This window comes from Hippopotamus amphibius, chromosome 11, assembly GCF_030028045.1.
Source record: "Hippopotamus amphibius kiboko isolate mHipAmp2 chromosome 11, mHipAmp2.hap2, whole genome shotgun sequence".
NCBI lineage: Eukaryota > Metazoa > Chordata > Mammalia > Artiodactyla > Hippopotamidae > Hippopotamus > Hippopotamus amphibius.
The window spans coordinates 92189253-92261341 of NC_080196.1; positions in this window are offsets into that span (position 1 = coordinate 92189253).

Here is a 72089-nt window from a genome sequence, read left to right on the forward strand (position 1 = left end):
AAGCCACATTAGTAACAACAATATTATAAAAGATAGGAAGCATGTACCAGGCACTTCCAGGTGCTTTATGCACCCCACATTTAGTCCTACAACAATCCTAGGAGGTACATAGTATAGCTGCCCATTTTACATGAGAAAATGGGGCTGAGTGCCTTGTCCAATGTCACGCGCATACCAGTACTCGCTGTTTTACAGACATTTGAATAAAATAGTTCTAGTTTTTACTCAACTCACCCCCTCTTCCTTGTTATCATCTTCTCCTTAGATTCCCGCATGGAGTTGGAGGAGGCTAAGCTTGGCTTGCAGACTAGCTCAGAGACAGACACTGTGTGACATTCTAAATCAACATTTCCCTCCAATCCTTTCCTTAGCACCCGGCTCTCTTGTTTTAGGATGTTATTACATCCTTGGTGATTTTATGGTGAACAGTGCTGTGATTCTCAGGTGGACACTGCAGTTTCACTAGTCCTGCTTCTCCAATAGGCTTGCAGTGTAGAGCTTTCTAGGCTGTGTCTTCCATTTGGCTACTCTCGGGCTGTTATATACTCTTCCAGATGTGGAACTGGTGTCTAGAGAGAGGAAGTGACTTGCCCCAGGTCACACAGCTGGTTTGTGGCGGAGCTCGGACTTGACTTTGTCTACTCCATGGTTACTCTTTCCATTCTCTGTGCACAGAGGATAAGTCCCAGCCCCCCAGTAGGTGCCCTGACCCTCCTGCCTCTGTGTTGTGCTGTAACTTCAAATCCTCTTGACTTGGAGAAAAAACACTCAATTCCAAGCCTGGGTTCAGTGCCTACTGAGAAACTTTGGGTAAATCATTTCGCTTCTCAGAGCCTCACGTTTTCGCCACCTAAACACTGAAGTAATACTATGAGTTCTGCCTACCGGAATGTATTATTGAAAGGGTAAAATCAGGTGAAATATATGAATGGGTTTTTCAAGCTGTATTTTGCTCTATAAATGTTTCACAGTATTTTAGTGTAACTCACTATAAATCTTCTGCAAATGTTTTTGTATTAAATCATTGAATACAGAAGCACTTCTTTCTGAATCAGCTCCCGAGCCTGGAGTTCTAGCCAGATTGTATTTTCTCTGGATTTTGGCTGATAATGGTTATTTACTTGTCATTCTCAGATAGTGTTTCCAAAGTGATATTGAAGTTTTCTTCCCACAGTCCCAAGGAGGGTTACTGGGTATTTGCTCAGAAGAGGTGCATGTAATCCATGATAATGAGGCCAATATACTTTATAGACCTTTCCTCATTAAAAATGTTAACACATTTGGGAAGCTGTGTCCTGCTGGTAGCACGATTGTTAGAGCAACTAAATGAGCCACATTCAATCTGTTCTTCGGCAGAAGAAGCTAGAACTAAATTCACCTTGTGTGTCCTTTGGGTTTTTGTGTATCACCCAAAGCAATGTGTCTTTAAGAGGCAATGTGAGACTGAGCTCAGGTTTAAGTCCTCTTCTTTTGTTTTTCGCTTAGGCCTTTGTCCCCTCTGTCCCTCGGGTCTGCATTCCCACCAGCAGAGCTTCAGAATCATTTTCTGGGACTGAGCGCTCTTCCTGTTCTCAACTGTGCTTCTAAATTCATACCACACAATTGTATCACCTTCACTTTTTATCTTCATTGCGTTACTCCCTGTTCAAGCATCTTAAGTGACTTGAAACTATTCAAACACCTTAATCAAGGGTTTGATGAGTTCTAGCATCAGGCTCAATTTCCCTTTCCAATACTGTTTTTTATTTATCCAACATAGGAATCCTCAAATCCAGAGGAACCTGGTTTATTCTTTGAGCTGCAAATGTTCCACGTGCTTTTTTTGATCTTTGTCCTATTCCCCTCTCCTGGGGTGAGTTACACCTCTCCTTTCCCCGAACTTCACCTCCAGCCTCTTTGGCTCCCGTATATCCTTAGGGATCTTAAAATTCATTCTCCTTGAAACCATCCCTAACAGCTACAGCTTATAGAGATTTCTCTTTTCTCTGAACTCTTATTACACTTACTGTTTATACTCCAACTGCCCATCTATCTATTATCCATCTGTCTATTCAATTTTAAAGGATTTATTGAGTTAGTTTTATAAAATCTTTGATGTGGGGACCACATCTTATGTTACTTAGATTCTTCCAAAGCAATGTATTCATTCAACAAATATCAACTCGTGCTTCTGGTTAAAAGTAAGAGAAATCTGGGCTTCCCTGGTAGCACAGTGGTTAAGAATCCACCTGCCAATGCAGGGGACACAGGTTAGAGCCCTGATTCAGGAAGGTCCCATATGATGCGGAGCAACTAAACCTGTGCGCCACAAGTACTGAGCCTGTTCTCTAGAGACCGAGAGCCACAGCTACTGAGCCCGCAACTACTGAAGCTCACGCGCCTAGAGCCCATGCTCTACAAGAGACACCACTGCAATGAGGAACCTGCACACAGCAATGAAGAGTAGCCCCCGCCTCTCTGCAACTAGAGAAAACTCGTGTGCAGCAACGAAGACCCAACTCAGCCAATAAATAAAAATAAATAAATAAATAAAATTTATTTAAAAAAAAGAAAAGTAAGAGAAATCCAATTCAAGCTAAGATAAAAGAAAAAAGAAAATAGGAAAAAGGAAAAAAGTGGGTGGGGGAAATCATTGGTGGGATTTAGGAGCTTCAGACTGCGTTTTTCTTCTCTTACCATTCTTTCTGATAGAAGAATGGCTGTTCAAAGCTACAGTTTCACATCTTCTTAGCTTAGCAAACCTTTTAGGAAAAAGTACGTGTGGGTGAGTGCACTCTCACCTACACACGTATGTCTCCCCACATCTGTAAACTAATTCAGGGAAGGGCTTGATTGGACCTGCTTGGAATATTCATTCTTCTCGGCATTCATTTTTGCCATGGCTGTGAAGTGCCATGATTGGCTAAGCCTGGGTCATGTGCCCTACTTTGTGACTACACATAGGTTTGAGCTAGGGCACTGTTATCTGAAAACCTCACCATGACCAGGGAGAACAATGGTGGAGCAATTCTCACCCCAAAATAGGAATGGTGAGCAGACAAAACCCATAGAAGTCTTCCCCATGTGTCAGCCCAGAACTCCGCGCATACTTGATGCTTGATAAATATTTCTTGATTGAATGTTGGATTCTTAGCTTCAGAATTTTTAATTTGGAGAAAATCCACTCATACTTAAAAACTAACTCAACTGCAGGATTCTGGATATTCTTGGTAAGGCTTTTGGAAGTCCCTCTTGGTAATGTCGTCCTTTTGGCCTTGGTTTATTCTTTGGGTATCATACAAACAGCCTAGGCTACAACCACAAAATAGCCCTCTCAGGCATTAAAAGCAGCTGTCTTTTATCCTTTGCAACATCCCACTTTCAGGCTAAACACTCATTTCCAAAAACTGCCTCTCATGTGACATGTTTTCCAAACACTTTGCCGTGCTTGTTCTCTAGTTTTTCATGATCTGGTTGAAACAAAGCCCTTGGAACTGAGCTCAGCAGAGTATTTTTGAGGTACTGTGACTTTGTTTCATCTGCCTAGTTTGATATACTATACATTTATTAATTTAGTCCAAGATTTCATTAGAATGTTTTGGTAACCATGTCATTATATATACTGAATACTGTAAGTTTTTGAAACAATCAATTAGCAAACATTATCTGACACACTCTGCTCAGTCTTTTAGCCATTGTGTATGGTTTGAGATGCTCAATTGGGGGATCCAATCACATCACATCTCTCAGTCCTGCTGGCTTTCTCAGTACACCCTCCAGCAGTCCGGCAGGTGCTGACATACAGAAGAAGCTGATGATCCAGGTTCCTTAATCACCTTGGAATGTCACCCCAGTTCGGGTTCTCTCCAGTCCACTTGGATTGAATCTGCCTGCCCTTCAGAGCTAGGGACCGGGCATGACCTTCTTACTTAGTTTATATGCCAGGGAATATAAACTCATCCAGGCATGCTGAAGGATAGAACAACTGTATTAGTTTGCTTGGGCTTCCATAACAAAGTACTACAAACTGGCTGGTTTAAACAACAGACATTTATTTTCTCACAGTTCTGAAGGCTAGAAGTCCAAAATTAAGGTGCTGGCAGGGTTGGTTTCTTCTAAGGCCTCTCTTTTTGGTCTGCAGAAGGCTGTCTTCTGCTGGCGTCTTCACATGGGTTTTCCTGTGTGTGTCTCTGTCCTAATCGCCTCTTCTTATAAGGACAACAGTCATACTGGAGTAGGGCCCACCCTAATGACCTCATTTTACCTCCAAGACCCTATCTCCAAATGCAATCACATTCTAAGATACTGGGGGTTAAAACGTCAACATATACATTTTGGGAGGATGTTTAGCCCATAACACCAACCAACCAACCGAAGGTGTCCATGGGAGTGTGGGCACCTTTGTGTGGCATTGGTGGGGAATTGTCAAAATCACAGGGCAGGAGAGATCAGGTGGAGGAGCTGGATGTCTTCACTGAAGCCCAGGGTTGAGACTAATCAGCTAACCCAGGGCTGAGTAGGCAAATGTTGACCAACAAAATGCTGGACCTTGGGTTCTGTTCCCCATTCGTAGTTCCAAGGAGATCAGGGCCCAGAACACCCTGAGTCAGGGAACCAATGATGGAAAGTTTGAACCTAAGAAGAACCTTTTCAATAATCTGGGTCAACCTAAGAGACACATTAAGTAGAAACTCTTATTTAATATTTTCTTAGTGACTGAGATGATGGACGAGCAAGTGAGCCTGTCGAGTTTGCTGGTGACACTGTGGACATCGTTAAATAACATGTGAATCATTAACTAGGAATGCAGACAGGGGGCCCAGACTTCATCATTTTTATTCCCACCTTTGGGGAATACTGACAGCATAAGTGCCCTCGCCCCTGCCATGAGGAACTGTTCTGAAATGCAAAGTTTGACTCAGCCAGCGAAGTCAAAGAAACGGTAATGGTCTCATTTCTATCTTTTTGAGTAATGATATGCCAGTTTCTCCATAAATTGCATAAAGATGAAGAAGAAAAATAATTCTTTGACCTTTCTCATTTATAACCACACTTAGGTGTTTCTTCTCATATCTTATGCTGGCCACAGAGCCTTACACCGCAGAGATTTCATTTTCTGCTGCTGCAGGCATTAACAGGGATAGACCTTCCTTCTCTCCTTCCCTTTCCCCTGCAACCTGAAGCCTTCCTTCTGTGTGGCTGTCATTCAGGATTGGGAAAGACACAGGACCCGAGTGAGGGGTATGTGCGGGGGAAATCCTTCCTTTCTAAGCAAACTGTTCTCACAGCGCAGAGCAAATAGGTACCTGATGGGAAGAATTGTGAATGCTGAGCACATGGGGTATGGCAGTCACACCCTCTGGGTGATGAATATCTTTTATCTAGATAAATGTACTTATAATTTGTTAGTTTAATTACGGCAGCCTTGCGACGTCTTGAGCCAGTAATTCCTTTCTCAACAAATTAGAGGCCTGAAATAATTCTGTGGGAAGACTAATTGCTCACTCTGGCTTTTGGACATTTGTCTGAAACATATTTCCAGAACCCAGCTGGGTGTTGTTAACAACACAGTGTGAGGATTCTGGTTGCACTGTGATCTGTAAACCCCTCTTTGGAGTGGCTTCTGTATTGCTAACACGGAAGTGTAAATCTCCTTTCAGTAATTACCTCCCCCGCTCCCCCTTTAGGGTGGGAGAAAGATTTTATCTTTTCCTAACAACACACAGCCTTTGTTCCAAGAGAAGAAAGTAAGGGAATCCTCCCTTCCCAGCCCAACCCCACTTCTGAGACCCAAAGAAGAGTCTCCTGAGGACCCATCGTTTACTGGAAACACCAACTACTCTTCACCCCTGCCTTGTCCCAAGGTTGGGCACTGAAATTTTCAAAGCCTGCGTTGGTAAAAAATGTAAGCTTTCTCCCTTATTCTAATTACAGCTCATTTTCTCTATTTTGCTAATTTCTCTCTTTTCCCCCAAGTGAGAGCTGGTTTTGCTGGCTTTCTGTCAATAGGAAATATCTGCTAATTGGCGTTTCTCTGCTTCACAAGCAGAATGATAACTGATATTCATAATATTCCAGAGGCTCTGCGAGTTCCTGAAGGGGCTCATGAATTCTCAAAGAATGATTGACTTCTGTGCAGAATAATTTTAGTGTCAGGTGTATTTTATGGTTTTCTGATTCACTGCAAATTGGATGTCCTTGTATGGGATGTAACTTTCTGTTTACCAAAGTATTTATTAAGTGGAGCCCAACAGTCTTTTGGGAGAGATGGAGAACAGGACTATTTCAGTTTGGCAGCTCCTGGTAGTGGGACAGGGGTCAAACCTAATGCTTCTTTTATCTTTGGTGCACTCACTAGGTGCTCAGAGGATGCTTGTGGGATAATTGAGCCATGCAAGGGCATGGGTAGCCATAGGCTAGACAAAGGACCATCCCTTATGCAGGCCTGAACCAGAGGCATGAATATTCTTGTTACACCTGAAGGTCAGATACATGGGATCAGAACAGGTGCAAAAATCTAGAAGTCAGGAAAACTCACACACAGAATGGAGGTCAGAGCAGACAGAAAGATCTAAATCCAGGGGTTTGAGGTATTGAGAACAATTCCAGAAGATGGAAGTACCTAGGTGGACCCTAAAGCACTGTGTGTGGGTGACTGTTGGGGTCACTGTTTGTTACCCAGAGTCATGTGGGGCCAAGGATGCTGGACCCCCGAGGTCATTATGGAAGAGAAGGATGCAGATGACTGGTGACTGAGACAAACCAGCTGTTTCTTCTCTCTTTGTGATTCTGACTGCAGCAGCCAAACTGATGGTGTGTCAGTCTGCTTTCATGGTTGAGATGGCCAAATCCGTCCACTCATCTTTGTTGCTGTCTGTCTCATCTGCACGCACAAGTAGGACGTAAAGTCGGTGCCACTTGGCTCCAGGCTAAACACTCTTATACTCTGTGGGAGAACAGTTTCCCTTGTATATTATATCCCTTAAATTATATTAAGTAACTCTGACATTTATTGCTCTCACTGGGTCAAGGACCTGCATAGCAGAGGGGAGGTGAAAAAGAGTTCACTGTCCCTGTTTCACATACATAATGCTGTGTAACAAGCCACCCCAAAACCAGTGCCTTAAAACAGCAATGATTTATTATTTTACTTATTCATGAGTTTGAGGACTGATTAGAAGTTCTCCTTTGGTCTGGTCTCCTTTGGGGTGTCCCGTGTGGCTGCATTCAGGTGGTGGATTAACTGGCTGGAAGATTTAAGAAGGCCTTTCTCACATGTCTGGGGCCTGGGTGCTGATTGTAGGCAGGAATGCTTGTCTGCATGGCTCAGTTCTCTCTCTCTTTCTCTGGTGTCTCATCCTCCAGGACTTCTCCATGTGACCCTCCTCTGCACCAAGATAGCTTGGATTTCCTTACAGCATGGCAGCTGGGTTCCCAGAATGCAAAGGGAGAGGCTGCCAGGACAAGGCTAAGCCTAAAAAGGGCCCCGTGTAACTTCGGTCACATTTGATTGGTCAGAATAAGCCATGGGTTGAACTCAGACTCCAGGGAAAGGGAAGTAGTTCCCACTTCTTGATGAGAAGAGCAGCAAATCATTTGTGGCCATCTTTAACCTATCATGTCTTCTTATAAAAGTTACTGATTGTCAACCAAGGGGAGAAATACTTTAATGTTATCCTGTAGGTTGTTGTGACGATTAAATGAGGTGGATGCAAATGCAGCATTTCGAGCAGGTCAACAAACAGCTATATTTCTCTCTCCTGATTTGAGGATCCACTCTCATGGGTAGAGACAATTGTCAGGAATCTGTAATGAGGAGGCCACGCTTCTGGTGGATTGTGCTTTAGTTATCCCCAAATGGGTATTAAGTGAGATGATATATGTAAAGTACTTAGAACAGTCAATGCCCAGGGCACGGGAATCACTCAAGAAATGTAAGCTATTATTATTATCAGCATCATTGCTGAGGGGCAATGATTCCTAAAAACAAAAACCAAAACAACCCCAAGATTATATGCAACCCACTTTCCTGATTATGAACACTCTTCCTCTCATTTTAGTTACTTTTTACCTTTGTGTAACAGAATTTTAGAGATGTTTACAATCTTAGAGGTTTAGACCAGAAAGAAATTTAAAGCCAAGCCTTGGCAGATGACTTACCCACCTCACATAGCTAGTTAGAGGATTAGTTTCAAATCTCAAGATCCCAAGCTTCTAGCCAAAGGCTCTCTTCACTGCACCCTTAAGTGTAGAATGTTCCAATTCATTTGCTTTAAAAATAAGAGCTAGGAATACAAAGCGTTATTTGGCAGGTATAACACATTTAAATAAATAGTTCAGTTTTACACATCAGCCATGTACTTTGGAGGAGAGACAAAAACTGGAAAGATAGAGGATGGAGCAAGGACAGAAACAGAGATGGTAGTTACATACAGAAGCATACGAAAGGGGGTTAAAAGATTTGAGATGATTTAGTGATCACTTTTACTAGTAATAAGTGCTAGAAGCTTTGGACAGGAATTGGTTCTACTCTCTGCCCCAAATTCCTTCCCCCTGGTTTGGCAGCAGCATCCCCACCACCTTATTTCAAAAATGTCCTTCCTCAAGTCCAGCCTGGTGGGTCCAACAGTTCTGACAATCACATCATCTTACTTCATGGCCATGAGAATTAGTCAGGTGGGGACCAGTTAGAGTACTTCTCTAAGGCTGATATACACTCCTTGGAAGATATCTTGGCCATGTCTTCCATCTTCACATATCCTACCATTCCTTTCTTCATTATTCATTTATTAAATATTTAATGACCCTTTGCTATGCAGCCGGCATCATAATACAGTCATAGTCCTTTCATCCATGGAACCACAGTCTGCTGTGTATAGACATGTGTGATAGACAATTAAAAAGTCAACAAATGATTGAGTTGTGATAAGAGCGCTTTTGTAGGCTGAATAAAGGCCCCCAAAGATGTCTCTGTCCTAATCCTCGGGACCTGTGAATGTTTTACCTTATGTGGCAAAAGGGACTTTGCAAATGTGATTAGTAGTAAAGCCTCTTCAGATGGGGAGTTTATCCTGGGTTATCTGGGTGGGCCCAGTGTCATCAACATGGTCCTTACAAGAGGGAAGCAGGAGGGTTAGACTCAGAGAAGGTGATGTGACAATGGACATGTAAACAGAGATTAGAGGATGCTCTGGTGCTGGCTTTGATGATGGAAGGGGCCATGGGTGGAGGAGTGCAGGAGGCCTCTAGAAATAGAAAAAGGAAGAATACAGATTCTTCCCTGGAGCCTCCAGAAGGAACACAACACCTTGCTTTTAGGACTTCTGACCTCCAGAACTGTAAGAGGATACATCTGTATTTTTTAATCACTAAGCTTGTCATAATTGATGGCAGTAGCAACAGGAAATGAACACAAGCCTCAAAAGAAGAGTGGGTGTGTGAAAAGAATAATGTGAGGATCCTTATTAAGATTAGGGGGTCAGCAAAGATCTTCCTGAAAAAGCTAATATTTTGGTTAAGAGCTCATGGAGGAGAAGAAGTCACCCTTAGGAAAAGAGTAGGGTGTTGACAGCTGCATCCAGTAAAACAAGGCCAGAAAAAACCTTAAAAGAGACAGGTCTGTCTTTTCCAACTACTGAAAGAAGACTGGTGGGGCAGGATAACAGGAGGAGAGTGGCATTGGATGATGTCGGTTAGTACCTAGAGATCCATACCTACTACCAGGAGGTTCGTTCTTCCTCCTCGTGCTCTGACATCTTCCTGCCATCTCATCCAGCTCCACCTACATCCTTGCCCCAAAGCCTTCTGTGACTCAGAGGATTTATTCATCTCCCTCTTTCATCCAGACTGTGCTCCCTCTGTCCAGCTGGAGTCCTTGGACCTATGGAGACCCTCAGATTTATCCTTGGGGAGATATCTTCGAATTTTTTCAAGGATGTTTTAGTTTTAAAATAGAATAAGCTTAGGCTATCATCTGGAAGCACCTGCTTGAGTTTCTTTTCTTTTCTTTTTTTTGGCTGCATTGGGTCTTCGTTGCTGCACGTGGGCTTTCTCTAGTTGTGGCAAATGGGGGATACTCTTTGTTGTGGGGCACAGGCTTCTCATTGCGGTGGCTTCCCTTGTGGTGGAGCACAGGCTCTAGGTATGCGGGCTTTGGTAATTGCAGCATGCTGGCTCAGTAGTTGTGGCATGTGGGCTTCAGCAGTTGTGGTGTGTGGGCTCAGTAGTTGTGGTGCACAGGCTTTGTTGCTCTGCAGCATGTGGGATCTTCCCGGACCAGGGCTCAAACCTCTGTTCCCTGCATTGGCAGGTGGATTCTTAACCACTGTGCCACCAGGAAAGTCCCTTGAGTTTCATTTTAAGATTTCAGTGCCTTGATGGGGCCAACTGAAGGCTGAATGATGTCCAGGAGAGCCATATAAGGTTTTGAAGAAGCTTGAGCAGGAAAGAGTTGAGGGAAATGAAATGATGAGAGGGCACATAGAAACTATGATTGAACAGCAGAAGGCAGCTGGCCTTGTAATCAGATTTATTCTGTGGATTCTTTCTTTCTATGTACTTTCTTACAACACTTCACTACTAGTAGATCTTTTTTCAGTTTTTCATTCTCCATTAATTGGTTGGTCTTTCTCCATTAATTGGATGCTCTATCTTATGCATTAGTGTTTAAAAGTGAGGTCATTGAAATAAAGCACAGTGATGATGGCCAGGAACTCAATGGTAATGACTCAAATGATGATTTGTTACACTCAAAATCAGAAGATTCATGTTGCTAACAAGTAAAATGGGAAGTGCTCAAGTGTATTTTTCCTTGATTGTGCCCAATAGTATCCAACAAGTTTAAGTAAAACATTGTCAATTATCACATTAAATTAATGCCGTTTTAAATTTCTTTGGTTTTATATTATTTGTATTTTAAAAATTTGTTTTGATTATACCATAAGAGCTGTAAGCATAAGAAGTTTATAACTAATTTCATGTTGTACAGATCTCATTTAATCTACATTTCATGTAGAGTAACATTACAGTAAAATATAACTTAAGTCAACACTGGGGATCTGTGGAAACTATTTTTCTTTAAAAGGAATCCATACATTATTAGAATTGAGAAACACTGCTTTGCAATATTCATATTGTACATTTTTTGAATTACAAGTTCTTGAGATGTCACTTCATCCGTGTGAGTTTATACCTACCACCTGAAAAGAAGGTGGAGCTCTCTTAGGGTGAATGAAGGGCATGCATACAAGTTTTCTGAGAATCCACAGGCCCCATGGCAGTGCTGAGCACGTGGAAGATGCCCAACAAATACCTGGGGAATGTATCAATCGTGCCTTTTTATTTTGTGTCCGATGCTTTGACATCTGGGGCCTTGCTGACCCTGGAGACACTGCTTCTCCACATAGCCAATCCCTAGAGATAGCAAACAACTCACCTTTGGCATGCCTTCCATATATAAGGCAATCAATCCAGAGCCCACACCTTCCCCTCCCCCCCCCCCCATTACTCTGTTCTGGACCAGTATCCACCTGCTCTTGTTACCCCACAGCCAGGTACAGGACACTGAGGGACAGCCCCTATACCCCAGAGCCTGCTGAAATTTTTGAAACTAGTCAATCCTAAGCCTGCTAGCCTGCCTGGCCTGTTCCTTCCTGTGGAAACCACAATAGGGGTGCTTGTCACATTTTCCTCTTGGCTTTTCTGCCTCCTGACCAACCCTGGTGCTTCCCCATGTGGCCCCTGCATGTGATGCCCTCTCCTCTTGGGAATTATAACAAAGTGTCTCTTCAATGGCAATCATCTCCTGATCTGTTGGCCTCACCATACCTTATTTAAAAAAAACCCCACATTTTAAATCAGAATAAATATATAATCACATTGTTCTAGACTCTTTATACAAAAATGTTTCAATTTCCTCATCACCAAGAGAAGACCTCTTATTCTCTGTGCATCTCCACTGTGGAATGTGATGTTCTTCAGGGCTGGGATTGAGTATGGATTTATGTCAAGCCACCTACACTTCCAGTGCAGTCTGTGACAACAACAGGTTTTTGTTGATTTAATAATTTTATTATTATCATTTGCCAAATCACCTCAGAGGTTCATCTTGCCATTCTATCCTTACTAGTTTCACATTTTTGCTAACTCAGCCGATGAGCCCCAGTATGACAATGGCTCTGTGTTCAAAACTCCTTGCCTGAGAATGAATTCCTGTTTCACTCCAGGTCCCTTCCCCCCTCCCTCAGGCCCCATGTGTGTTGGACTCTATCTGAGTACTGTCTGCTCTCCGGACTCAGCACAAGCCTCACCTCCTCCTAAAAGCCCACCTTGACCTCTCTTGCCTGTCATAGCTCCCTCTTCTTTGAGCTCAAGCACTTTCTGACTTATCTTCCCTTCAATACTCCCCATCCAGTAGTGTTTGTTTTCATCACAGGGTTTCCACAAGTGTTTGTTAATCACCAAACTGCCCTCTTCTTCTCCCTCCCCTCTCCAGCTGTTGCTGGTCAGGGCATCGCCATCCCACCCAGGGGCAGGGCTTGAAATGATGGAACCAGCACTGTACAAATGGAAACAAATAGATTGTACAGGAAGTGACTTACAGTTTTTATTTTCAAAAGTCTCTCTTGTTAAAAAAGCATCCCGCAGCCTCCTCTGGTCACTGGTCACATTGATTTGTGTTTACCTTTTCAGATTTCCAGATCCTTGGAGTTAACAGAGTTGGGTCACAGAATATTTGTCAGAAACAAGAGCCTCTCAAATCAAGGTCTTTCTCTCCATAGACAATTCTATCCATTGCCCTCCAAGACTTCCTACCAGCATTAGGCTCATCACCATAGCAACCAGGGAACTTCAAACTGTCCTTTGGGTCCCACTGACGTCTCCTACAGTTGACAGGTAAAGGGAGAGAGGCCACGGGCTCTGATGATACCAAATGGAAGATTCTTTCTCCAGAGCCGGCAGCCTGCAGCATGTGTGCCAAAGGCTCTCTCAGATGAATGTAAGTGATGTTTGGAGGTTGTCATGACTTGAGCTCCTTGGAAATTGCACTCAGCAAAAGTTGATTATGGTACAAATCTAATCTGTCACTTTTCGCTTAAAACCCATAGCTCTTCTTTGCCATATGATTCGGTTCAGTCTTCTTTTTTTTTAAAATTAAATTTTGAAATTTTAAGATCATTATAGATGCACACTCAGTTTTAAGATATGATTCATCCAGAGCATGTGCACTCTTTACCAAGTTTCTCCTGACAGTAACTCTTGCAAAATTAGAGTGCAAGGTCACAAATCAGGTATGGACATCCTGCAGAAGGGGCAGGGTCCCTGGCAGAAGAAGGGTGGGTGTTCCTCCTTACTGCTGGGTGGGGGTGGGAACTCTGGCCTTCCCAAGTCTCCACTGACACCAGGAAAGAGTGGTTCATTATTGCTTGATGGGCAATGAAGTCTCAGATCCCCACCTGGCCTTTCTGACCCCTCCATGGCACGGGGGTTGGGGTGCCTGGCTACAGCCTGTAAGGGGGGGAGTCAAGGGTCCTCATTCAGCCTTTGGGGGCATGGGTGGGAGTGGGGCCACAGTTGTTTTCTCAGGTGTTTGTCTGAAGTAGAGCAGTTATCATGTAAAAGTCTTGCCTTTCTAGGCTGCTCCTTTCCTCGTTCTTTGGCAGGAGAGAGCAGGGTTTTTCTGGGCTGCTTTTGTCTGCTCTCCATGGCATTTCTGGGTTGCCAAGTACTTAAGCTCCAAGTCTGGGATATGTGAAGCCAAAAACAAAAAAGACCCAGTGAACTCATCACTATGTCATTCCTCGGATCCTGAGGTCTCTCCCTGGTCCTCCTTTTTCTCTCCACTTCTCAGCATCTTATTTTTAATGTTCAGGGTTTTAGTTGTACTTAGCAGGAGAAATAGGAAAAAAGTATAAGGAGTCCGTCGTTTCAGAAGTGGAAGTCCCCAGGTGTCTTTTTCTTTTTCAAACATGAAATGCAATGGTCTGCCCCCTGCTGACCTTGCCAGCACTTTTGTCACGCCCTGACCTGATTCATGCCTGATGCTCAAACATCAGCTACCTGTGAAATGACCCTGCTGTTGCCCCACCTGTCCCTGTGCCCACACTCCTAATAATAAAAACAAACACATCTACAGCGCTTATTGTGTGCCAGGCATGTTATATGTAATAATTATGAATTAAGCACTATTATTGTAGAGACGAAGAAACTAGGGCCCAAAGAGATTAAGTAATTCTGTTATGGTCACCCAGCCAGTAATCTGCAGAGCCTTGGATTTGGACCCAGGCAGCTGCCTCTGAAGCCGCCTCCCTGCTAGCTCTGGGGGTCTAACTTGAGTGGGCATCAGAATCCCCTCCAGGGCTTGAAAACACAGATAGCTGGACCCACCCCCAGCAACTCTGATTCAGTGAGTCTGGGGTGGGGCCTTAAGAATTTGCATTTCTAGCAAGTTTCCAGGTCATGCTAATTCTATTCTCTGGGAACCACGCTTTGCAAACCAATCACTTTTCCACCGTCTCCTTCACCCTAATTTGCTCTGCTAATTGCTACACAGCCTTTTTGGTTCCGCACAGACATTCCTTTGCCTGATTTGACCTACTCTTCCTCCTCCACCCTCAGATGGTTTTAGCAGTCTCAGCGTATCTGTCATTGTAGTAGCCACGTTACATGGAAATTATCTGTTTATATGTCTCGGTTTCCATCCCCTAATCCCCTTGGGGGCAGAGAGGTTAGTGCAGAACAAAATATATACTATTCATCTTTGTACAGTCATCTGGGTGACTGTTGAAAATGAGATCCCTGGGCCCAGCCCACTAAGTTTCTGAATCAGTAGATGGGGGCAGAACCCAAGAATCTGCCCTTTAAAGAAACAACTTATATGATTCTGATGTGGTTAAGGTGGGCCCACTTTGAGAAACTGCCCTAGAACTTTGCATTGCGTTTGGCACTGAGAAAGTGCTGAATAATTATTTACTGAGTGGATGTTATTGAACTAAACCTTGAACTGAATGGTAACCCCCCTCATCTCCTTTTCTGCACTTTCTCGCTACTTCGCCCCAACTTCCACAGTGGCAATTTTTTGTGCTCCTCCCTCCAAAACCTGAGATGTCCCTCTCCCTCCCTCCAACTTGTTCCTTTCTTTTCCTTTCCAATCAGAACTTTCGTTCTATACTGCAGCTGATTTCAGCTAGTCGTTGAATCAACTTGGAAGCATAAACAATTTCTGTTGAAGGGATCTTTTTTTTTTTTTTTTTTAAATGTTGAGACATAACTTATACAGAGAAAAGGCATAAATTGTGGTTGTTCAGCCCTGTGTAAGCACCCCTCGGATTACAATGTGGGACATTTCCAGCCCTCAGTAGGCTCACTCGTGACCCCTTCCATTCAATATACCTCCTCCACGGTAACCCTGTTCTGTCTTCTGTCACCACAGATTAGTTTCGCCTATTCTTGAACTTCATATAAATGAAATTATATAGAACATACATTTTTGTACCTGGCCCTCTGTGCTCAATGTTCTGCATGCGAGTTTCATTTATGTACGTGCATGCAAGAGTAATTCTTTTCATGGCTGTGCTGTATCTCATTCTTTTTTCTTTATCATCCATGAAATTTATTTATTTAAAAAAATTTTTTTAATTTTTATTGGAGTATATTCGATTTACAATGTTGTGTTAGTTTCTGCAGTACAGCAAAGTGACTCACTTATACACATACATACATCCACTCTTTTTTAGATTCTTTTCCCATATAGGTCATTACAGAGTATTGAGTAGAGGTCCCTGTGCTACACAGTAGGTCCTAATTTAGTGATCTCTTTTATATATAGCAGTGTGTATATGTCAACCCCAGTCTCCCAGTTTATCGCTCCGTCCCCCTTGGTAACCATAAGCTTGGTAACCATAAGCTTGTTTTCTACATCTGTGACTCTATATCTGATTTGTAAATAAGTTCACTTGTTTACTAGTCATTTTTGAAGAAGCAATCTTCTCATCTTTGTTGTTGTTGTTGTTGTTAGAGGAGGCAGAACTTGTGCAGAGTCTGGAGTGAAGGCTGCTGAGGCTCTTGATACTACATAACACAGCTGAGAGTCCCCACATAGACCCTGGGGCCACAATCAGAGTCTAGTCTTTATTTATTTATTTATTTACTTATTTAATTTATTGGCTGTGTTGGGTCTTCATTGCTGTGCATGGGCTTTCTGTAGTTGTAGAGAGCAGAGGCTACTCTTCATTGCAGTGTGCGGGCTTCTTATTGCGGTGGCTTTTCTTGTTGCGGAGCTTGGGCTCTAGGCACGCAGACTTCAGTAGTTGTGGCACACAGGCTCAGTAGTTGTGGCTCATGGGCTTAGTTGCTCCACGGCATGTGGGATCTTCCTGGACTAGGGCTCAAACCTGTCTCCCCTGCATTGGCAGGAGGATTCTTAACCACTGTGCCACCAGGGGAAGCTCCAGAGCCCTGTCTTAATGCCCCCCTGATATGACTCAGTACACACTTCCTTGGGTCCTATTTGAGTCTACCTTCTATGGCCTAACATTCCGATGTTTGGCATATGGGCCTCATGGGTCAAATTGGGATGCTCTTTACCATGCAGGAGTTTTGACATGACATGAATAGATACACATGAAAACTTTTTATATGCTGTAAATATTATATCAGTTATTATTAATATATGCTTCATTCTTTTACTCTTCTTATATTTCTCTTCTTCCTCTCTTTTCTTTCTCTTCATTTTCTGTATCTTTTCTCTTCCTTTATTTTTGTATATGTTTTCTTCTTCTTTCTCTTGGGATTGACAGTAACACTCATAAGTAATTTTAGCCCCTCTCAGTGCCCTGCTCTTGCATAAAGTGGCACCAAACCATCTCATGATCATAAAGATTCTTATGTTGCCCCATTTGTTCATACTTTTCTTCTGGGCGTTAACAACTCTTCCTGGCCTGGGAAAGAGTTCTCCAATGTACACAGTCTCTTTGTTGTTGGACTTTTAAAAAAGACTTTCTGTGTAACACTGTCAACTGATTAACCTTTAGGCCTGGAAAAAAGATGGGAATATCAAAGCAGTAATATTTTCAGCTGTTTTCCACTGAAGGGTGCATCAATCATAGAAATGTCTTTGACTCCTGTTTGGTTACTGCACCAACAATTGAGTATAACTTTCTGAGTTAGAGGGAGATAATGGTTTCTTGGGGGTAATAAAGCTGTCAGGAGGAGGGAAACTTTCATCTAACTTCATAAAAAATGTGAAAGCATTGGGTGGCGGCACAAGGACGCTGAGGAGATGGCAACATCTGGAGATTCTAGAGACCCAAACAGTCTTGTAATTTATGGCCCTGAGAGTAATGCATTGGGCCAGGAGCCTGGAAACCTGGGTTCTATTCTCATCCCTGTCTCTGACTTCCAGAGTGACCTTGGGCAAGTTGCCTGATTGTTTTTTGCTTCTTGTATTCATTTTATAGGACAGGATAATAGTACTACTAATATTTATCCATTTGTTACTCAAAGAGAGTTTTTATTTCTCTTGTGCTCTTTATTTTGATAGATAAACGAAGCACGCTTTTTGAAACTGTTACATAAAGTCAAGGTCTTATTCTCATCATACACGCATATTTTTATTTACAAAGAGATTTAATTTATTTTATTAGGAATTCATCAGACCTGGGATGCCAAGAATTTTAATGTTTAAGCTATGCCAATTTTAAAGAGAAAGTTTTTTCCTTCTCATTCTCTTTCTTTTGGTAGATAAATGAGGCACTCTTTTTGAAGATGTTGCATAAATTCAAGGTCTTATTTCCTCTCTCCCTCTGTGTGTGTGTGTGTGTGTGTGTGTGTGTGTGTGTGTGTGTGTAGTCCTTACCAACAGCTTTAATTAATTTTGTTAGGAATTCATCAGATCTGGGATGCCAAGAAATTTAATTTTAAGGCCATGTCAATTTTAAAGAGGTAGTAGGTGCAGCTCAGAGAAATTGGTATTCAATATTTGCAGAATCAGAACTTTAAAATCCTATTAATCACACTAGTTTTCTCCCATTTAATCCCAGACCCACAGGACAAAAGAGAAACTTTGCAAATAAAATCGGAGGATCTTGGAAGTACAACCATCTGTATTTAATTTTGGCAAAGTGGGTCATATTCGGTGTAGAATAGCATAGCAGTGAAATGTCCACAATCAAGCTGGGTGTCACACAGAAAAGCGGGGGGGGGGGACAGGGTTAGAGCTCAACCCACATCCCTCCTTCTCCATGCAAACCTCCCAAGGCACCATGAAGTCATACGTCTTATTACTTGTAGCATTTATTTTTTCAACTATATTCTGTTTTTTGAAATTGCTTTCTTTCATTGCAATGTGACTTTTAAGGAATGATTATTCCTGTGGTTATAAATTCATTCACTAAGTCAATGTGATGGCCTGGGAGATGAGTAGTGGACACTGCAGATGTGGCTCCTACCTTCATTGCCCTTGGGATTGAGAGGAGAGGGACCTCAAAACATTGCCACACAAATATCTGGTTGCAGTGGTGATAGTGTGAAGAAGGGAAAGCACCAGGAGCCATGTTAATAGAAGAAGCAATTGTCCTGTAAGTGATTTCATCTGATGTTATTATAGCTCCCAGATTTCTTCCTTTTTAAAAAAAAAATTATGTTTGTTTGTTAACTTATTTATTTATCGGCTGCGTTGGGTCTTCATTACTGCTCATGGGCTTTCTCTAATTGTGGAGAGCAGGGGCTACTCTTCATTGTGGTGTGTGGGCTTCTCATTGGGGTGGCTTCTCTTGTTGCGGAGCACCAGCTCTAGGTGCCCAGGCTTCAGTAGTTGTGGCACACAGGCTCAATAGTTGTAGCTCATATGCTTTGCTGCTCCGCGGCATGTGGGATCTTCCTGGACCAGGGCTCGAACCCTGGTCCCCTGCACTGGCAGCCAGATGCTTAACCACTGTGCCACCAGGGAATTCCCCGGATTTCTTCTTTCATCTTCGTTGAGGCAACTCTATTTGCCTCACCAACATCTCTCCTGTGCTGTAGTATTTTTTTTTATTTTTAATTTTAATTAATTTATTCATTTTTAATTGTGGCGAAATACACATCACATAAAATTTACTGTCTTAACCATTTTTAAGTGTACAATTCAGCAGTGTTAAGCACCTTCACACTGGTGGGCAACCACAACCTTCATGTAACCCCAGAACTCTTTTCATCTTGCAAAACTGAACCCCTACACCCACTAAACAACATCTCCCCATCCCTCTCTCTTCCCAGCCCCTGGTGACCACCGTTCTATTTTTAGCCTCTATGAATTTGACTCTGATTGGTACCACAGGTAAGTGGAGTCATACAGTATTTTCGTGACAGGCTTATTTCAATTAGCATAACGGCTTTAAGTTTTGTCCATGTTGTGGCACGTATTAGCGTTTCCTTCCATGTTAAGACTGAATAATAGTCCGCTGTATGTGTGAACCACATTTTGTTTATCCGTTGATGGTCTCTTGGGTTGCTTCTACCTTTTGCCTATTGTGTATAATGCTGCTATAAAGGTGAGTGTATAAATATCTCTTTCAGACCCTGCTTTCAGTTCTTCTGGGTATATACCCAGAGGTGGAATCGCTGGATCATGTAATATGTCTTCTGTGTTTCATTGGATGACGAATTTGTGTGTATTTTGTGCTTGGTTTCTGTTCGGACGTAGCCCGCTGTCTCTGGCCAGTAACATGGTCGGTGGCCGGTTCAAGGCATGTCTGATTTATATTCGTTTCTTATTCTTTTTCTCGCTTAGGAGTATTATGCTAACACCATGGTGTCCTTCCGCCTGTTCTTTTTCCTTTCCGGAGTCACTCAGAACTTAGCTAAGACTCCCCTAAGGCACTGTCTTTAAGGCACAAACGTATTGTCTTTTCTGGTCTCAATTCACTGAGTCATAGATCCTTAATTATGGCAGATAAATGAATAGAAGACCATCGGTGATAACTTGAATATCAAAGAAATTAAAAGCTCTTTGCTTAAAGTGTATGTAGAAACTAGAAATGATGAGAAAGTCAGGGCCATCAACCTCAAAAGCCCTTGGAATGCCCACAACCTTCCCCCGCACCTCAGAGTTTCTAAAAGATTCCCTTGCTTTCCAACCTGCCTTTAGTTAGTTCTTCTTTTCCTCAAACTTCAGCATTGAAGAGAATGAAAAAAGCCATTTCTTATTCTACTCTATTGTCTTTCTGTGCTGTTTCATTACTAGTTTCGAAACGTTGTTTTCTACTATTTTTCACTGCAAATGTGCAGAATTTCAATGAACTTAAGATCCCTTCCAAACCGGGAATTCAATAATTTTGTATTGTAGAATAAATAGGTCTTTTGAGGGATAACAAGATCTTAACCACAGTTGATAACATTTTTTTATCTGTGGGGAAATCTTCCTTGAGGCTTGAATTCTACCCAACAGATTTCTAAATAAATATTTAGAATATAATTCTTTTGTAAGTGGGACCATCCAAATTATAAACTATTTCGGGTGTTGGACAGTTTTACATACAATCATGTCTTCCAAAATACCTATTACAATGCCTTACATATGTGAGGTGCTCAGTGGATATTAGTTGAAAGATTGAAAGAGGAAAACTACATTCTCTCTGGGCAATTCACATTTGGTATTGCATAGCTCCTGTGTCTTCTATTGTGCAGCTGAAATCAATTTCTACTTGCTTTGTTCTTAGTTAAGCTAGAAGCAGATGATTTTAAAAAATATCTAGTACATTTTTTATTTTTCTGCTCAAAACTATACTTTGATTTTAATTTTATTTGTTTATTTTTGCTGAAGTATAGTTGGTGTACAGTATTATGTAAGTAATAGGTATATAATATAGTGATTCACAATTTTTAAAGGTTAAACTCCATTTATAAAATATATGAAATTTATAAAACTGCATTTATAGAATTTATAAGCTCACTTTATAAAATCTTGGCTGTATTCCTTGTGTTGTACAATATATCTTTGTAGCTTATTTTATACATACGTTTGTACCTCTTAATTCCTTACCCATTTGTTGCCTCTCCCCTTTCCACTCCCTATTAGTAACCACTAGTTTGTTCTCTATATCTGTGAGTCTGTTTCTTTTTTGTTATATTCACTAGTTAGTTGTATTTTTTAGGTTTCACATATAAGTGATATCATACAGCAGTTGTCTTTGTCTGATTTATTTCACTTAGTGTGATACCTTCCAAGTCCATCCACGTTGTTGCAAATGACAAAATTCGTTCCTTTTCATGGCTGAGTAGTATATATATACCACTTCTTTATCCATTCATCCGTTGAGAACACTTAGGTTGTTTCCATATCTTGGCAATTGTAGGTAACGCTTCTGTGAACATTGGGGTGCATGCATCTTTTCAAATTAGTGTTTTTGTTTTTTGTTTTTTGTTTTATTCAGATACATACCCAGGAGTGTAATTGCTGGGTCATATGGTCGTTCTATCTTTAGTTTTTCTGAGAAATCTCCATACTATCTTCCACAGTGGCTACACCAGTTTACATTCCTACCAGCAGCGAACGAAGGTTCCCTTTTCTCCACATCCTCACCAACATTTGTTTTTTGTGGTCTTTTTGATGATAGCCACAGGTGTGAGATGATCTCTCGTTGTGGTTTTGATTTGCATTTCCCTGACGATTAGTAATATTGAGCAACTTTGGGTGCCGGTTGGCCATCTAGAAGCAGCTGATTTTAAATGACATTAGGTTTTAAAAAATCATGAAATGTCAACCATATAGAAAAGTACAGATTTATATACCATATATTGAGAATTATATACCATACATCCACCATTTACAATGAACAGATATTAACATTTTGCAAAATTTGCTTCAGATAGATTTTTCTTTGAGAAATAAAATGTTACAATTAAAATCTCTCTACACTGACCCCTTTCCTTGTCCCTTCTTCCCTCTTTCCCTCACCAGAGATAACCAACCTCCTTAAGTTGGCTTGTTTGATTTTCATCCATAATTTTATATTTTACTACATTTATATGCTTCCAAACAATGTAGTTACTGTTCTGTGCATTGTAAGAGACAGTATTAGTAAAATACTGTATGCATCCTTTGGTACTGTGCTATTCTTATTTAACATCAATGTTGAATCTGTCCATGCTGATGCATGTAAATCTAACTCATATATACTAACTGTTGGGTAGAATTCCATCCTATGAATAAAGCACAGTTTATTTTTCCTTTCCCTTGGGTTGGATGGAGTTTCCTTGGAAGCAGAACCTAAGGCCAAAGCTTACATGGAGACCAAATCTTCTTAGGGAGTTTGGTTCCAGGGAAGCAGGAGTGAAGAAGGGCATTGAGTCAGGAAAGGTGGGGAAGCTGATGTGAGGATGTTGGCCACTACTTCCTGTCTAGGGATGCTGATTGCTGGATCTTGTGGGACCCATCATATTGTATGAACTACTGTGTCTCAGGACAGTCCTTGGGAAGGGAGAAGAATTTAACCACCACCTGTCTCCCTTTTATCAAAGATTTGCCTCCTGTAGCATTGTCAGATTTAACAAATAAAAATATAGTACATCAGTTAAATTTGAATTTCAGATAAACAACAAATAATTAATACCCTGTACTTCCAGGGAGTTCCTGTGGGAATGTCTGGTCCTAGTATGATACCTTACACATCAGAGAATTACAGATGTCATTGGAAGACTCCTTCAAGGCCATCTAGAAGGGTAGCTCTCAATATTTTTCCACTTCCATGCTTCTGAAGCTCATAACACACTCCCACTCATAGTAATGGCTAAAATAATAATAATTAATGGTATCTCACTGGGGCATATGTGAGTATCAGATGAAAATCTGGTGATAGAGATGGGGGGGTGTGTGTATGTGTGGGTGGGTGCACGCTCGTGTGCGCGTGTGTGTGTTTGAGAGAGAGCAAGCAAGCTTAGATTAGGGCAGAGTTGAAAGGCACATATATTTTGAAAATATGTTTAGAAAAATTCTCCAGTTGATTCTAATCTACCCTTATCAAATCACTGATTATCTTTGGGAATCATGAAGGACTTTCTAAGGGAGTTACTGTTAGAGCTAAAATTTGGAGTTTGATTAGCAGTTAACTACATGAAGATAAATGGGATTGAGGACAGCATTTCAAGCAATGAGAACAGCTTTTTTCAAAGCCATGTAAGTGGGAAAGTGTAGAATGTGTGGGAAAACAGAAAGGTGGAGAGAGTGGCTGAGGGAAAAGAGGGGAGGAGTGAAGAGACATGTGGCTGGAGACAGGTGGCGATCCCATCCTGCAGGCCTTAACATGCCACGTTAAAGATTTTGGACCTTATCCTAATGACTGTGAGAAATCATAAAATGATCTGAAGGGAGGATAGGCATGAATTAATGTCATTTTTTCTTAAGGATGAGATTTGGCTCCAATGTGGAGAACGAATTTGACGGATATCATTTAGACAGTGACGGTCTAGTGGGGATGTGATATTAGATTAAGGAATAGCAGTGAAGATTCAGAGAGGTAGAAGGATTCAAAAGATCTTTAGTAGGTTAGAATCAGCAGGACTTAGTGCTTTGACAGTGAAGGAGAGGTATTAATAAAGGGTGCGTCTTAGGTCTCTGGCTTACATGGCTGGATGCTAAGTGGTGCTAGTCACTGAGACAGGAAACGCTGGAGCAGGGTAGGTGTGGACATAGTATGGACCTGATTCTTCTGGAGTGTTTTTAAGGCATCTGAATGGAGATGTTCAAGGCTATTGAATATCTGGGTGTGACGTCTGGAGGAATGATTTGGGCTGGAGTTAGAGGCTGGTAGTCCAGCGCATTGGCATGAATGAGGCTGCCTTAGCACAGAGTGAAGGCTAAAGAGAGACCAGACAACCAGGACTTCTCCTGAATAGGAACTAGTTAATCTGATAAACTAATTTTTGATCAAATATCTTGAAAGAAGAGATTTCTTTTTTTTCTTTTGTATTTTTAAAAATTTTATTTATTTTTAAACTTTTTATTTCATATCGGAGTATAACCAGTTAACAATGTTGTGGTGGTTTCAGGTGCACAGCAAAGCGATTCAGCCATACATAAACATGTATCCGTTCTCCCCCAAACTCCCCTCCCATCCAGGCTGCCACATGACACTGAGCAGAGTTCCCTGGGCTATACAATAGGTCCTTGTCTGTTATCTCTTTTAAATATAGCAGTGCATACATGTTTGGGATTAACAAGAAGAGATTTCTTTTCTTGGCAACCAATGGAGCCCTCTGGAGAAACGCCTTAACCTGAAGGGATAACTTTGGTGGAAGAAATTCAAGTCATGTGACAGGTTTTGAGGAGGGTATATTTGAGCAGACAGGGCCTTGTGGTAGCTCATAAGCCACACGGGGCTGGAAGCTGCCTTCTGGGTCTACAACATAAGAGCTGTTCTGGTCCTTCATGTGTTATGTGTACTAAACAGGGGGTGAATAGAGAGACACTTAAGACATTTAAACTCATGAATTCGTGAGACCAGCTAAGCAGAGTATAGTTCTCTGTTCTCCTCTTTTGAGAAAGAGGCAAGTAAGAGAAAAACAGGCAGATACTGAAGAAATTTTTGGTGGTAAAGAAACTCTTAGGGACTTCCTTGGTGGCACAGTGGTTAAAAACCCACTTGCCATTGCAGGGGACGTAGGTTTGATCCCTGGTCCAGGAATATCCCACGTGCCACTGAACAACTAAGCCTAGGCCCCATAACTACTGAGCCTGCGCTCTAGAGCTCGTGAGCCACAACTATTGAGCCCACGTGCCACAACTACTGAAGCCCATGTGCCTAGAGCCCATGCTCCACAACAAGAGAAGCCACTGCAATGAGAAGCCCGTGCACCGCAGCAAAGAGAAGCCCGTGTGCAGCAACTAGAGAAAACCCACGCACAGCCGTGAAGACCCAACACAGCCAATAAATAAATAAGCAAATAAATAGAAACTCTTAGAAAGCCTCCTGGCATCAGTATGACAGCACCATCTCCTACACCGTCTCTCTCTTCTTCTACAGCTTTAAGCAGTGAGCCCTGAGGACGGTCATGACGCAGCCGTTTACTGAGGGTCTTGTGTGTATCTCACACGTGGAACCTCTCTGCTGCAGATATTATTACTCCCATTTCAAAAATAACCAAAAAAAGAGTCTCAGAGAGGGTAGTAATCTGTGTAATGTCACATAGCTCGTAAGGGACAGCTGGGGATTTGAATATGTCTGACTCTCAAACAGTGGCATCTCCTATCCACTGTTCTCTTAAGTGTACAGCATGGAGAAGGCCCCAAGTTTAGATGGGGCTGAATTCTGAAACAAAGCTTCCGTTCTGGACCCTAGCATCCACTTCGCAATGTAGGAAAGTGGACTCAGATGTTTTGGAAACTTCATTGGACAGAAAGGGTTGTTAGGGAACTAGCCTTTCTTTAACTAGAAAATTCAGTTAGCTAGAACACTCCATTCCTTTATGCTCCTGTTAATCACTCTTTTACTGGTGCCATGGGGAGAAAGAGAGGGGAATGCTCTGGGGAAAGAGAACCAGCAAATGCAAAGTCTGAGCATCCTGAGGGTTTCTGAGGATAAATGATCTGGTTAACATGGGGGCTCTCTCTTTGTACTTGAAGTTTGTATTGACTTTGAATTCAAATCAAATGCCACACATGAGTTCTTCACATCAGAGCAGCAGCATTGGGAGTGGTCCCTATGCCTCCAGTGGGTTTCACACTACATATTGGAAGGTTTTCTTGGTCCTATTGGGCTGGTCAGCATTCTCATTATTTTTCTCCTGGTACCATTTTGGTCCCTAAGTCAGAGGGTTATTTATTTTACTCTTATTTAGACCTTTACTCTGTATTTACACAAAGAAATCTTTGTGTAGTTATGATCTCAATGTTTGAATAGCCTTCTTCTTAAGAGAGGAAAGAAAGAGGTAAAGAGATCCAAACACTTCTGAGCCAACCCCTCAAGTACGCATGGGTTTCGTGCTCAGTTGGTTATTTTCAAGCAGGGCTTTCCATGGGGAAAGAACAGTGGGAATGAACATTCTTCCAGGGACATGCCCGGGGTGTCATTTCAGAGCAGTTAGGAGTCCAGGGTCTTGGATGTCACCAAATCTGAAGCTGCTCCAAGATATAAATGGTCTAGTAGTGGGAGAAAGGACACCTGCCATTCTGCCAGGATGTATCTTCAGACTTGAGGAGGAAAGGGTCCAAGTAGTAACACCACTTATGGCAATACCAGCCGGGATTCTCTGTGCACTCACTATGTGCCAGGCTCGGAGCCAAGGGAGCTGATGTTTCTTTCCCCTTTCCCTTTTCATTTTCACAGTAACCCTCTTGGATGGGTGTTGTGTGGGACACTGTGAACCTTCAGGGCCCCACATCTTGCATCAACCCCTATCGTAGTGGCTGGTTCTGAGCAGGCTTCGATGAGCTTTGTGGAGGTGCAGAGAGCGAGCCTACCTATCTCCTCCCACCTTGGGGCTTCTCTGATACCTGGGCTTGGGATGCGAAGCTCAACCTAGAAGTGCAGGAGTTAATGCTCACATGACCACCCTTGACCAATAGGAAAAAGAGTCAATGGATAAATGCTTCCCCCTCTGTCTCCAGGCAGACACTTCTGAGACCCATTTCACAAGCCTCAGAAAGTCTCAGCGGGATGAACACCAATCACCTGTAACCCTGGAAGCTCAACCGCATCCCCCTGTTCTGTTCTCCCTGGCCCTCACGCCCATTCCCTGGAATCACTTTCCAAATGAATGCTCTGCAAGCAAGCCTTTGTCTCAGGCTCTGCTCTGGGCTGTGGGGCAGTGGTGGGGAACACAGGCTGGACGGATATCCTGAGGAGCCTCTAGAGCCACGTGGCCCTCTGTGCTGCTGCTACCGCAGCACTCGCTGGTGGCCCCCTGCTCTCTGCTTCCTAACAGGAAGGACTCAAGGTGGCTTTCTCACTATGAGAAACCCATTATTGGTTTTTACCCAAATGTTGCAGCAGCTGGTGCCATGGGGACCTGAAGAGCTGCAGTGTGTGACCCTCAGTTCAGAAATTTGTATCCACTGTTCTCTTTGAGCATCTTCCCCAAGTCCCAGCCCAGATGTCTGACACAGGGGGGTGTCTGTGTTGGGTCCACCAATGGCAACCCCTAAATGGTGATCCTAAAATCATCTTTTGTTGCTCTTCACCTTTTATCTTGTTTACTGGGAACTGTGGAAATTTTGAAGAGACTCCTGGGTGGGCAGGTTTCAAGGGGGTCTCTGGTTTTAGCTTCGTCCTCCTTCGGGGCGGGGTCTCAGTTTTAGTCTGTTCCTCCCACCTCAGCGTGCTCTTATCCCCGTATCACAGGTTAGGAAATGGAGGCCTGGGGAGGTCTAAGGAAGTAACTTGCTCAGAGTCAGGTAGGTCCTAACCAGCATTTGCAGCCAGGTTTCCCTCGCCCTGGCTCCTGTGTCGTGATCACTACGCCACACTGCCTTCGGTGGCCTTCCCCCAGGGTGGGGCTGCTTTGTGGGCTCCACTTCCAGGAATACTTATGAGATGAAGGCATCTCCATTGAGACATCTGAGAAGGAAACCTGAACCTGGAGATGAGGGACCCCTCGTGAGAACTTAGTAAGCTCCATATCCCATTGGTTTCCTATCTTTGTGGTCCCTTGTCTGTTGTAACACAGAAGTTAAGACTGAAATCCTTACCATGAAAAGAGCTTGTGTGCTTGTCCTTGGGGACAGGAGAGGAAGGTGTCTCCTTGTGTGTAGCCAGGAGTGGATTGTGGGAGAAGATGGGGAGTTGAGTGGGTGGTAGGTGGCCACCGGCAGAGGGAAGGAGGGTAGGGGGTGAATGTGGGCCCGCAGCTCCGAGGAAGGGAGGGCTGCAGTGCAGCTCTGGGCCTAAGCAGGGGGCCCAGGCCATGGTGGTAAAAAGCCCAGCGTGGGCAGGGCTGGCTTCATGGGCCATGACCCGGGCTCAGTTTTATTCTGTGCTGTCACAGTCTTGAAATTCTTAACAGTTTCTGGACAACCCCTGCATTTTAATACTGTACTAGACCCTGAAAATTATGTAGTCTATGCTGAGAGTAAGGTTTCCTAACATCTCTTTTATCCCAGGAAGCCCATTGGAGGCCCCCTACTGATGGGATTTCACAAGGACTAAAAAGGGCTGTTTGCTTCAAAGCACCTTCCTACTTTCCTTTTGCTTCCCAAGCAAAAGGAGTTAAGGATTAAAGTGCAGATTTCCCCTAGGAAAGAGAATGGTGGTTTGAATACCTGCTAAAATTTAAAGAGCTACATGCAGCAGCCTTGCTTGGGAGCAGGTTGTAATGAGGGTGGAGAGAGATTGCTCAACCATACCTGCAGCTTAAGATGGGGTTGATGGGGGCTGGGACACAGTAGCAGGAGCCCAGGAAAACCCTCCCAGGGGACATATGAAAGCTTGCTTCTATTGAAGACTTTGAATGTCATTGCTTTTCTGAGAGCCCCTCTTATATGCAGCTGAATTAAACTAAGATATTTTCCCCAAACTTCTTTTACTTTGGCTTTGGTCATCTTTTGGGTAGTGGAAATAAAAGGGAATTTGCAGGGTGAAAGTGAGGATTAAATGAGCCAACGTGCAGGAAACTCCAGTCACATGCTGAATATCGGCCACGTCCGCAGCCAGTGTCCATTTCCTTTCTCTCTTACAACATTGAGTATGCTTTGAGTCCCCGATGAATGGAAGGGATCATGTATTTATCTGGGTAATTTGGGCCAATGCCTACTATGGCAGGGCAAGTGGGGTTTGAGTATGAACTGCCAGGTCTGGCACTTTACATGGTGATGACGACATTTCTTAATAATTCTTTTGTGGTTTTAAAGACACAGCTTCCAATTACAACTTTGTTCCAGGTGAGCAAGAGATTTTTCAGGTTGGAGTGTTCCTGAAGAGTCTCTGTAAAACTCCCATATATATATATATACACACATACACATACACATATATATTCCCCCAAATGGAATTATACTATACACTGTTTTTATGCCTTCTTTTTAATGCTTATCGGTATATTAACACAATTTCTTGTCAATTAGTGTGCAAGTTTTATCATAATGCAACCATTGTGCTCATCTCCCCCAACTCCATAGGATAACTTATAATTTTAAGAGCTATAGTTTATAGCAGCAGTTCAAAGAGAAACTGAGTGGCTCAGCAGATAACTGTCACTTACTTCTTTTTTTTTTCCCCAGAGAGCTTTGTCATGGGCCACTGGTATCCTATGAATAATCTACCCTGGGACCAGGCGACTATCCCTGTCCACTTGTGGTTCATTAAAGAAGAGATCCTATGGTCAGGAATGATGCCCTACAAGGAAATGTGGGTGGAAAAGAATCCTAGAATAGATCTTGCACAGGGATAGTAACTTTTTGTCTAAGTATTTAGGAAATATTTCCCCCTGTTTTTCTTTAAATTTTTAATGGTGTTTAGCCCCTATCCTCTCTCTCGTCTCCTTCTGGGGGCTCCAATGGCACAAATGTTACATCTTTTGTAATGGTACCACAGGTCCCTGGGTCTCTCTCTATTCATTCTTTTTCAATCTGTTTTTCCTCTGTTGTTCATGCTGTGTAATTCCTATCATTCTATCTTCAAGCTCCCTCATTCTTTCTTTTGTTGTCTCTATTCTACTGTTAAGATCATCCATTGGGTTCTTATTATATTCGTCATTTCTGAGATTTTCATTTGGTTTCTTTTTATATCTTCTGTTTCTTTGTTGACACTTTCTAATTTTTCCTTTGTTCAAGCATATTTGTGATTGCTCATTGAAACGTTTGTACAATGGCTGCTTTACGCTCCTTGTGAGATCATTCTAACAGCTGTGTCATCTCCATGTTGACATCTGTATATTAGTTTGTTAGGGCTACTGCAACAAATTACCACAAACTCAGTGGCTTCAGACAACAGAAATTTATTCTCTCACAATTTGGAGGTCAGAAATCTGAAACCAGTTGTTGGCAGGGCCGTGCTCCCTTTGAAGGCTCTGGGGGTGCATCTATTCTTGCCTCTTCCAGTATCTGGTGACTCCAAGCATTCCTTGGCATGTTCCTGCATAACTGCAGTCTCTGCCTCTGTCTTCACATGGCCTTCTCCTCGTCTGTGTTTATTTGCTCTTTTCTGTCTCTTATAAGAACACTTGTCACTGGATGTAGGACCCACCTGGGTATTCAGGATGAGCTCATCTGAAGGCCCTTAATTACATCCTGCAAAGACTCCTTTCCCAAATAAGGTAACATCCACAAGATTACCTTATTTGGAAAATAAGATATTAGGATGTGAATACATCTTTTGGGGGCCACCATTCAACCTACTACAGGGTCTGTTTTATTTAAACCACTTTATTGAAGCATGATTGACATGTAAAAAGCTGTATGTATCTAATATACCCAACTTGATTAGTTTGAAGATGAGCATGTATCCGTGAAACCATCACCACAATCAGTGCCATAAACATATCCATCCCTTCCAAAAATTTCCTTCCACTGTCTGTCTTTCTTTCTTTTACTTTCTTTCCCCCCTCCCTCCCTCTCTTTCTTTCTTTTATGATAGGAACACAACATAAGAACTACCCTCTTATCAAAGTTTTTTCCAGTTTTTTTGAAAAGTAATTAAAATACATTACTGTATAAGCTTAAAGCATACAGCACGATGGTTTGACTTACATATGTTCTGAAATGATTACCACAGTAGATTCAGCTATTCATCCATCTTCTCATATAGATAAAATAAGAAGAAAAGAAAAACAGAAAAAAATTTCTCCTTGTGATGAGACCTCTTAGGGTTTACTCAATTTTCCTATGTATTGTACAGCAGTTAGCAGTAGTCATTCTGTTGCACATTACGTCCCTAGTACTTCCAACTGAAAGTTTGTACCTTTTGACCACCTTGCTCCACTTCCTGCTCCTCCAACCCTCTGTCTTTGGTAATTATAAGTCTGACTTCTTTTTCTATGAGTTCATTTTTTTTTCCTGATTTCATGGATAAGTGAGATCATAACAGTATTTGTTTTTCTCTACCTGATCTATTTCACGTAGCATTATACCTTCAAAGTCCATCCATGTAATTGCAAATGGTAGGATTTGCTCATTTTTTTTGGCTGAGTAATATTCCGTGGGGTGTGTGTGTGTGCGCCCGTGCATGCGTGTGTATATCACATCTTGTTTATCCATTCATCCATCGATGAACACTTAGGTTGTTTCCATGTCTTTAGTTACTGTGAATAATGCTACTATGAACATGGTGGTGCAGATATCTTTTTGAGTTAGTGTTTTTGTTTCCTTTGCATGTATTTCCAGAAGTAGAATTGCTGGATCATACAGCTCTATTTTTAATTTTTTGAGGATCCTCCATACTGTTTTCCATAGTGGCTATACCAATTTTCATTCCCACCGCCAGCAGTATATAAGGATTCTTTTTTCTCCATGTTTTTGTCAATACTTGTTACTTTTTTTTTTTTTTTTGGTTTTTGTTTTGATAATAGTCTTTTTAACAGCTGAGAAGTAATATCTCATTGTGGTTTTGATTTGCATTTCCCTGATGGTTAGTGACATTGAGTACCTTTTCATATGTCTGTTGGTCATTTGTATGTCTTTGGGAAAATGTTTATTCAAGTCCTTTGCTCAGTTTTTGAATTTTTTTGTTTTTTTTGCTATTGGGTTGTAGGAGTTCCTTATATACTTTGGATTTTAATCTTATCACATATATGGCCTGCAAATATTTTCTGCCATTCTGTAGGTTGCCTTTTCACATTGTTAATAGCTTCTCTTGCTTTAGAGAAGCTTTTAAGTTTGACATAATCTTATTTGTCTATATTTTCTTTTGTTGCCTGTGGCTTTTGTGTCATATAAGAAATCATTGCCAGGGCCAATGTGAAGAAGTTTTTTCTCTATGTTTTCTTCTAGAAGTCTTAAAGTTTTAGGTCTTATGTTCAAGTCTTTAATCCATTTTGGGTTGATTTTTGTGTATAGTGTAGGTAAAAGTTCAATTTCATTCTTCTGCATGTGGATAGCCAGTTTTTCCAACACCATTTATTGATAAGACTAACCTTCTTCACTGTATGCTCTTGGCAACCTAGTCAAAGATCCGTTAAATGTATATACATGGGTTTATTTCTCAGCTCTCAGTTCTGTTTCATTGGTTTACATGTCTGTTTTTTGCCAGTACCATACTGTTTTTTTTTTTTAAGAACTTTCATTGAGATACAGTTAACAGACAATAAACAGCATATATTTAGAGTGTACAATTTGGTACCCTAATCTCCCAATTCATCCCCCCCAAGCCTCCCCACTTCCCCACTTGGTGTTCATGTGTTTGTTCTCTACATCTGTGTCTCTATTTCTGCCTTGCATTTCCTCTTTCCTAGTTGTTAGCATTTGCCTTATGTATTGAGGTGTCCTATATTGGGTGCATATATATTTATAATTGTTATCTCCTCTTCTTGAATGGATCCCTTGATCTTTATGTAATGTCCTTTTTTGTCTCTTGTACCATTTTTTATTTTAAAGTCTATTTTATCTGATATGACTATTGCTACTCCAGCTTTCTTTTGATTTTCATTTGCATGGAATATCTTTTTCCATCCCCTCACTTTCCATCTGTATGTGTCCCTAGGTCTGAAGTGGGTCTCTTGGAGACAGCATATATATGGGTCTTGTTTTGGTATCCATTCAGCCAGTCTGTGTCTTTTGGTTGGTGCATTTAGTCTATTTACATTCAAGGTAATTATTGATATGTATGTTCCTATTACCATTTTCTTAATTGTTTTGTTGTTGTTTTTGTAGGTCCTTTTGTTCTCATGTTTCCTGCTTAGAGAAGTTCCTTTAGCATTTGTTGTAGGGCTGGTTTGGTGGTGCTGAATTCTCTTAGCTGTTGCTTGTCTGTAAAGCTTTGGATTTCTCCCTCAAATCTGAATGAGATCCTTGCTGGGTAGAGTATTCTAGGTTGTAGGTTCTTCCCTTTCATCACTTGAAATATATCGTGCCACTCCCTTCTGGCTTGCAGAGTTTCTGCTGAGAAATCAGCTGTTACCCTTATGGGAGTTCCCTTGTATGTTATTTGTCGTTTTTCCCTTGTTGCTTTTAATAACATTTCTCTCTCTTTAATTTTTGTCCATTTGACTACTATATGTCTTGGTGTGTTTCTCCTTGGGTTTATCCTGCCTGGGACTCTCTGCACTTCCTGGACTTGGGTAGCTATTTCCTTTCCCATGTTAGGGAAGTTTTCAACTGTCATCTCTTCCAAGATTGTCTTGGGTCCTTTCTCTCTCTCTTCTCCTTCTGGGATCCCTAGAATGCGAATGTTGGCATGTTTAACATTGTCCCAGAGGTATCTTAGGCTGTCTTCAGTTTTTTTCATTCTTTTTTCTTTATTCTTTTCCATATCAGTGATTTTCCCCATTCTGTCTTCCAGGTCACTTATTCGCCCTTTTGCCTCAGTTAGTCTGCTATTGATTCCTTCTAGTGTATTTTTCATTTCAGTTATTGTGTTGCATATCTCTGTTTGTTTGTTCTTTAATTCTTCTAGGTCTTTGGTAAACTTTTCAATCTTTGCATCCAGTCTTTTTTCAAAGTGCTGGATCATCTTCACCATCATTATTCTGAATTCTTTTTCTGTAAGGGTGCCTATCTCCTCTTCATTGAGTTGTTTTTCTGGGTTTTTATCCTGTCCCTTCATCTGGTACAAAGTCCTCTGCTTTTTCATTTTCTCTATCTTTCTGTGGCTGTGGTTTTCAGTTTCACAAGACAAAATACTGCTGATCCCATACTGTTTTGATTACTGTAGCTTTGCATATATTTTGAAATCAAGAAATGTGATGTCTCCATCTTTGTTCTCCTCACTCAAGATTGCTTTGGCTATTTGGGGTCTTTTGTGATTCCATATGAATTTTTGGATTGTTTTTCTATTTCTGTGAAAAATGATATTGTGATTTTGATAGAGATTGAATTGAGTCTGCAGATTGTTTTGGGTAGTATTGGCATTTTAACAATATTAATTTTTCCATACCATGAACATGGGATGTCTTTCCGTTTATTTGTGTCTTTAAATTTTTCTTTCATCAGTGTTTTATAGTTTTCAGTGTACAAGTCTTTTACCTTCTTGTTAAATTTATCCCTAAGTATTTTATTCTTTTTAATGCTATTTATTGTAAATGAGATTTTCTTTATTTTTTTTGAAATAAGTTCATTGTTAGTGTATAGAAATGCAACTAATTTTTGTATGTTGATTTTGTATCCTGCTATTTTACTAGATTCATTTATTAGTTTTACTAGGTGTGTAGATATGTAGTCTCTAGAGTTTTCTACATATAAGATCATATAAGATCATGTCATATGCACAGAAATAATTTTACTTCTTCTTTTCCAATTTGGATGACTTTTAATTCTTTTTCTTTCTTAATTGCTCTGGCTAGGACTTCTAGTACTGTTTTAAGTAGAAGTGGTGAGAAAGAGCATCCCTGACTTGTTTAAGATTTTAGAGGAAAAGCTTTCAGTTTTTTCACCATGTTAGCTGTATGCTTTTCACATGTGGCCATATTCTGTTGAGGCAAGTTCCTACTATACCTAATTTTTTTGAGAGTTTTTTTTTTTTTTTTTTTTTTGAAATCATGAAAAAATGTTGAATTTTGGAGAAAGGTTTTTTTTTTTTCCTTCTTCTGTATCTATTGAAATGATCATGTAACATTATCCTTCATTCTGTTAATGTGGCATATCACATTTACTGATTTGGGGTTGTTGAACTATTTTTGCATCCCAGGGATGAATTCCACTTTATCATGGTTTATGTTCCTTTTAATGTACTGCTGAATTTGGTTTGCTAATATTTTGTTGAGGATTCTTGCATCTATGCTCATTGGGATATTGGCCTATAGTTTATTTTTCTTGTGATGTCCTAGTCTGGCTTTGGTATCAGGATGATGCTTGCCCTGTAAAATGAGTTTGGAAGTGTTTCCCCTTCTGTTTTTTTTTTGAAAAGTTTATGAAAATATTACTGGTATTAGTTATATAAATGTTTCATAGAGTTCACCTGTGAAGCCACCTGGTCCTGGGGTTCTCTTTATTGGGAGGTGTTTGATTACTGATTCAGTCTCCTAATTTGTCATTGCTCTGTTCAAGCTTTCTATTTCTTCTTGATTCATTCATTGTAGGTTGTATGTTTCTAGGAATTTATCCATTTCTTTTAGGCTGTCTGTATTGTTAATGTATAATTGTTCACAATAGCCTCTTATGATCAATTTTTTACTTCTGGGGCATCAGTTGTAATGTTTCTTCTTCCATTTCTCATTTTATTCATTTGTTGAATTTTCTTTTTTCTTTGTTAGTCTGGGTAAGGGTTTGTCAATTTTGTTTATCTTTTCAAAAACCAACTTTTAGTTTCATTGATTTTTTTTCTACGTCTTTCTATTTTCTACTTAATTTATTTCTGCTCTAATCCTTATTATTTCTTTCTTTCTGCTAACTTTGGATTTAGTTCTTCTTTTTCTAGTTTCTTTATGTGTAAAGTTAGGTTGTTTAATTGAGAAACTTTTGCTGCATCCCATAAGTTTTGCTATGTTGTGTTTTCATTTTTGTTTATCTCAAGATATTTTTTAACTCTCTTGATTTTTTTTCTTTGACCCAATATTTGCTCAAGAGTGTGCTATTTAATTTCCATATGTTTATGATCTCCCCATTTTCCTTTTGTTATTGATATCTAGTTTTAATCTATGATAGTTGGAAGAGATACTTGGCATGATTTCAACCTTTTAAAATTTGTTAAGTCTTGTTTTATAATTTAGCATGGGATCTATCCTGGAGAATGTTCCTTGTATGCTTGAGAGGAATGTGTATTCTAACAGGGTCATGCCAGTTGTTGATATCTGTGAAATGATTTCTTTGTTCTTAGCTGCTCCCACACAATGTGGCCATGCTGGTTCTCAGTAAAATGGGTGAGGTGAGATAGAAGTGGGCCTCTTGGGCAGCACCCTGAAAGGCTGGAGAAGCTGGGTGCTCACTTTGCTCTTTCCCCCATAGGAGAAACTGTGGGCCCAGGGAGATCTGTCTTGGCCCTGAGTAGTGCTGGCTTAGGGGATGGATAATGCAGGTAAAGTGCATCTATTCTTTTTGTTCTTTTCATTGGAGCTCTTCTTGGATTTTGTGCTCTGATGGGTGCCAAACCTCTCAATTGGACTCTGGAGCCCTCATAAAGGTATTTTCTTTCTTCTTCTTCTTCTTTTTTTTTTTTTATAAATTTATTTATTTATTTATTGGCTGCATTGGGTCTTCGTTGCTACACATGGACTTTCTCTAGTTGTGGTGAGCGGGGGCTACTCTTCATTGTGGTGCATGGGCTTCTCATTGCAGCAGCTTCTCTTGTTGAAGAGCATGGCCTCTAGGTGTGTGGGCTTCAGCAGTTGTGGCATGTGGGCTCAATAGTTGTGGCTCACAGGCTCTAGAGCGCAGGGTCAGTAGTTGTGGCGCACAGGTTTAGTTGCACTGCAGCATGTGGGATCTCCCTGGACCAGGGATCGAACCCATGTCCCCTGCAATGGCAGGAGGATTCTTGACCACTGCGCCACCAGGGAAGTCCTGGTATTTTCATCTGTGGATGGTTGTTAGGTTAGTGTTTTTGTGGAAGGGATGAGGCCTGGGAATTTCTTTTCCTCCATCTTGCTCTGATTTTCTTTCCTCATTCAAGTTGAAATCTTCCCAGTTCTTGGGATGACAAATGATTTTCAATTGAAATTTGGATGTTTGGGATCTTGTGTTGTGAGACTCTGGACCTTATTTAAATCTTCTTTTGTAGCAGGGTGTTTTGGAAACTGCTCTGGCAGGGAAAGAGGAGCACTGCCTCATTACTGCCAGGTATGGTTAGAAGTCCAGGTTCCCCACTGGTCTTCTTTGACACCTAGACTGAGAGGCTCCTTGTTACTGCTGGCTGGGGCAGGAACTCAGGGTCCTCACTCAGCCTTCTGATTCCGTCCTAGCTGGGAGTGGCAGAAGTGTCTTGTTGCTGCTCTTTTCATGTGCTCCAAAGACATTGGGGGGATAACTCATTACAACTCATTAAGACTTTCCATTAGGTCATTTCTGACCCTGCAGAACAGGGAGGGAAGGGGTCCTTGTTTCCATCAGGTTGGGGTGGAAGTCTAGGCTCTCCACTTGGCTTTTGCTGGCAGGGGTAGGAGCTGCAGCTTTTTATGTGGTGTCTGACAAGAGTAGATGGGTTATTGTCAAAAAGTTTCTGTCTTGCTAGGCTGCCCTTTTCCTCACTCTTTAGCTGGAACGAGCAGGTTCTTGTTCTGACTTTTTTGTCTGCACTCATTGGCCTTTCTGGGAAGCTTCTCTGTCACCACCCACTCTGGAATTCATGAGTCAAAAAGAAAACCTGGGGAACTCACCTTAGGTCTTGAGGTTCCCAGCCAGTCTACCTTCTTCTCTCCATCTTTCATAGTCTTCCTACATTTGTTTTATATACAATGTCCAGAGTTTTTAGCTGTACTCAAGGGGAGGAATAGTGAATGTATGTCTACTCCATCTTTTCAGAGGCAGAGTTCTCTTTACTGGTGTTAATATGTATTTGTATATCATATTATGTATATATATCATATTAACATATAAAGAGTGTTTACTTTTTCAGACTTAGGTTTTTGTTTTGCTTTTTGCTTTTGACGTCATTGTCCCTCCTAAAAAAAAAATAAATATTAACCTATTTTTTAGTACTTTTATTTTTTATCTTTTACATGTAAATCTTTAAGCAAGTGTTTAGTAAAGGATAGCTTATAGACCTCAGTCTCTGGGCCCCCCCTTAGAACTACTGACTCACAATCTCTGGGAGTCTCCTTTTATGCCAAATTCTCCAGGTGATTAAATATATGCCAACATTTGAGATCTATAGAATTATCCATTCAAAATAATTTTTTGATGTACATTGTGTAAGGCACAAATCTCACCTATTTTTTCCCCCTAAGTGGTTAGCAATTGTCTTAAGATTGTGTATGAAATTGTCCTCTTTCCTTCACTAATTTAAAAGGCCACCATGATAAAATATAAATTTATCTATAAATACAAATATAAATATAAATATTGGGTCTGTTTCCAGATGTTCCATCCTGCTTCATTGATCTGTCTGACCATTCTGGCGCCAGTAACTTACTTTTTTTTTTTAACTGCTGTAACTCCAGTCTGTGTAGAGTTCTGAAAGTTGCCCTGCACCAGTCTCTAAAAGCCTTGTAAGAAACCATTTGCCAGGAGAGAATTAGATGACTCATCTGTGAAAATACTTTATAAATTACGAAGATCTCTGGCCTCTCAACCCACCCCTGACACCAGCACTTCCTAAAACACTGATCTCATCCTGTCCCTTCTTGACTCCAAAACCTTACTCATAAGATGAAGCTCATTATCCTGACATCTAGGGCCCTTCCTCTGCAACCTATTCTCCACCTACCTTTTCAAAATCACCTTCCACTTGCCTACAATTAAATCCTTTTCTCTAACCAGGTTTATTTACTGTCTGTTTTCCAGACTTGCCTGACATATTTCTGCATTTTTCTTATTGTTCTCCCCACCTTGAAATGTGTCCTTCCAGAACAAACTCCTTCCAGAAAGCTTTCTATCTGAGTTTTCCAGCTTACCTCACCTCTCTCTGCACTCATAGCACTCACTTTACACTTAACATATATTGACTTATGACAGCTCTTGTCTAGTGAAATGACTTTATTATTTATGTTTTCTAGAGTGTATATATCATCTCATCCAATGACACTGTCATATCCTTACTTATAGAGGCTTTGCCTTCTTCTGTGTATGTCCCTGTGTTTCCCTAGCAAAGTGTGAGGCAAACAGTAGACACTCACTCAATCAATATTTCCCACCCAGGTAATACTAGATCTCAGTGAAAGTGCATGATTGATTTGTGTAGTTCAAACCCAGGCAGAGGATTGATGTCCTTGTTTTGACTATCTTCAGGTGGGTGTTCAATTCAGAGCAAAGTCACAGGCAAACCATGTGTTTTCAGACATCACTGCTTTATATTAATGAGCAAGACGATGACCTCACAGGACATGATGATCCTGTGCAGAGATGAAGAAATCCATGAATATCTTCTTTAGAGTCTTGCAAAAATCTCTGTGCAGCTCAGGATGATCTCTACTGGACAGAAAAGAAGATGTTTTAGAGATGTTATCATTGTCTGCTCTGCTTACAACCCTGTACAAGAAATTGACCCATGTAAAGCCCTTGACGACCCACTAGCCATTAAAAACAAATTTTTTTTAATCACTTGATCCAGTTCCTCCATGGCCACAGTTGATTGGACTGATCAAAGGATGCACAGTGGTGAGCTGGGCCAATATGGTTCTTGCTCTGGTGAATTGGAACCAAGAAACACAGAAGATCATTGCCAATTGGATGTCGGTGCTGCAGCTGAAAGACCCTGCAAGCAGAGTGAGGGCTGGGGGGCTGCAATGGCAAAGAGAAATATGGAAAATGGAGAGAAAAAAAGAGAATGAGCCAGAAAAAAAAAATGGGAAGGATGCTTCTGGCAGAGGGATGACAAGAGTATTTGTCCCTGGAACTACACTGATTCTGCAAGTAGTCTCTATCTGTGCTCTCTTGAACTAATCCCTTTCCCCTCTAATACTGGGTCTCCTCTGTTCCTGTTTTGGAATCCTTATGAGATCATTTGAGCCTAATAGTAAACCACATGTTTCGTACTTTTCTGGACTAAGTTTGAGGGAGAAGGAAGTCTCTGCTTCTTTCAACCAAATTAGCCTGGATAAAATAGGTGACAGAGAAGTGAGGGCTTCCCAGCTGTTTTTCTGTCTGGAGAATATACAGTATATTTAAACTGTATCAGGAGTCATGTAAGTTAGAATAGCTGAATCCTCCCAACAAGATTTTAAGTCTTTAAAACTTTTTATCATGAAAAATTTCAAGCATACAGCAAAGTAGAAAGAATAATAGAATAAACGTTATCAATCTATCATGCAGATTCAATTATTAACACCTTTATTCCCCAAATTTGCTTCATCTCTCTTTTTTTTGGTTGCTGAAACATTTTAAAGTAAATTACAGATAATATAAGTCTAAAAATTTCAGCATTCATCTCCAAAAGGGGGTGCTTTCCTGCATACCCACAATGCCTTTATCACACATAACTAAACTGACACTGTTTTCTTAATATTACTGATAACCTGACTATATCGAAATACTCCCAGTTGTCCTTGCGATGTCTTCTATAGATGTTTTGAGCCAGGATACGAACAATGATGACACTGCATTGGATTGTTATGCCCTCTAGGTCTCTCAATCCAGAACAGTTCCTTCCTCTATCTTTTTTTTTAAATGAAATTAGGCCAGATATTTTGTAGAATGCCCTACGATCTAGATTTGTCTGATGGTGTGCTCTTAGTATTATTCCTCTAGTTTCTCTCTTCTCTTGGATTCCTATACAAAGCAAGTTAATGTTAAAGGCTAGGTTGGACTCAAGTTAGAGCTTTTCGGTGACAACACCTCATAGGTGATGATGCCACGTACTTCACATTGCACGACATCAGGAAGCACAAAATATCTGGCCAACTGTCCCACTATTAGTGATGCTACATTGGTTACTCTGTTAAAGATGGTGACAGCCAGATCTCTCCATTGTAGGGAAGATACTCCCCTTTGTGGTTAGCAAATAAGCTATGGGTGATACTAATCAGTTTCCATTAACCTTTCCCCTAATAATCTTCATATTCATTGTCGAGCCTTACATGAATGGATAAATGTTCTCACCACCTGATACTTTGTGATAATAGATCAGGTTACAAGGGGAACTGAGAAGAGGGGACATAAAGTCTCCTTTACTGGAGGTCATTATGCATGTTACTGTTAATATGGATGGACTTACTGTTACCTACTGCAGCCTGGTAAAATGTGCCACGGAAGAGTGACTTAAAACAATTATTTTATTAACTTTTACAGTCTCTGTGGGTCAGTGTTTTGGGAAGTGCATATCTGGGGGCTTCTAACTTGGGGCATCTCAGGTAGTTGTCCTCAGACAGGACTGGAGCTGGAAAAACACGAACTTACAATGTCTGGGGGCTGGCCAGACATCTCTCTGCATGGGCTAGTTGGATTTCCTCACAGCATGGCAGCCTCAGGGTGGTAGGACTTCTTTACTTGGTGGCTCAGAATTCCAATGTGATTCCAGCAAATGAAGTGGAAGTGGCATCATATTTTGTAACTTAGCCTTGGGGGTCACATAGTGTCATGAACATATTAATAGACCAGCCATTAAATTTGGCCCCAGATTCAAGGGAAAAGGACATGGATCCCACTTCTCCATGGCAAGAGTGTCAAAAAAATTTGCAGACATGTTTTAAAACCATCACATTCTTTTTATGAAGTGCATATATTTTACTAATTTACTAATTTTTGCCTTTTCAAAAAAAGACATCTGCATTGACTAATTTTTGTCTTTTTTTTTTTGAAAAAGGATCTGAGTAATTGATCAATGATAAAACAAATGGAACAGTGAAAATTAAGACTAAAACAAAAAAAAAAATAGAAGGATGAAAGACCTAGATGTGCCAGGTACCTGGACTGATTCTAGTTCCTTCCATTAAGTACCATATGCATTTCCTGGCAGTGAAGATAAAACATGAAGGACGTTAGTGTTTATAGAGCTAGCTGTTCAGTAAAAGGAAGTTTACAAATTTATCTGAAGAGTCGCTTTCCCCCCTTGACACTGAATTTTAGGAAGACTTGTTTGAATGCATCCTTTCATCAGAGCCATTGAGAAACAGAATAGTCGATGCCTGGCTTTTATTGCTCAAAGGAAACAGTGACGCTCTTTAAGTGTATACTTGTGATATCATTTCTTTATGAAAACAGAGAGATAAATACTAATACTAGCTTTTAACTTGTTTCTACAGGGAACACAGATATAATGTGGATTTGTTGCCTTCTGAAGATCTAATAGGGTCTGCCTCAGGGAACCCACAGCAATGAATTTTTAACTCTGACTGCTGCACCTTAGAACCACAGGGGTGGGGACACTATTAAAAACCCTGATTCCCCAGACGGTTCCTCAGAACAATTTAATATAATCTCTGGGGTTGGGCCCCAGCCATTAGTATTTTTTAAAGTTCCCCATGTGATTCCAATGTGCAGTTCCCATGGAGAACCACTGCTTTTGAGCTGAGCTTGGCAAAGTTTTCCTGAAAGTGGCCATATAACAAATATTTCTGGTTTTTTGGGCCATACTGTTTCTGTTGCAACTATTCGACTTGGCCTTTGCAGCAGGAAAGCAGCCACAGACAATATGTAATGAAAGGGTGAGGCTGTGTTCCAATGAAATGTTATTTATAAAGAACAGAAGGCAGCTGGTTTGGGCATGGGCCCTGGTTTGCAAACTCTGGTTTAGAGTATTGGTTAGTTTACAGTTCTCAACATCACCTTTGTATGTGGTACCCTAGATGTGCACGTGTGAAGGGTGAGGATACTTTTATGACTGTTGTGGCTGACATGGGGGCAATTTAAGTGGTAGTTCTTTAGTATCTCAACTTCAAAAGGAAAGGGGTTCGTTCACAAGCTTGTGTACTTGTTTGCCTGGGCATCACCACCTTCCACCTCTCCTCCCACACAACTCTTCTGTCCTCAGGACACAGATCTCTGGAGCCAGGGTGACCCTGGAGATTGTTCCCGCACCACTTGCTCCAGGATGGCTGAGGTTGCTGACGTTGCTGGAACTGGGACCACGAGGGCAGGACCAGAACACAGGCCCAGCCCTCTGGTCTAGAGACTCACCCCACTAGTCCCCACCACCTCCCCATTTACATCTAACTCCCACTTTCCAACTTCCTCGAATGTGCCCACCGAGCTTCTGCCCTTCTGCCTCTTTAGAACACTTTTGGCCATGAATCCTGGACCTTGGTGTGGCCTCAATTTGTTTCCTAAACATTGTCAATTATTTGAGGACAGGGTAAAGCATTGTTCTGTGTTCTCCACCCCACCTTCTAAATAGTGTGTCACCTCCCACTTCTCACTATCAGTAACACTCCCTTCACGCCCAAGTCCAAAAGCTTAAGCCCCTTAACTTCTTCTTCCTTAAGCCCCTTCACTCCTCTGTTCGTTTAAGGCTCAACAATCTTCCCTGCCCCAAACCTTATCTCAAACAGCTTCCACTGGGTCTCAGAAGGCCCTATCCTCTGTTGGCCTTATTTGTAGGCCTTTCTCTAGTCTTTTAGCATCTTTTAAAAGAGTCCACACTGTGTTATTGTCAGTGCTGCCTTAATCCTGGGCTGGTTTCAATCTGGGTAATTTTTTGAGTAATCTCATCTGCTCTCATAATTTTGGATTCCAAAAATATAGTATTTACACAATTCCCTTATCTCTGCCTGGTATAACTGCAGTTGCCTACTAGCTAAAATGTCAATTCAAGATCCTTGTCATATGTCAAACAACTTAGCAAAGGATCACTTGTTCATGTTTTGACTGCATTTAGTTAATAACTATATGCTGGATTTATCATCCTTTTTCACCGTTATACCATTTTCCTTGTAATTATTTCATGTGGATAAATTTCCAGTTGTATGAGGTATAAGAATTAATAAATGGAAAGGTATGGAAATTTGGGGGATCTTAATTTCTTTTGGTCATAATTACTGACTATATTCAATGTCTAGATAATTTGATTCTGAGATAATTCTTGAGAAGTAAATACTGTATACATTCCTAAATAAAAAAGCCAATTAATAACAATCAAATTAGCATTTCTCATCAGCTAAACCAGCTTTAAGTGTTAAAACAATTATTTTTTGTCTTGGTAGCATTTTGGTAAAACTGATAGCAACATAAATGGAAATACCTCTTTTAGAAAGCAGTTTGACAACATCGAAGGGGTGTTCTTACAAAAAAAAGATGCAAGGTGTATCATATTGTGTTTGAATGTATTTACAGTAGTCAGGAAAAGAAAATAAAGCTTTTCGTATACAAAGATAGGGAGGTGGGATATGGGACGTTACAGCCTTGGGCTAATTCAAACGTGATATTTAGATTTTCTATGGGCTTGGGGGTGGGGCTTCCTGGACTCTAGGAGAAGGATAAGTACCTTTTACTTTACCTCTGAGTTTTTAATTAGACAAGATTTCTCAGTTGAACTAATGTCCCAATTATTACATCTTCCCACCAGACTTTTCCAGTGGAAAATAATGAGACAGAAAGGACAAAGCTATGTGACTAGCAGGGGTGAGGGTGCTTCCATTTTTTCTGTGCTAGGGGTAGCTGGACACTGGTCTGGCTAACACAGTTTTCTTCTGAGAGAAGCAGGAAAACAAAAGGCAGATCATGGTGGAAACAGGACTGGCCTATGAGTCATCTTCAAGGCCTGCCCACTGCCGGGCAGTACTAAGGGTTTTATACTGTTACATAAAACTCCCTGCATCAATACAAAAGTGTGCTTAGAATCTTATCACATTTTTCCCCAGATTTGATCCCTCCCAGCATTAGGCAAACCAAAGATGTTATGGAGATCTGAGTGTTTCAACAATTAGCTGCCTGTATTTTGTATGGAAACAAGAATTCAAGGCTTGGCTTAGCCATTCTGTGAGTTGATTGTCCTGAGTTGATTGAGTTTTGTGAGTTGACTGAATTTTGTACACATTAGAAGATGCAGAGTTCATCTGTGGCTGAGTTGGGAAAATAGAGACTTGGTCCAGTACCATATGGTTTCCTGAGTTCTCTAATAACATTACACTAACCTCCTCAGTGAAGCTCAGCAGATACATTAGAGGGGGAATTTAATAACTTGGTTGTTATTGAAATCCTTTCTGGTTAGGGAAAAAAAAAGATAGTGATGATGTGATGGGATGTGGAATGGTCTGGGAGCAGAGTCCGGCCTCTGTTTTTTTGTCCCTGAAAGAGAAGATTAAATTACTAGTAGATGAGGCTTACATGAAGATTTAAGTTGCCAGCAAAGCTTTATTTCAGCTATCAATTGCTGTGAAACACAAAATCCCCAAATATAAAATAATAATGTGTGATTTACACATTCTGTGGGTGAAGGATTGGGGTAGGGCTTAGCTGGGTGGTTCTTCTGCTCTATATGGTGTTGGCTGGGTCACTCATGCAGCTGCATTCAGATGGGAGCTTGCCTGGGGGTGATGATGGCTTCTCATCCTCTAGGACTCTTCTCATGTGGCTTCTAATGTGTCAGCAGTCTACTCTGGACTTCCTTATGATATCACAGCTGGCTCTAAGAGTGTACAAGTGGAAGTACCGGGCTGATTTAGGCCTATACCTGAAACTAGCACAGCACTGGCATTCATTCTATTAGCCAAACCAAGTCTCGAGACCAACCCAGATTCAAAGGGATGGGTTGTAGCCTCCATCACTTGGTGGATGGAGAGGCAACTTGTCTCTTGGAGAATTCCAAACATTGGTAGGATTGTAAATTTCTTCAAAAAGACCAACTTAATCATTAAATAATTAATATTTATGTTATTTCAGCAAAGAAAATGGTAGATGTAAAATACTTTTATGAATAGCAAAATACTATAACAAATCAAGTTTTAGCTTGATGGACAAGCATAATTGAGGGTTCTAGGAAATGTAAATCTTAGGGGTCCTTATTTAGTTTATGAGGAAATCAAGTCTCTATAAATACTTAACTTCTTTAAGTTCATTGATTTAAAATTTTAAGTCTTTGTTTACCACCTTGACAGAGCAAGGACTAGAAATATCTTATGACTCCCAGTTCAGTGCTTTCCCTTCTCTGCACCTCCTAATCATATGGTTAAATGTTCTGAGGCTCAACAGTTGTGCCTGAAGAAATTTTTAACCAGTTGGTTAAAATTTAGTTTCTTGCTTTTGGTGCTATTGATATTTTGGGTTGGATAATTCTTTGTCCTGATGGGCTGTCCTGTGCATTGTAGGATGTTTAACAGCTTCCTGGCTTCTAGCCACTAGATGCCTGTTGTACTATCAATCCCTACCCAGTTATGAGAACCAAAATGTCTCCAGACATTGCCAAATGTTCTGAGTGAGAGTCAGTGCCATAACCCAAGCTACTTACATTTACCAGATTGCAACTTCTTGAACCGTCTACATCGTGCTTAAGAAAGATATATTTTTGAACTAAAAACTAGGGCATTGGTCTGATAAAGGACCCCCCCCCCCAGTTTGTATATTCATATTTATAAAGCATTTTAAATTATAAATTAAATGCAGAATATTAAAATTGCTTTTGGTTACATACTTTATACAGATTACTTTAAACAAAAAGAATGATTTAAAATCCAGTTGTTTTGGAAAATCTAGGGTGTAGAGTTTGTAGAACTTTTCTTGCACACATATCAAACTCGTAATTGTGGGCAAGTGTTAGTTGTTACCTTTTCACCTGACTTCACCTTGGTTGGACCCAACTGGAGAGGTGATGTTAAATAACTGTGTTCATAGAACACAAAGAGAAGCAGGGGTGTAGCAAAATGTCTAGTTGATTTGAAACAAGTAGACCAGAAAATATTCAGTTTAAAAACTCTTCCTGATTCAAGTATTATTCAGCCTGACTTTCTACATGAATCAAATTGTTCAAAGTGTTCATTTCACTTGGTAGTGTGTCAAAGCAGCAGAGTGTCTGATAAAGTATTCTTTTCTAGTTGTTTATCTCTCTAAGTATATGTATTACAAAAATGGATTTGATCTGACAGTTTCCATCTCTCTTTCCCACGTGAATGATAAGGTTGATGGAAACAGAAAAGCAACACCAACAATGAAATTAAATAATTTCAAGGTTTCTTGCTTAGGAAATCCAAGGCATTACCAGAAAATGCCTGGGGAAGGCAAGGCAGAGTGAACCGGAATGCTTCATACAAGTCTTGATTGCTCCATAGTAGTTAAAAGCCAGTCGAAACACATTTATTTCTCTTTATATATCATAAATGGACCTGCAGGAAATCTGCAAGTTAATCTTCATGGCTTCCACATGCTTTATAAACGCATGCTTAAATTTGTTACTCCATTTTCATTTTTGAGATTTCCCATGTATACAAATACCTACAACATCCTGATGTGCTGTTCTGCTCATTTGGAAAAGCTGCCTGATGGTTCCCCCTCTGGCATTTTGTATAACTACTAGCTAAATATGCTAAATGACTCTCAAGTTTGTGCAAGTTAATATTTCTGCCCAGTTCCTAACAAAATACAGCTGAAATCTTAACCAGAAGATTCTATCTACAGTCTGATGTGCACTTGACTGTGATAATGACATGCTGTCTGTCTCATCCCAAAATGCTGAAGCTGAGATCCACGGGTATTCATTTTGGCAGTCTGGATTCACCCAATGTTCCTATCACACATGAATTAAAACTTGTTTTGCCCAGTGATGTGAAATAGACTTGATATGGTTAAGGTGAATTTGGTGGCATAATATACTTAAGTGTTTATCATCTTAATAACTTGTTTTCCATGCAGTTTCCTCCTCTCCCCTTCCTTCCCACCCTTATTATGAAATTAAGCACTGAGCCTCTGTCTTGATCTTCCTCTCTGTCTCACATCTGGATTTGAATTACCTTTAATTATATCCTCAAGGAGCTCAATTTTCTCCACAGAAGAATTCTCCTGCAGAGTTCCATAGTTACATAAGAATCTTGGCCCATTAATTTCTCTGCTGATTTTAATTTCTCCTGAGTATCAGATCTTTGGCAGAAGTATAAAACTGCACTGAGAGACTAATACAGAAAGACAAAGAAACAACATTTAAGATCAGAAATAATTTATATAAAGAGAAAAATCATAAGCAGTGAGGACATTTGGTCCTTCAAACCAGAATACTATTAGCCCTCATCCACAAAATAGTCTATGCCCAGGCTCCTAGAGAAATTTAATAAGATCTGCTGCACCTTCTGATTCATTTCCTGTTAGACTTTTCTAGAATGGAGATGAGCTTGATGAAGGATCTCTCTACTTTCCTTTCCCTGAGGAATTTGTTCAGTTCAGGCTTGCAAATAAGATGTTTTGGAGAAATGAATTGCTGGATCCATCTTGAATGGTTGCATATAACGATGGAAAAGTCTTCCTTTGTGGAGATTGCTGAGGTCTCTGCCTACTTCCAACTTCAGGCTCATAAAACTTCCTAACCTTCTGGCTCCAAATAGACAACAAAAACCTGGCATTGTTAAGATCCACAAATCTAGTTGAATGTCTTATCCCAGGGTGTTGGACAGAATAGGTGTAAAATAAATGTTAACTAATCAATCTGGCATTTAAACCTAAATTGCTTTCTGAAAGCTCTTTTTGTGTGCTGAATTTTACTGCTGTTTTCTTCTTTTCAGCTCTGTACCCGACAACACACACAGTAGATGGTGAGCTTTTTGCTTACTATCCTGTCCTCAGGGCCCAACATGGGGGCTGGCACTTAGCAGGAGTTCAGTCAACATTTGTTACATGAACATATTTCTGAGTCTGGGGCCATCAGACCATCAGCGCAATGCAGGAAGTCTCTTAAGACCGTGGGCCATCTGTCTGCCCCATGGTTGGTTTTATACCACCCCCTTTTAAAAGTTGTAGCACTATAGTGGTGATGAATTCTTCAAGCACAAACCTTCCTTAAACTTCTGAGAAGTTTGCCATGGGGCTCAAGGGGAGCTTATTGTCTTCAAGGTTATATTGCATTTCGCATTCCTTCAGAATATTCTCATTCTGGAGTCTTGTTGAGATTGTTTGAAGTTAGTGTTAAAAGGGCAAGATTTTCTTGCGATTGAAGTCTCTTGTATTGGGAGACCCAAATTGTATACAAAGGTGAAGACACTCTCATTTATATTTTCAATAAAGTTTACACACAACGCAAATGCACTAAATAAGAATATGCGTGTATTCTGGAGGGTAGCAAATACCCAATCAAATTATGTTTACTTCTCTTGAAATCAATCATTTATTGTCAGGGAGGAAGAAGTTATAATGAATTGTCACAGATTTGGTACCCAAATCTAAACCAGCTTTCTTTTGCCATAGCCTTTCATAGGGAAACGTATTCCAGTTACCGCAGTGGGTGTGGGGTAAATACATTTCTAATTGAAGAAAAGCAAGCATTCCCAGTCATGTTGGGCCAACAGCCTTTATTATGTTCTAGTGCTGTGTTAGGCAGTGGGAAAGATAAAGATGGATTGAGAAGAAATTTTTTTGTCATTGAGGAGATTATACTAGATTAAGGCAGGTAAAACATAACAATAATTATATCGCAAAGTAGGAAGTGAGGAGTGTGAAAGGTTCCTAGGTTTAGAGGAGGGAAGGATTACTTCCTATTCCAGGAGGTAGGGATAGGGGTGGGCCGCATCAGATGAAACAGTATGGAAGCAATATTTAGATCTTTGGTTTTTGTTTTTTTCTGTGTGGCTTGTGGGATTTTAGTATTTTGGCCATGTCTCAGGGCATGCAGGATCTTAGTTCCCAGACCAGGGATCAATCTTGGGCCCCCTGCAGTGGAAGTGCAGAGTCCTAACCACCGGACTACCAGGAAATTCCCAACAATATTTAGATTGGGTCTTAAATTAAGGAGTAACCTGGACGACAGATATTAAAAACATGATAGAGAGAGTAATCCAGGCAGAGAACATGATAAATGTCATGGAGGCAGAAAAGTGACAGCATGTCAAAGGGACAAAGTGTAGTTCATTGTGACTGGAGCATTGGTGCATGAATCTCTGGAACTAAGCTTAGGAAGGCCCTGTCCGTGTGGGAGGCAGAAGAGCTGTTCTCATCCGGGCGCCTTGTTGAGATTGGTTTCCCTCGTTGCCTTGAAATTAGGCACAGCTGTATATCTCAATTTGAATTTTCATAAAGTGGACCCTGAGATAGAGCTTGGGTGCAGTGTACAATATTTCTGAAGTGATCTCAGGAAACAAAAGTGAGGAAGCGGGCAAGTGAGACAGGAATGGGGGAAAAGCTGTGGGTGGTTGGGACCCCAAAGAAAGCACGTGGATTGTGCCCCATCACCCTGCCGTCAGAGGAAAGGGATACTGGGGCATTCATCACCGACTCCCATCCTCTGCGGTTGGAGGTTGCCCTTGTGGCATTGACAGCCTTGTATTTCTGGACCATGCTCGTGTGTGGAAAGCTCTGGAAATCCCTTGGGAATGGAAGAGAGAAACAGGCATTTGAGGTGGGAAGCTGTCAGCTTGCTGGGACCTGCACTGTGGCTCCAGGGGAAGTCAAGTGACTGAGGAAAGTCTCAGGGGTCTCTATTATAGCACATCACTTATTTTGGTTAATAGAACGTGGGCAGAAGTGATGCACGTGTCTTCTGGGTGAAAGCTTTAAGAGACAGTCCATGATTTTTATATTCCTTCCCCAACCAGGGTAACAATGATGGTTTGAATGATGGAGGCTGCCTCAGCTTGTGGCCTGGAGTGAGAAGATGTGGGGCAGACTAGCAGCTCACTCACAGTGGACGGACATATAACATGAATGAGAAAAACTTATAAACACCTAAGATTTTAAGGGTTTTTATTAGTGCAACATAACCTAGCCCAACCCAACTGATGTATATCCATTCTCAAACTGATTTGTTACGTGATGGTTAATTATGATGCATTGCAGTTAATTCTGATACCATGAAAATCCAGGGGGCACAAATAAGACAGAAGTGTGTAATATCCAGTCAGAGATGAGCCATACTGGGTGGCTGGGCTGTATTCTACCAGTTCATCTGGGAATCCAGGTTCCTTTCATCTTTTTGCTCAGCCACCTTCTAAGACAGGAGGCAGCAAACTTGTTCTGTAAAGGGCCAGATAATAAGGATTTTCAGTTTTGCAGGCCATATGGTCTTCTTGTTATGACTCACTCTGTTGTTGTGGAGTAAAAGCAGCCATAGACAATATGGGCATGGCTGTGTTTCAACAAAACTTCATTTATAAACATAGGCAATGGACTGGATTTGGCACATTTGTCCACTGGCCCTTGATTTAGACTTTAAATATAACCTATGCTCACTTTGGTAGCACAAATGCTAAAACAAATAATTCAGAGGAGGTTAGTATGTTCTCTTTGCAAGGATGACATAAAGGAGTCATGAATCGCATTAGTCTTGGAAGGCAGCAAGCACTGAGCTATATAGAGGAACCACCTGAGGAAGACGAGGATTTCCAGGCAAGTCCAAATAGGGAGCAGTATTTGGGTGTCATCACTGTGTTCAAGGTTCTCAGTTGGCTTCTGGCTCTAAAATTTGACCCTGAGCATAAGGAAAGTAGTTAGATTCTTGGGAACTGACTTTTTCTAAACACACAAAGAGAGTGGTTTATAAACTAGAATGTCACTTCACTCTTGAAACACAGGCAGACTAGATATTTGTGTTCTTTAGTCAGTGTATCTTTTGCCTGTAGGCAAGCAACATGGGAAGACAAGTCATAGTTATTAGTGAACATAGAGGACTTAGAATTGGAACTGGAAAGAAAGTTGGATGTTATGTGGCTGGGGATAGCCAGATGTGTCTCTTTTCACCAAAGGGATGTATCTGCCACATAGATCTGATTGTGACATCCCTCCTTGGTCTGCACCTCTCTGGTATTCCATTTTCTAGTCTCTACCATCCCCTCAAATGTTAAGTAAAGCTTCAGCTTCATAGCCAGTTTATCTAAGGTAATGATGCATATCTGTGTTCTGATCGATTATGTGACCTTATTTTAAGGTTATTGGGGAGTTCCTCATTGTTTTTTCCATGTACTAGCAATAAATTATTTTGTATTCTTTTTATTGAAAAGCTAAATGTAAAAAATCAAACCATAAAAATAAGAAGATACAGGCAAATGTGTGGTATATAGGTAGGAAAGGGCTTTTAGTGTTTAAAAGCAACAGAAACTTTTAAAAAGGAAAATAATAGATTTGATTATTAGTTAAATGTAATGAATAGCACATAAATTATTATTTTAAAATAAAAACTTCTTCACAGCTGCAAAATACATAAAGTTAAAATTCAGGCCAAACACAGAAAAAATATTTGGAAGTGGTGACGAAGAGACTGATTGAGAAACTCTAAAATAGCCTTAATATATAAATAGCTCGATTGAGCAAATAAGAAAATAGCAAGAATTTCTATAGATAATTGGGGAAAAGACATGCCCAAGCAATTCATGAAAATGTGATATTAATAGCTATTTAATATATAAAAGAATATTCAACTTGCAGAGAAATGATAGAAAGAATAAGGCAAATGGGGGGCCATCACGGCAGAGATGAGACAGTGTTCACCCAATGTTCCATGTCTTCCTTGACTTTTTCAAGCCTTCCTTGCAGTTAAGCTGGGTCATATAACTAGTTTCAATCAGTGAATTGTGAGCACACTTGATATATGTGGCTTCTGTAATTAAGAACCAGTTTGCCTCCTCCAGCCCTCTCTCCTCTATGATGTAATCTTGGAAACTCTGTGTTCCAGTTGCTGCAGCTGCAAGATGGAGGGTTTATGTGAATATAAGATAACCTTTTGTTGTGTTAGGTAATAAGTTTGGTGTGTTTTAGAAACAAAGGGTAGGCCAATAGAGCTGGGCTAAAGTGAACTAGGGAGAAAGTGGCAGGAGATGAGGTTGGAGAGAGAGGCAGAAGCCACATCAGCGAGGACTATGTAGACAATGGTGAAGAATTTGAAATTTTTACTGTAATGGGAAGCAATGTATCAAGAATATGCCCTCCATGGATGGACCTAGAGACTGTCATATAGAGTGAAGTAAGTCAGAAAGAGAAAAACAAGTATCGTATATTAACACATATATGTGGAATCTAGAAAAATGGTACAGATCAACTGGTTTGCAAGGCAGAAATAGAGACACAGATGTAGAGAACAAACAGATGGACACGAAGTGGGGAAGATGGCTGGGTGGGGGGGTCGGGTTTGGGGTGGGATGAATTGGGAGATTAGGATTGCCATACATACATTATTAATAAGAAAAAAATCAAGTTGTACACTTTAAATATATGCAGTTTATTGTATGTCAATTATATATCAATAAACTTTCTAAAAAAAAAAAGAATATGCCCTCAAGAACCTCAAAATTGTCCCTAATCTCTGATCCAGAAATATGCAGAATCTATTCTAAAGACTATAAGAAATAACAATATATAATAATATTTTTTCCTAAATTATAATAGCAAAAGGTTAAAAAGCTTAAATGTCTAATAACATAAGAATGATTAGAGCATAATATTGTTCTTCTTAAATAGATCTTTTCCTAGAGGATTTTAAAGACAGAAATACTTATGTTGCATTTATAATAGCAACAAAACAGAAAAAAATTAAAAGAATGTAGATCTTTAGTGAAGGATGGAAAGGATGACCTGAATAAGTGGAGGAAAATATCAAGTTCCTGTATTCAAGGGTTGAATATTATAAAAATGTCATTTTTTCTATTCAACTATCAATCAATAAAACTTCAATTAAAATCCCTAGAAAATTTTAATTAAACCTCACAAACTTGAGTCTAAAGTTCATCTAGAGGAAGAAGAATCTGTGAAAAAAACTAAGAAAAGTTTAAAAAAAGAACAATGTGGGCTCCCACAGAGCTGTGGACATTAGCTCAATGGAAAGAGTAGGAATCTAAAAAAAGATCCATATTTATATGAAAAAGATAGAGTTTCAAAGTAGTAGGGGAAAAACTATACAAAAAATGGGCCTAGGACAACTGAACACCCATTCACATAAAATATAGTTAGCTCTGTCCCACACAACACCCAGAAAAGTATTCCATGTGAATTAAAGAACTTCACCTTTTAAAAGAATCCACTATAAAAGCAGTAGAAGAATATGTAGGTATGAAAAGCAACCAGGGGCTTCCCTGGTGGTGCTGTGGTTAAGAATCCACCTGCCACTGCAGGGGACACGGATTTGACTCCTGGTCCAGAAAGATCCCACATGCCGCAGAGCTACTAAGCCCATGCGCCACAACTATAGAGCCTGTGCTCTAGAGCCTGCAAGCCACAACTACTGAGCCCATGTGCCACAACTACTGAAGCCCATACACCTAGAACCTGAGCTCCACAACAAGAGAAGCTGCTGCAATGAGGAGCCCACACACCGCAATGAAGAGTAGCCCCCACTCTCAGCAACTAGAGAAATCCCATGCGCAGCAACGAAGACCCAACACAGCCAATAAATAAATAAATAAATAAATAAATAAATAAATAAATAAATTTATTTAAAAAAAGAAAGAAAGAAAAGCAACCAGAAGTTCCTCAAAAAGTTAAATACGGAATTACCAAATGACCAGAAATTCCACTCCTAGATATGTACTCCAAAAATTAAAAACAGGGATGTAAACAGATACTTACTTGCACACCAAGTTCATAGCAGTATTATTCACAATAACCAAAAGAGGGAAACAACCCAAATGCCCATCAACAGGGACTGGATAAACAAAATGTTGTGTGTATATATAACACAATATTATTCAGCCTTAAAAAGGAAGGAAATTCTGATGTATGCTGCAACATAGATTAACCTTGAAGGCATTATGCTAAGTGAAATAAGCCTGGCATACACACACCCACAACAAATATTGTGTGATTCCGCTTATATTAGGTATCTGGAATGGTCAAATTTGTAGAGACAGAAAGCAGAATTATGGTTGGCAGGGGCTGGAGGAGGAAAGAGGAATGGGGTGTTATTGTTTAACAGGTACCAAATTTCAGGTTGCGATGACATCAGAGTTCTGGAAATGGATAGTGGTGGTGGTTGCATAGCACCATGGATCTTCTCAATGCCACTGAATTGCGGCACTTAAAATGGTTAAAATGGTACATTCTATGTATATTTTACATTAAAATTGCAAAAACAATGTAGTACACCAGGAAAAAAGGCAACCCTGGAGGTTTGGGGCTATGTATCAGAGACAAACAACTGTTTCATAGTACAGGGAAGATTTGAGAGGTGGAAATTCCTAGATCATTGAGAATGAATACCAGTCAAGCTTGTACAGAAATTAAAATTGACAATATAAAAGTATGGCTCAGAAAAAAGCAAAAAGCTGAAAAAAGAGAATGCTTTCAAAGAAATGAGGTGCCTACGTTTTTATAGATTGAAAACAACAAAAGGGAGCAGATCTACATCGAACTTGACTCACATGAAACAGGCATTACAGTTTTTATTTAATGAGAATTTAATTATTAATACAAAATGAAAGAAAATGAGTCAGAAAATCGTTCTAATTAAATTCATAAGTTGAACAGATCAGAAGTCCCTGCAACTCCACATTCTTCCCTGAGTGAAGATTTAATTACGATCATGAAATGTCACTTGCACACAAAAAGGCTCACATGCAATTACTAGATGGGAACAAAAAGGCTGAATAAATAGCAAACTGTTGACAGTTTTCCACAAAGACAAGTAAATGCAGAACCCTGACAGAGCTAGAGAACACGGGTGTGACGCTCTTAAAAACAAAGCATAATGAGGACTTTTGTGGTGCAATATTTACTGAAAAAAAAATTTCTAGGTTTAGTAGGAATAATTTCAAAATTGGGTGCTTAGAATGGCCAAGATATGAGATGGAAAATAAATTATGAAACAAATTATCACTATCCAGGATGGTCAATTCAATCTATCATTATCTCTTTAATAGGTAATTAAGTGGCACAAAATTTCAGACAAGAAATTTTAAAACCATGTAAACATCAAAGTCAATTTAATCAGATTGTGGCAGGATAAAAGTTGTGTTAAACAACTAGAATTTATTGTACATGTCGTTGAAACAGAAAATAAAAATAAGGTGGTTGAAAAGAGTATTTCATTTATTTTACACCTGTTGCAAAGAGTACATTTAAAAAAAATCAATTGAAGAACTGAAAAATCTTCTTCAGACATTTAGCATTAATTTAAAAGACAAAGGAAGGCAGCCTAGAGCAATGGCACTGACATGGTTGGTAAAGAAAAAGATGCACAAGCTAGACTTTTATCTGAAACATCCAGAAGCATTCTTTGTGCCTGACTAAATTCTAACGGTGAATTTGTTACTAGGAGATGTGGCCTCAGCTGTGCCAATTGCAATCACATTTTTGGGGAACAATTCAGAGATCAGGTATGATAATCTCTGGACCAGAGTAAAGATGGCATATTTTGAAGAAATGCATATCAAATTTGATCTGTAACCACCCTCTGATAATATGGTTTGGAAATGTTGTGAAAGCAATTAGATTTAATTTAGATATGATACAAGATTCATTGGAAGAGTTAAGCAGAACAGCAGAAGATTCTCAGAGTGAATCACAGACTTTGGCAGAAAAAGAAATAAATATTGAGTATGTACTCTGATCGCTATTTAGTATGAACTGATGTTTGCAACGGTTATAAGAAACTTAAACGGGTCTAAGTTCAGCTATTGACTTTTAAAAAGGATTAAACATATTTTAAAAACTTTTAGAGAAAATTTTTCTAAATCAAAATGATATGAGAAATATGCAATAAAATGACAATGCAATAAATATAAGGAAATTAAAACAGGGAAAGAAAAACATTTTAATGACTATGAGGGACAGGATGTATCAAATAATTTTGAAAGTAACTTCTAGAGAAACTGTTTACTGGCATTATAGATAAGGCATAGTCACAAATGAAGATAGATGTGAAAACAGTGAGTAATGTAAGTATAATGTAATAATATTGTTTTGTTTTGTTTTTTAAATTTTATTTATTTATTATTTTTTGGGGGTACACCAAGTTCAATGATCTGTTTTTATACACATATCCCCGTATTCCCTCCCTCCCTCGACACCCCCCCACCCTCCCTCGAGTCCCCCCCACCCTCCCTCGAGTCCCCCCCACCTTCCCCGTCCCAGTCCTCTAAGGCATCAATAATATTGTTTTTAATAAAGTCTGAGCATTGATAAATTTTAGTAGAACGTAAGAAATTTAGTATGATGGAGTCTATTGCTTTAAAAGATGATGAAACTCTTAATATAAGTGAATTTGGTTCCTTTCTTGTTGATAAAGGGGATCAGAATATGCTGCCCCCAAAATATGCCACTTTGGTATAAGGATTATTTTCAGCTGAAGGCAATTAAGAAGCTGCAAATGTAGAAACAGTTCTTTGCTCTCACCCCCTATTTGCCTAAAAGCAGGACATAAACTTCCTTTTGTGAAGGTGATCCCTCTCTACTATCCTGTACCAGGAGGAGAGCAACCCTTATCACTGGAGACAGAAAGTTAGCACTGAGGGACTTCCCTGGTGGTTCAGTGGTTAAGAATCTGTCTGCCAGTGCAGGGGACACGGGTTTGATCCCTGGTCGGGGAAGATCCCACATGCCTCTGGAGCAACTAAGCCCGTGTGCCACAACTACTGAGCCCATATGCCTAGAACCTGTGCTCTGCACAACCAGAGAAGCTACCACAATGAGAAGCCCAAGCACCACAACGAAGAGCAGTCCCTGCTCACTGCAACTAGAGAAAGCCTGGGCGCAGCAACGAAGACCCAACACAGCCAATAAATAAAAAATAAATTAAAAAAAAAAAAAAAAAAAAGAAAGCACTGAGATGGGGCTGCACAAATTTTATCAAAATAACCCTTGGCTTGCATTAGTTCCTCCGTGTATTTACTTTCCCACAATTTCCCACCCCTAGAAGCCCAAGACCGTTTTCCTCTGTCACTTCTCCATAGTTTATTGCCCTTTGTTAAAATGGAATATAAGCATCCCCCACCCCACCCTCCGCCCCCGAACCGCTTCCTTGTGTCCTCACTTTTTTTCTATGAAGGCCTCAGTTCATGTAAAAATGAAAATATTAATGTCAAATAAAATGTGTCTGCCTTTTCTTCTGTTAATGTCTTCTTTCAGTTGAATTCAAAGGTGCCAGGCACAGAACCTAGAGCAAAGGCTTCCCTCCTCTACACTGTTGTTATTCATTAATGTTTGTGTCAGCTATTAAACACTTGTCTCTCAGCTCCAAATCTACTCCTTGCCATTTGGCTTTGTGATGCTGGAGCTGGAACTCTTCAAACCACCTCTCTGCTTTTCCAGCTGGCTCCACGTTGGTCTGTGCCATTGGGGGTCGTCAGAGGGAGGTGGGGAGTCTGGAGGAGAGGAAAGGACTTGCTCCTACCTTGTTGCTTCCTCCACTAAGAGAGTCACTTCCTGGTTTCTTTACCCCACCTGGCAGCACTGCCTCCCAGCTGAAGCCACTTGGCAGTCTTCCACCACTTACAGAAGCAGCCTCATGATGCCCCATTTCTGATCCGCCAGCACTAGCCATCTAGTGCTCCTATCTCTGGGATCTGGGTCCCAGGCCCTCCTTAAATCCCTAAATGTTAATCATCCCAACCTCTTCCTTTTGTTCCCTCAAGCCCTAGGGGTAGTAGCTGTTTCCTGTGCTAGCTACCTCCATGATACCTTAGAGTTCTCTGAAAACATTAAAATTTTTTTTAATTAAAAATTGTGGTAAAACATATATACATAAGATTTACCATCTTAACCATTTAAAACTGTACCGTTCAGTAATGTTAAGTACATCCACATTGTCCTGTGCGACCAATCTCCAGAACTCTTTTCAGTTTGTACCCATGAAATAACTCCCTACTCCTCTCCTACTCTTCTCCTGCACCACCGCCCCCCCCCCCCCCCCCCCCCAGCCCTTGGCAAACACCATTCTACTTTACATCTGTGTGAATCTGGCTACTTTATGTACTTCATATAAGAGGAATCATATAGTGTTTCTCCTTTTGTTATTGGCTTATCTTGGCATAATGTCCTCAAGTTTCATCCTTGACCTGGCATGTGCCAGAATTTCCTTCCTTTTTAAGGACAAATATTATTCCATTGTATATCCGTAGCAAATTTTGTTTGTCCGTTCTTCCATGGATGGACGCTTAGGTTAGCATCTCTTCATCCTTTCAGTTACCTTTAACACGTGTTTCTATTTATCTAGCAATTCCTCATATAGAATTCTCTGTTCAAAGAAGTAGTATGAGTTCTGCTTCCTGACTGAATTCTGACTGATACGATGGTCAATAATTTTGAAAAAAATATCTTTCATATTTGAGTGGGCGTGGCCTGTGACTAGCCTGTCTTCTGGGTGGAGGAGCTATGGTCCCTGGGGAGAGGGCTAGTTGAATTTCTGGAGGCACCACCCTGCTTCACTAGCTGCAGGACACTGTGGAGGTCTTCAGGGTCAGAAGAGCCAGTTCATAGAGCTGTTTGTGTGGATTTAGCGAGAAAACCACTACTGGGATATGCCGCTCCCTGCTTCTTCCTCTTCCTGCTGCATTCCTTGTGGTCCTCCAGGGATATTTGCAGATCTGTTCCTCTCCCTTTACCTCCAACCCTGGCGCCAGGAGTCCCTCCCAGACAGACTGGCCACGGCTCAGCCTTGTTGCCCTAAAAACAGTTTGAGAATTAATCCCCATGTCTCTTCTTGCTCTTGGAATTCGTGGATGTTGAGCTGGTTCAGCCTCTGGAATTGTCCTGATTTCTACAGTAGCTTTCTCCTGACCTGCATTTTTGGATGTGGACTTTGCCAGTATGATCTTTGTGCTTTCTACTTTGCAGGATTTCTTACCTAATCTCTTAACGCCATGCTTTTTGGTTTTCTCGCACTGTATGTGTTCATTCCTTTGAAATAGTATATTTCTCCTATTTCAAGGGATTTTAAATTAGAGCAGAGATATTCTTGGTTCAGTATTTTAATCCAATTTTCTATGTAATTCTTTATGATTATTTTCCCCTCAGATTTTCTATAAATACGTTTTACTTTTATAATCAGGGGGAAAAAAAGCTAGAGTCCCCCAAAGCTTGTGTTAGTTTCCTTGTAAACTATCAATCCCTCAGGGACATAAACTTTTAGTTACTTCGGAAGGAAACATAGCTATCATAATTCATGAAATCTCCAGAGGCAACACATTGCAACTTAATTTCTTAAATGGTGTTTTATTCATTTCATAACTGCATGGATAAATAATATATGAAAATGAAATGGCTATTATGATCATCATATCAATGGAAATATTCTTAAAGTCATTTGAATCGATTCAAGGCTGACAAGAATTTATCGTATATTTAAAAATTTACTTATCTATGTATCTTTTATTGTTTTGGCTCAGAATCTACAAGGATTTTCAGGAACTGAAGTAAAATAAAATCCCTATGAAATAAACTGAGAGTAAATGAGATGTTTGCAAATACAACATGTAAGTATTGCAAACATTTGTTTGTAAGTGCAACATGTAGGGATTATATAGGTATTCATGATTCTTCAAGCGCCAGGGCTCATAGAATAAATGATGGTCATTACTTTGGCATACTTACTGAACCTACCACATATTAGGTATTGTTCTAGTTCTGGGCTTACAATGGATAAACAGAATAGGCATGTCTGACTTGATCCGTAGGAACCAAAATTGAAGTATATTTTTGGAGCTTTCAGAATAATATTCTTATCTTTATTATTATCCTTATAAAATTTTTCTTTATCAAGTATATTAAGATTATGGATTAAAAATGATGTTAAATATAACCACATTATTCACTACCATAAATAGCAACAATGCATTAGTTCCTCTTACCAAATCACGAACTGTCAATATAAGCACTGATGAATTTAAAAACAGACACTTTCATTCCAATTTGGTGTAGGCCAAAGGTTTGTTAGGTAATGTAACAAATCTAATCTAATTAAACTCAAATGATTTTAATTTAATTTTGGGCTATAGTATATGCTTTTTAAATAGGACTTGAAAGGAGGAGTTACCATCTTATTTGTGATATCTATAGTGAAACTGTGTTGTAGATTTCTGTTTTGGAGTTTAACAAAGCAATTTGTTGAGAGCTGATACAGCAGAATATAACAGTTAGCTATTGCCAAAATCTGCTGCATAACAAACCACCCCAAAACTTGGTGGTTAACAATAATTATTCTCATGAACCTGAGGATTAGCTAAGGGTGAGTTTGATCTGGGTTGGGCTAAACCAGAGTGACTTGGCTCCACTCCACATCTCTCATCCTTCTTCTGGGACTAGTAGGTGAGCCTAGGTATGCTCTTCTCATGGTGTTGATAAAGGTAAAGGGAGCAAGTGAATATATATAAGGCTTGTTGAGGCTAAGGTTCACAATGGGTACACTGCCTTATTCTACTGGCCAAAGCAAGTCTTATAACCATATGCAAAGGCAAGAGAAAGGGAAGTATGCCAGCACACAGTGAGAGGACACTGCAAGGTTTCATGGAAAAGGCCATGGATACAAGGAGGGATGAATAAGAAGGGGCAATGATATAATCTATACACAGAAACAACCTGGTTATTCACCAAACTGTTTCCTTTTCTTCCTGGTGCCCACAGCGAGGCCATTTTTCCTTGCACCTCATGTAGTAATGTTTGCCTCTAGGACTAAGTTCTTGCTAATGGAATGTGAGCAGAAATGACTTGACCCATGAAAATTTCTAAAGAGAACTCCTCTGTGTTATTTCCCATTTCTTTGGTTTGATGCAGACAAGCTAGGAAAATTTGAAAGTCATGTATTAAAGATAGTCAGAAGCACAAGATGAAGAAGGCTGTGTCCAATCAGTAACTCCCATTTGGACTTTATGTGAAAGAGAAATAAACTTTTGTTGTGTTGGAGCCATTTCTCATTTTGGAGTTTGTCAACGCAGCTGGAACGATCTTCAATAATACACATGGTATATATATAGAGAAAGGCCCCAGAGTTTCTTGAGAGCACTTTGAGACACACTGCCCTAAAGCTTATTAGATTTAACTTCTATTCCTCCAGGGGCAGCTTCTCCATATTTGTGTAAATCTGGGAGGAAATACCTGGGTTATCCTGAGTTTGGAGAGAGATTCTTCCTGGTCACCAGGGCAGGACTGAGCAGGAATAACACTTTAAGGATCATAACAACCCCCTGAAAACAGGGATAGAAATGTTTTCAGCGTCAGTTAGGCCTTTTTCTTCCCCCTTACATTATCTCTTCTTGGTTTCATTAGATTCCTTTAGCAAGAACAAAAGAGGGAAAGTATTATAAGAGGAAGGGTTGGGTGTGTGGTTTTCATCTGGTCCCATGAGCTGAGCCCTGCCAGGCTGTGCCTGTGGCCAAGGCCTAACTCACATCAAGAATCCTCCTCTCCTAGTAAACACCAGATATGCTCTCATTTAGAATTTTAGAAACTCTGTTTTATTTTAGAGTTTAGTTTTTGGCATGTAATCCATCATAAGTTTTAAAACATTGTCCATTTGGGCATATCATCTTCAACAGTCTTAAAACGCCTTTTTCATTTTTTCATTTGAAACAATTTTGCCTCATAAAGAAGCATCCATGCTTTTATAAGGGATCCTCTACCCATCCTCTGTCCCATCCTTCACAGAATCCCTCTACCTTGCTTCTCATGTCAGAAATGCTACTTGCCTCTAAGCTTTTCGTTAGATGTTTTTCCCTATTTAGTAACATATAGAATATATCCATTCCATCAACAAACTTGAGGGTAAACATTTGGAAGTCACCTCAGCTTGTGAGTTAGAGAAAATGCCTAATCATCTAGTTTCCTGGATATTCACCCATGCCTCTTTGGCCCTCAGGATATATAGAAGAAAAAGACATCAGTATTAGAGATGAAAATGCCTTCATCCCAGGCAGAGAAGTAATTAGAATTTTCATCTCCAGACCATTTGGATTATTATTATCATTCCCTTTCTTTCTCTCTCTGTCCAGAAATTCCTTAGTCCAGGTGGATTTTTCCTTGTAGTTAATAATAATAGCTAATATTTATTGAGCACTACTGGGTCTTGGGCATTTAACATACACTTGCTCATTTAATTCTCAGAAGAATCCTATGAGATGGATGATAGGATCCCCATTTTATAGGTGAGGAAAGTGAACAACTGCTGGTAACAGACTGGGCCATGCTTTGAACCCAGACAGTTGGACTCCAGAGGCTGAGCTCTTCTCCGCTATTCTGTGTCAAAAGTCACATGATTCTCCAGATTGATTAGTTATTTGCTGTAAAAGGGTGATTAACTCTGTAGAGAATCTCCAATAACTTTGTCTTGGCTGATATGATGGTGACAGGTAGATGAAGATGGCCACCTTTCATTATTTATTTATTTTAACTTTTAAAATTAAAGTATAGTTGATTTTAGTTGATTTACAATATCATATTAGTTTCAGGTCTACAACATAGTGATTCAATATTTTTATAACTTCATTTAAAATTATTATAAAATATTGGCTATATTCCCTATGCCATACATTATATCCTCATGTTTATTTATTTATTTTTATTTTATTTATTTATTTATTATTTTTATTATTTATTTATTTATTTATTGGCTGTGTTGGGTCTTCGTTGCTGTGCCCGGGTTTTCTCTAGTTGCAGCGAGTGTGGGCTACACTTCATTGTGGTGCACAGGCTTCTCATTGCAGTGGCTGCTCTTCTTGCAGAGCACAGGCTCTAGGCAGCCGGGCTTCAGTAGTTGTGGCACTCGGGCTCAGTAGTTGTGGCTCATGAGCTCTAGAGCACAGGCTCAGTAGTTGTGGTGCATGGGCTTAGTAGCTCCGTGGCATGTGGGATCTTCCTGGACCAGGGCTCAAACCTGTGTCCCCTGCATTGGTAGGCAGGTTCTTAACCACTGTGCCACCGGGGAAGTCCCCTCTTATTTATTTTATACACAGTAGTTTACATCTCTTAATCCCCTTCTCTATCTTGCCCCTCCCCCTACCTTTAAAGGCCTTTTCCCTTCTCCATATAATAAATGCTGCTGATTAATAGTAATAGTAATGGTGGACACAAACATTTCTTAACTTCTTTTTATTTATTTATTTATTTATTTATTTATTTATTTATTTATTTATTTTTTGGGGGATACACCAAGTTCAATCATCTGTCTTTATACACATATCCCCATATTCCCTCTCTTCCTTGACTCCCCCCCCTTGAGTCCCCCCCACCTTCCCTGCCCCAGTCCTCCAAGGCATCTTCCATCCTCGAGTTGGACTCCCTTTGTTATACAACAACTTCCCACTGACTATCTATTTTACAGTTGGTAGTATATATATGTCTGTGTTACTCTCTCGCTTCGTCTCAGCTTCCCCTTCACCCCCCGCCCCCTCCCAAACCTTTCTTAACTTCTTTACACAGTTCAGGCTCCTGGAGAGCTAGGTTCTTATGTTTTCCAACTGCACATAGCCTCAGAGGTCTTAGCACTTACTGTTGCTGTTAGAAGTTTTCAATCTATATTCCATGGAAATGGGGCTGGTATTCAATAGGAAGCCACCATAAAGCTGGCTATACTGGTTGTTAAAATCATGACATGTACTAGGTAGTCATTGTCTCAACCTCCCAACCTCTCCACCTTAGATCTTCCCCAGAAATTTCCATCTCTTCATACTTTCTAGCAACTAAAGAGTTAATGTCCTCTTCCTGGACTCTGCTCCTTCTCTGCAGCAGCGCCTCTTGCTCAACCTTCACCAACTCATCTCTACAGTGGAACAAACAATATATGCTTTGCCTTCATCAGTTGGCTGATGGGAGGATCATGGGAAAGGGAATGGCTGGAAATTTGCTTTACAAACTGAGAAATACAAACACCAGCAAATGTTACCACGTGAAGGAGTTTTATTCTCAGCTTGGCAGGGGGCAACGAATGACCTCTGAGTCCTGCTAGTGTTCCTCAAAGACTGACTAAGAGTCTGCAATTTTTTTCACAAGTGGAATTAGGTGTTAGATGGTTTTGAAAAGTTACTAATGCTTTTTCTATTTTAAGTTCTTGTGGAGTGCATGATTTTTTTTTTTTAACCTTAGTTCCTTTCTCTTCTCTTTTCTCCAAATTACACTCTCATTTTCATTTATTTATAAGTGTCATCAGTGTGTGTGCCAGAAAGTTAACAGCATTTGGGTAGGAAATTGAAAGTTAAAAAACCTATGCTCTTTGCTAATTGTTACTTTGAGAAACATGTAAAATTGAAAGATCAGATTGAAAATTTATTTCAAATTTAGTTTTCATCTTCAAACTTACCGCTCTAACATTCACTCATTTTAAAATTACCTTCTTTCCTACAGCAAAGATCTTTATTTTGTTTATAAACGTTTTAGTTTTAAAATTACTTTCTTCATTAACATTAACATCTTACCACTTTGCTTGACATTTCACAATTTTTAAAACAAAGATTTTATTATTTTAAGGTTGAACATTTTCTTTTTGTATTATCTTTTTTCTTATTTAAACAGCTTAAAAAGATAAATTCACATATCATACCATTTACTCATGTAAAGTGTATAATTCAGCGGCTTTTAGTATATTCACAGTTGTGCGATCATTACCAAACATCATTTTAGAACATTTTCATCATCCCCCAAAGAACCCTGTACCTTTTAGCAATGACTCCCCATTTTCCCCAGCTCTGTCTCCTGCATCCCAGTCTAGCTCCAGACAACCACTAATCTATATCCTGTCTCCATAGATTTCCCTGTTCTGGCGAGTTCATACAAACGGAATGATACACCATCTACTCTTTTGTGAATGACTCCTTTCACTTGGCATAATGCTTTCAAGGTTTTTATGACGCTTTTTGATAAGAGATCATGTATTGTCCTTGGCTAGCTCCTGTATTTCATTATTCTACGTGTGTTTCTACATATTGTCTCACCAAATAGACCATAAACATTTAGGGACTGTTTTGACAACTGTGGTTTTGTAGGCCAAGAACAGGACCACCTGGGAAATGCTTCTTCCAGTCCTGGTTCTGGAGGAGCTTCTGGAGGGGTCTTTATTACAGACCCTTTCCCCCCAGTGTTTAGTCTGGGGTTGAATACCTGACTCAGCTGATCTTCTCTGGGATTTTAGAGCCAAGAATTGAGACATAGGATCCCACACCCTCTCTAGAGATGGGAATAAAGGAGGTCATGTCTGCTGCTATATGGAAGAAAATGGTACATGGTAGAAGAGAATGAAACCCACATGAAGAGATGAGCCATTTGGGACACTTGGCTGCATTCACGTTTCTGACTCCATTTACATCTGAGGCCCAGCTGCATCCCTGGCCCTCCTATGCTGACTACGGGCACACTATTATACGTTTTGACATATTCTGCAGCAAGTATTTAGATATAGGAATGATCACTGCATCTAAAGTATTTTAAGAGAGTTCAAAGGTATGGGTCAGCTGTTTCTGGGGGCACCATTTTAATGGATAATCATGAGCTAGATTAATTGATATTAATATTTAGCATCCTAGGTATTTTATTTTAGTTGAAGATGTCTTCTATTAGCAAATTTAGGTTCTCAGTTCACATTAATGATCTAGCACCCAATTTTGTGGGTATTTTTCATCATTAAAAAATGCATTACCTAGCACATGCCTATATGGAGCACACAGATCTTTTTCTCCCACATTTCACTGGTTTGAATAAATAGATGTTCTTTCTTATTTGGACTTGCTTAGTATCATGAAATAAGTAATTGGAAATTGAAGACAGGGAGAAATCTCAGGCATGCAGAACATTTTTCTACTTTAAGTGTACATTTTAGCATTTTGTGCGTATACCAAGTACTTCAAAAAAACCCTAAAATGCAGAATTAATCTATTATTACTTTGTAACATTACATCTATTTGCTGTTTAAAGAAAATATTTGGGTCTTAACACCTTAAAATTTGTGAGATTATATATATTCTTGTTTATTCAGGTACATATAAAAGACAAACTCTAAGAAAGAAATCCTGACCCGTTTTACTACTCTCTTTCTGCATGGGTGTGTGTCGTGGGAAGGAAGTCTTGGCATTTATAATAATTCTGTATGTTTGGTGGAGATTCCTGGCTTTTTTTTATGCAGCTTCTTCTTTTTTTTTTTCTCCCCTGTGTCCTATTTTACCACTGTGTGCAGACAAACCTTAACATCAATTCTTTTGACTAGCTTATGAAATGGCTGCTTGGGCAAAGCTCTGAAGGACCAAGATAAGAAAAAGAAAAATGTAAGTCTAAGAAATGAGGATGGGGAAGAGGAATATATAATGCGTCAAGATGAAGGGGTGGGTCATCAAAAAGACAAGAGATAACAAATATTGGTGAGGATGTGGAGAAAAGGGAACCCTCGTGCACTGTTGATGGAATTGTAAATTGGCATAGCCACTGTGAGAAACAGTATGGAGGTTTCTCAAAAAATTAAAAATAGATCTACCATATGATCCAACCATTCCATTTCTGGGAATATATCCAAAGGAAATGAAAACACAACATGAACTCAAAAAGATATCTGCACCCGTATGTTCATAGCAGCATTATTTGCAATAGCCAAGACACGGAAACAATCTTAATGTCCTTCAATGGACGAATGATAAAGAAGTTGTGACACACACACACACACACACACACACACACACACAGTGAATATTATTTAGCCATAAAAAACCCAGGAAATCCTACTATTTGTAACAACATGGATGGATCTTAAAGGAATTATGTTAAGTGAAATGTCAGACAGAAAGACACATACTGTATGATCTCACTTATATGTGGAATCTAAATAAGAAAAAAATTAAACTCATAGAAAAAGAAATCAGACTTGTAGTTACCAGAGGCAGAGCGGAGGGGAAGGGGAGATTGGAGGAAGGTGGTCTAAAATTACACCCTTCCAGTTATAAGATAAATGAGTACTGGGGATATAATGTACCACGTGAAGAAAGTTGTTAGGAGATGAATTCTCACCACAAAGAGAAATTTTTTCCCTTTTTCTTTCTTTTCTTTTTACTGTATCTATATGAGAAGATGATGTTAGTTAAACTTATTGTAATCATTTCACAATGTATATAAACCAAACCATTGTGCTATACACCAAAAACTTATACAGTAATGTATATCAATTATTTCTCAATAAAACTGGAAAAAAATCTCTCCTAAAAAACACAAAAACGAAGAGGGGGTGGGAACTGAACCAGATTTCTGATGAGCCAGAGGGCACGGTCCCTGCGGCAGGTGCAAGAGGCAGGTGGTATGTGTCCCAGGAGGAAGAGTTCCTGGATCTGGGAGGTGAGCAGTGGGGCCTGTTGAGCACCGAGGCTACATCAGGGGTTGGGTCCAATCTTAGGAGTTTGCAGTCAGTTGGAAGGTGTGGGGCTTCACAGATGTACAAGGTTTCTCACTCAGGTAGAACATGGGGGCCCAGCTGGATTTATTGTGCTGAGATAACACAGGAGGCTGGGAAAATCCAGGTTGTGAGCCTGTGAAAGTCCTCTGAGCTGTACTTATCATATGGGTTGCGGACTTCTCAACCCTTTATACTTGGAGAACTGCCCAGGGCTGGTGGAGGCAGAGCTGGCTGGGCTCTGAGCTCCAAACTCTGCTTCAGTCATAAAAATTCCTTTTATCTGGTTTTTGTGCAAGTGTATGGGAGGAAGGTTGTAGAAGATTTGAGAGAGAAAAAGCATTCTGCTGCTACAATATTAAAAAGTTAGAAATCTTCCCTCAGAAGATATTTCTTCAGCCTGATGTTGCAAGGATGCCAAAAGCTGCTCTGGTGGGAGCTAAGGTTGTCCTCGTGTCTGAGGATGGATGGGCTTTTCCATCTTTCAAGGAAGTCACTTTGCTTCGCTGTCAGTGGTCACTGATGTCATGGAGGAGCCATGGAAGAGGTACAAGGAGGAAATGCTTCCTGGGACGAGAAAGGTGAGGTTATAGGGGATGACATTAGGAGGTATCACAGGTAGGTAATTGTTCTTCAAGAAGAGGCCAAAGTTATGCTATTTGACCAGTAGCCCAATAGCTGTGAGAGGCCAAGTGTCACATATGCAAATAACCAAGTTTGAGTCTTGCATATCATCTAACAGATGTTTGGGTCCAGGAGGGTATTGTTTTATCTCAGCTTGTGATCAGTAGGGCTTGCCAAATGTCTGACCTACAAAATTGACTTAGTCCTGGAGACAGAGAAATGAATTTATTTTGACCTCAGCTGAAAAACCAGATCCAGTAGCTTGATCAAGCTTCATCAGTGGCTTGATTCAAGTTACATTTCCATTCTGTGTGGGTGAATGCATGGTCTCTGGGTGGGGAGGGAAAGAGGAGCCTCTGTGGACCACATCCCCAGCCCTTTCCCCTTCATCTATTGCATGGAGTCCTGCAGGCCCAACAAGTTTGAATGGGGTGTCACCCAGAATGAAGAAACTTAGCACCACTGATTACACAATGAACTTTTGCAGACTGCAGATGCCTAACTGGGGAAGTCAGAGAACCACTTGTATAAGAGTTGCTTGAGTGTGTAAAAAAAAAAAACCACCCCCCTACCCCGGAAAACAAAACAAAACAAAACAGGCTCCTCGGCCTCACCTAAAACCCATAGAATGTGAATTTCTGGGGGTGGGACTTGGGAATATGCATTGATGTCAAGTCCCAGGATAGCTCTTAGGCATTCTAACCTTTGAGAACTATTGCTTTAAGGCCTGGAATGGCTCAGATATGAAGCTATAAATCTGAAGCAATGTGACTCCACGTTGCCCTCCATGGTGTTATTCTTGACTAAATGACAAAGACTCTACAAATTGTATTGCAGGGAATTACAGTGTCTCAAAATCTGCTGTGCCACTGCTGGGGATGAATCTTAGGGTAAGACTAATCTACTTGTGACTGCTTGCTGGCAGAGGAGGGGAAATCTTGAGACGGGGAAGAAAGAGTAGAAACTGAGGTGTACACCTGAGGGGATCCTTTATGGAGATTTTAATTTTTAGTTCCTTTTCCCTTTGGACTCTGGGAATAATTGTGTTTGATGTCCAGGCTTAATTATTCCCTGGTTAACTCGCACGCTTCAGTGAAGGCTGTTACACACATACAGTGTGGTTTACATGGTGTCATGGGGGAAATGAGGGGCAGACTAGCAAAGGGAAGTGTGGCTTCCCTAGAACAACCTGCTGCAAGGCCAGCATGTATAGACAGCATTAATTAATTAGGCTGGAGCTTACAGAAGTCCAGGCAGGGACAAGTGGGTTGTGCCACAGCACAGCCAGGAGGAGAACATGACAAGCACAATGGCTGTCAATTGGCACTGTCCCTACTCCTGCTTTTATTTTGTCTTTAACCAACTCAAAACAGATTTTTATCTCCACTATCCTTAAAACTTCTCTTGCTGAGGTCTCCAGTGATATTTAATTGCCAAATTCAATGACAGATTCAAAGATCTCCTCTGTGACCTACCCATAGGCACTTGACACAGTTGACCATTTGCTTGTTGGAAACCTCTTCCCTTGACTTCTAGATCAGCATTCAATCTTGGTTTTCCTGCTCCCTCACTGGGGGCTCCTTTTAAATCTCTGTTACTCATTCTTTCTCACCATTGATGTGACCCAGGGCCCAGACTTTGGATATTTTCTCTTTATTCCCTTTCTCAACCCATGGATGGATGACTCCCAATATATTTATCTCTAGCTGCAACCTCTTCCCACCTGTAAGTCCAACTGTTGGCTGGCCATCTCCACTGGGATGTGAAATGATGGTAATTTAACATGTCCAAGTCAAACTTGTCTTTCCCCCACTGCTGCTCCAAACCTGCTTCTTCTTGACCTTCCTCATGCCTCTAACTGCCGGGGTCCAAAGACTTGGTGTTATCCCTGACTCTCCTCTTTCTTCATACCCAGTCCAATAACAAACCCTGATGGCTCTACACCAGCAAACTATACCCAAGATCTGTCCACCTCTCACCATTACCACCCTGGCCCAAACCACTATTATCTATCGTCTGGATTTTTGCAATAGATCTAGACAAAATCTAACTTTCCCCGTGCTTCCAACAGTACCCTCTGTGCAATAAAGGATTAACTCAACAGGTCTGGATTGTCCAAACCTTGCATATTTCAAAGAAATGTTGGCCCTTGTCGGGCTCCTGGGAAATAACTTCTATGATTTTCAAATATCCAGCCCCAAAGAGGTTATTTCCAAGGAGACAGACGAAGGCCAGAATTGATTATTGTGGCAAAATATACATAACATAAAATTTACCATTTTAATCATTTTTAAGTGTAAAATTCAGTGACATTGAGTACATTTACAGTGTTGTACAACCATCACCACTATCCATTTCCAGAACTTTTTCATCTTCCCAAACTGAAACTCTGCACCCACTGCACAAACACCCCTTTCCCTTTCCCTTTCCCTTCAGCCCTTGATAACTTCTACTTTACTTTCTATCTCTATGAATTTGCCTATTCTAGGTCGCTTATACAAGTGGAACTATACAATATCTGTCCTTCTATGTCTGGCTTATTTGACTTAGCATATTGTTTTTAACATTTATCAAAATTTTATTTCTTTATGGCTTACATTCCATTGTATGCATATACTAGATTTTTAAAAATCCGTTTATCTGTTGAAGGACATTTAGGTTGTTTTCACCATTTGGTTATTGTGAGTAACGCTGCTGTGAACATTGGTGTACAAGTATCTGAGTCCTTGTTTTCAATTCTTTTGATGTATACTTAGGAGTGGAATTGCTGCGTCATATGGAAATTCTGCATGTAACTTTTTGAATCGCTCAACTATTTTCCACTGTGGCTGTACCATTTTATGTTCTCACCAGCAATGCTCTAGGGTTACAATTCTCTACATCCCCACCAATGCTTGTTATTTTCAATATTTTTCAATAAAGCCTTCTTAATGGGTTTGAAGTAGTATTTCATTGTGGGTCACAAAGTCTTTTAACCTCATCACCTTGCACCTGAATTGACAAAGTAGTCCTTGAGTCCATACCTGCCCTCCCCATTCACCTTGCCTACTGCATTTGGCTGTTGTTGTTTATGGGTCTTTGTAAAATGCCCCTTGTTATAGATTGTCTTGGTGACCCCTTCACCCTGCATTATCAGGTCAAGACTCTCCTGCCTGGAACACAATTTTCTGCCTACACAAACTTCCTTCACCACATAAGTATTCCTTAAATATTTGCTGAGGAAATGAATACAAGGACTTTTTAACAAAGACTCTTTTCCGAGGAAACTTAGAGTCTAGTATACACTTTTAAAAGAAATAAAAGTCCCAAGAGAGACCCAGATAAAGATGAATCATAACAGAGGGGATTCATGGAGGAGAATGGGAATTTGAAGAATGAGTAGGAGTTTGGAGGGGAAGAGAGAAAGGACCTTTCTACAAAAGAGAACATAGTGTGTATCTTTTTAGGCTGAATCCTAAGGTCTGCAAGAAAGGAACATGCTCTAACTTTTAAAAAGAAGAGGCA